Source organism: Impatiens glandulifera, chromosome 7, assembly GCF_907164915.1.
Source record: "Impatiens glandulifera chromosome 7, dImpGla2.1, whole genome shotgun sequence".
NCBI lineage: Eukaryota > Viridiplantae > Streptophyta > Magnoliopsida > Ericales > Balsaminaceae > Impatiens > Impatiens glandulifera.
In genome coordinates this window covers 29,829,366-29,901,454 of record NC_061868.1, presented here as the reverse complement: position 1 = coordinate 29,901,454, position 72,089 = coordinate 29,829,366, and the positions used below count along the sequence as shown (strand labels likewise).

At 33.3% G+C, this 72,089-nt stretch overlaps 2 protein-coding genes across 2 annotated transcripts; both read right to left on the bottom strand.

Annotated features, from left to right (window-relative positions):
* Positions 1–30,212: 30,212 nt before the first annotated feature.
* LOC124945676 (protein BOBBER 1-like) lies at positions 30,213–32,754 on the bottom strand. Its single transcript, XM_047486146.1, has 6 exons — positions 32,299–32,754; positions 31,577–31,749; positions 31,404–31,452; positions 30,746–30,912; positions 30,563–30,646; positions 30,213–30,465 (listed from the first exon to the last, which is right to left on the bottom strand). The coding sequence occupies exons 1-6, from the start codon at positions 32,669–32,671 to the stop codon at positions 30,427–30,429; spliced, it is 885 nt and encodes a 294-aa protein (XP_047342102.1). The 5' UTR covers positions 32,672–32,754; the 3' UTR covers positions 30,213–30,426.
* Positions 32,755–51,195: 18,441 nt separating this feature from the next.
* Positions 51,196–56,088, bottom strand: LOC124944650 (dipeptidyl aminopeptidase 4). Its single transcript, XM_047484959.1, has 6 exons — positions 55,990–56,088; positions 55,327–55,846; positions 55,053–55,244; positions 54,899–54,928; positions 53,218–54,321; positions 51,196–51,940 (listed from the first exon to the last, which is right to left on the bottom strand). The coding sequence occupies exons 2-6, from the start codon at positions 55,768–55,770 to the stop codon at positions 51,380–51,382; spliced, it is 2,331 nt and encodes a 776-aa protein (XP_047340915.1). The 5' UTR covers positions 55,771–55,846; positions 55,990–56,088; the 3' UTR covers positions 51,196–51,379.
* Positions 56,089–72,089: the final 16,001 nt, after the last annotated feature.

Here is a 72,089-nt window from a genome sequence, read left to right as displayed (position 1 = left end):
CCAAACATGACATGACGGAACCAAAGAAAAGGCCATGTCAGGCATTCTCGGTTGCGTACTTGACCATCGTTCGAAAAAGTATCCACTGTTGGATGACTGGAAATCAACGATCAAACTCTTGTCGAAAATCATGTCATGCATGAATTCTCGGTCAGGAAGGAAGCCATAATCAGGTCATTTTCGGTCGCGCACAAGTAAAATCAATTAGAGCTATGGTTGGACCAAGAATGATTCTCGGTCTCTCCCTTAACAATTTTAGAAATAATGTACTCATTTTAAATATTTTGTGTATTTTAAAGATTAAAATCAAAATCAAACGGGTGAAAGAAAAATCAATTTCAAATAAACTTTTAAGGTTTTAAAATAAAAATAAAATCAGTAATCCAGTGCATCCGAAACCCAAAAGATTCGCTGCAACAGGAATTACAACCTTCAGATAGGTGCTGGATTTTCATCCAACGCCTCAACACTTCCTGCGTCACCCGCTGCAAAAAGGAAGCGTGCATCCGCGATGTAGGCGGTCGACAAACGCACATTGTTAGACGAAACACGACAAAACGCATGGATCGTGACAGAGTGCTAACGGAACATGTACGGAACGTTCCGCGTCCGCGTTTACAACCAAAAGACGTCGTTTTACACCTAGGTTGTCTTCTTCCTCGCGATCGTCGGAGGATAAGAACATATCCCATCTTTGATTTCTCAAAGATAGAACTCGGTCGATAGTCAACCATTTTGGCTAATTTAAAAGGTAAAATGATCACCCTACCACAATGATTATTTCCCCTATATTCATATGTATCATCAATGCTTATTCCAACAACTAGGATGAAGAACAGTCAAAATACCATGAATGGTGTTTGACTGATTCAAGCCCACTTACCACCTCAACCGACTTCGGGAGGCTATAAATAGCCCCCCTTAACAATTTCAAAGCCAAGGGATCAACTCTCAAGCTTCCAATTCGAATTTTCATAAAAGCTCAAGATTGCTGGATTTTTGAAATCTCCGTGTAAGGCCTTAAAGCTTGGATCTATGAATCCCCAAAACTTTTTTAAGAGCTAAGGAGTGTTCTCCAATATTTGGTATGCTTCCAATCATCCTTCAATTCACACTTTCAGTTTAAAATTGAAATTTGTATATTTTAGTTTTCATAAACTTGTATGTTGTCTGGTTCTTAAATTTGATGATTGGAAATCAATCGTAGGATCATTTATGAGCTTTCTATGAAAGCCAAAATCGATCAATCGATCTCAAACAAAAAAACCAAATTTAAATTTTTAAAAGTTAAAATATGGGTTTTATGTTCTTGGGCTAACCCTCTAGAACATCAACTTAAAAAGTTTCCTAACATATTTCTAATGATTTTGGGCAATTATTTAGATCATGTTTGAACCATCCCGATCATGTTTAATCTATCCCAATCATGTTTGATCAAAATCAAAAATTTTAAAATAAATGAAATTTTTAAGTTTTTGAAAATGTTTAAACGAACAGCCAGTGTTCATGTTTGGGTATCAATCAAATATATAGAGTATAGGAAAACTATTGACAAATTCCTTACACTTCAAAACAACTTTAAGACCAAAAACCCAATTTTTACCCATAAACTTTTTTGAACAAATTGATCATCACCCACGTCAAATGATACTTTAGGATGATGTTTTTAATGTTCTTGGGATCTTTGTGAAGCTATCCAAACTCTTAGATCAAAGGATCCAGACCTCCATCAAAATCTCAAAACTTACAATTTTGATGTTCTTAAGGACCAAGAGGTCCGACCGATAAATCTTAGCCAGGACCGAGATGTCCGACCGATATTCTTCATCTAGGACTGAGAGGTCCGGTAGATATTATTCATCTAGGACCGAGAGATTCGATCGGATATTTTTACATCCGACCGAGAAGTCAAACATAGGACCGAGGAGTCTCACATACGACCGAGCACTCTTGAACCCAAGACTGATGACTTCCACCTAAGACTGAGGTGTCCGACCAAGAATTCTGGCATCCAAATGAGAATTTCAACCAAGGAACGTGATCCCTAAGCACCCCGATTGAGGGACTCCCGCACCTCGACCGAGGATTCAGAACTTGGACCAATGAGTTCTCGACTAGAACCTAGGGTTTTTCAGCCCTGACTGATAAAAATGAACACAAGACCTAGGACACCGGTCCTAATGCCTGTCTGGTTCCACTTTTCAAATTCCAAAATTATTTTTATAATTTTGCAATCCTAAACTATTTTTTAAAAATCCCAAAAAATTAGAAAATTATTTTAAAATACTTTTGGGATATTTCTACAAAAAAATATTTTGATAAAGGCTTGTTTGAGATTTATGCCTAAACCATTATGTCTTTTAAACTAATGTTCTTCAAGTATTTCATCCCTAGTCATCATCAACAATAGATATCAACATTTAAATAATTGCTGTTACAATTCTTTAAAAACGCAAAAACTTATGCATACCTAGGACCGGAAGAATAATTAATTAAAATAAAACGTTATACAACCATTTTTAAAATCAAAATTTATAAGTAGAGATCGTTTTTTAAATGGGTACGGAGGATAAAACGTAAAAGTTCTTTCCCGAGTATCACCAAACTACGAACATAAAGAAACTCTTGTTAAAATATGTTTGTACACATATGTCAGTTTATTGACTTTCAAAAAATTAATTGGCGACTCTGTTTTCCAATGAATAATCTTATAAATTAATTATTTTAATTAATATAAATAAAAGATTTCTAAAAAATCAAATTATAATTTAATTACTACATTGGAAACTAGAGTGGAATTTCTTAGTGCTGTCAGCGCCAAACTCGAAGAAAGAGTGGATACTATTGGAGCAGATCTCACAAACCCAAAGGTGATTTAAATTTGAACCTAAATTAATTGTTTTCATAATTAATTTTAAAAAGCTATCAAAATTTATTTAATCTTTTAAAATAATGTTTTATTTCAAAAGGATTCCCGACACGCAATCCGATGTTGAAATTCTTGAACCTCGAGCTGCCATAGAACCTAAAGGGTTTCGAGGGTTATAACTTTCATGTGACTCTTTTGGGGATTAAATGTTTAACTCGAAAACATAAACTTGGCTTTTGAAAAACGTGTGTATCATGGCTTCAATTTAATAGGCATATCCCAAAAGGTACAATACCTAAGGGATGCATAGGTTTTATCCTGTTAAATGTCTATTCCTAAAAATGTTACATAACGCTCACATTACTTGCAAAGAAGTACACGATTGGAGTCGGTACTTATACACTTATTTGCAAACATTATCGATGAGGAACGAAAATTTGTTACAAAACGAGTGATGTTGCGAGAGAAAAACTAGAATGCAAGGGATCGATCCTACCATTTGGCGATGAGCCACTCAATAGGATGTTGGCATTATGGAGGTGGGGGAAATTCCCATTTGAGTTGATATTCCCTGATTTATGATGGTGGTTTTACCCCCTCCACTATCGGTGAATGATACTCTCTTATGATTCTCTTTAGCATAAAAATCTAGATACTCCCACTAAGTTGGTTGTTTGTCATGCCCAAACGATCAAACTTCGTTGTAAGCACTACAAATTTACACCCTAATTTATAATATTAAAATAATTATTTTAATTTATTTTTTAATAAATAAATTAAAATAATTAACCACATGGCCAAAAATCCAATTAAAACAATTAATTAAGATTAATTATTATGATAATTAATCTAATTAATTAAGCTTAAAGGCCAAAACCAAAAATAAAATTATCCTAAAATAATTTTAGAAAAATCAAAGGAGCAAAAATAAATAATTTAGAATGAAATGTTGTACTCATTTCATCCCAAAATATTATTTATTTAACCCTAGAATATGAAAAGTAATAAAATAAATTGTCACAATATTTGCCATATTTATTTTAACATTTTGTGTATTTAAAAAATCAAAATTAAAGCCAAAAGAGGGAAAGAAAAATTAATTTCAAACAAATACTTAAAGATTTAATTAAGAAAATAAATTTGTAATCATGTGTAGCCGAAGATATAAAATTCGGATACAGCAAGGACTAGAGCATCGTATGAGCGCTGGATTGTCATCCAACGCTCCCAAGCTGACTGCGTAACCCGCTGTAATAATGGAAACGCGCGCCCGCGCCGCACTTGATTGGATAACTCCCGTTAACTGGAACGCTAACAAAGCACACAAACTGACGGAACACAATAGAACGCCAACAATGCGTTTCACGTTCGCCAAATAGCCTCAAAACAATGTTGTTTTAACCATCGACCGTCTTCTCCAACGCGTCTCCAGAAGGATAAGAACATATCCATCTTTGATTTTTTAAAGATGAAAATTTCTTCATAGTCAACTATTTTAGTTGATTCGAAAGGTAGAATGATCACCCTACCGTGGTGATCATTTCCCCTATAAACGTAGGTACAATCACGGCCAACTCCGGCCAATTTGTTCAAGAATAGACAAAACACCATTAATTATTTTTGGCTGATTCAATCCACTTGAAGCCATCAAATGACTTCGGTAAGCTATAAATAGTCTCCCTGAACAAATTTGAAGCCAAGATCAACTCTTAAGCTTCAAATTGAAAATTACAAAAAAAAACACCATTAAAGCTTCAAGCTTCTGTAATTTTGATTTTCCGTGTAAGGCCTTAATGTTTTGATCTGAGCATCCCAAAAGTTTCCTTAAGGTCCTAGAAGTGTTGTCCAATCCTTGGCAAGATTCTAATCACTCTCTAATTCATATTTCAAATTTGAATTTGATTTTCATATTTCAAATTGCTGAAGCTTGTATGTTTTCTGGTTATGATTATTAGTATATTGTATATATCTTGTTACCTTGTTTAGATTCCTAGATTAGTGGGTTACCTTGTTTAGATTCCTAGATTAGTGGTTTACCTTATTAAGAGTCTTTTGACTAGTATATATTGTAACATTGTTTATCAATAATAACCATGGGATTAATCTCTATCATGGTATCAGAGTAAAGATCCTCTCAATCGAATTTTTTTTTTCTCTTCCTCCCACCTTGCTGCCTCACGCACAAACTTCTAATGTCTGTCCCACCTACTAATTCAGACTCCTCCTCCAATCAAAGTCAGACGCCCACCACCATGTCTGTTTCTCAATACCACTCTGCTTTCTCTGTTAACAATCTCCGCTCCATAATTCCTATCACCCTAGAGATGGGTAGCGAGGAATATCTCTCTTGGGCAGACCTTCTCGAAAACCACTGCTTGATTCACAATGTTTACGAACATCTCAAACCAAAAACTCCCAACGCCTCCGAAACACCTTCAACATCTTCCGAGACCGACTCTCTTCTGTGGAAACGCCTTGACGCCCTTGTCAAGCAATGGATATTTGGAACAATATCCAAGGATCTACTAAACACGATCCAAAAACCTGGTATGACGGCTGCTCAGGCTTGGGAACGTTTAGCGAATATATTTCAAGATAACACAGGTTCTCGCGCTATGTATCTTGAAAATAGGTTTTCTCAAATTCGTCTCAATGATTTCCCAAACATGAGTGCTTATTGCACTGAATTGAAGATGATTGCGGATCAACTTGCTAATGTTGATTGCCCCGTTTCTGAAAATCGACTGGTGTTGCGTCTACTTGGGGGTTTGAATGAAAACTACGAAACAATCGCCACCATAATAGGTCAAAAGAAGCCTCTCCCATCTTTCTACGATGCTAGATCTGATTTGCTCCTTGTTGAAACAAGGAAGGATGAATTCGTCCACACAAACACCTCTTTTATTGCCTCGGACGATCGTAGCCAAGGCCGCGGAAACAACTCTAGCCAATCAGCCCGTGCTACCGGCCAGCAGCAGCAGCAGGGCACCTCTAGCGCGCAGGAACAGGCCGGCCAGGGCCGAGGACGCAGCCAGCGCGGCAGAGGACGCGGTCGCAACACCAGCCGCACATACCACCAGCAGCAGCAATTCTGGGCACCTCCTGGCCAACAGCAATGGGCACAGTGGGCGCCTGCGGGCTGGACAGCACCCCCTTGTCCCTACCCGACACAACAGATCTGGCCGCAGCAGCAAAGCGCCCCCTGGCACGCATCTGGTCAACAGCAACAAGGCGCCTCCTGGCGCGGTTCTGGCTATCAGCAGCAACACACTCGGACAGCAGGAGCAGGCGTACTCGGTTCTCGGCCACAGCAGGCCTACATGGCTGAGACGAGCCAGCAGCAGCCCCAAAGTTACGTTGCAACCGATATCAATCAGGCGATGCACACTTTATCCCTTACTCCGCCTGACGATACTTGGTACATGGATTCGGGAGCAACTTCACACATGACACCCAACTCAGGTAGTCTCTCGCCTTATTCTAATTTAAATTGTGTTAAAAATATCATTGTTGGGAGTGGACAGGAAATCCCGATTCGCGGTATTGGTAAAACTAACTTAAAACCACCCTTACCACCCTTACTTCTGAACAATGTTCTACATGCTCCCAAACTCATTAAAAATCTTATATCTATTCGTCGGTTTACTCGTGATAACAACGTCTCTGTAGAATTTGACTCACTTGGTTTTTCTGTAAAGGATTTCCAGACGGGGAAGGTTATCATGAGGAACAATAGCTCGGGGGATCTCTACCCACTCTCTCTGTCGAGCCAAAGCCAAAAACCCCCAACTAATTCTTCGTTTACTGCAATTTCGTCAAATTTATGGCATAATAGATTAGGACACCCCGGTGTCGATATTTTGCATTCTCTCAATAAATCAAATTCTATTTCTTGTAAGCCCGTTTTAGGGTCTAAACTCTGTGAGTCTTGCATCTTTGGTAAACAAGTTAAGTTACCATTTACCAATTCTGTCTCTTATACTACTTCCCCATTCGATATTATTCATAGTGATTTGTGGACGTCGCCTGTGCTAAGTACAAATGGACATAAATACTATATTCTGTTTCTTGATGATTACACAAATTTCCTTTGGACTTTTCCAATTGGAAACAAATCCCAAGTATTCTCCGTCTTCTCTACACTTCAAAATCAAATTCAAACACAATTTCAAAAGCCCATTAAAACAATCCAATGTGACAACGGAACTGAATATAACAACAGTCAATTTCGTACATTTTGTGACAAAAATGGTCTACAATTTCGCCTCTCTTGCCCCTATACTTCTCCTCAAAATGGTAAAGCAGAAAGAAAAATACGCACCATAAATAACATGATTCGAACATTGCTTACTCATGCTTCTCTCCCGTTAAATTTTTGGCATCACGCCCTCGAAATGACCACTTATCTCCTAAATATTCTTCCAAATAAACAAATTCGAAATTTCTCACCCACTCAACTTCTATATAACCGAACTCCTTCTTACTCTCACCTAAAAATTTTCGGTTGTCTTTGCTATCCTCTTCTTCCTCCAACCACTATTCACAAACTTCATAAACGCTCTACCCCTTGTGTCTTTTTAGGATACCCCTCTAATCATCGCGGCTACAAATGCTACGACCCAGCCTCAAAAAGATTTATCATCTCTCGTCACGTCATTTTTGACGAAACAAAATTTCCCTTTTCTCTTGTCCAAAACCCAAACTCAACTCACCCATCTCAATCCGAACCAATAACCATCCCAATACACATCCAAACCCCGCCCATCACCGAGTCCATTTCCCCACCAAACAACACTCCATTACCGAGCCCATTATCAACTCAACACACTCCACCAAACCCACCATCACCCATCACCACTTCACCAGGCCCAAACCCAAACACGACCAGCCCGTCCACAAGACCAAACCGTCCAAATCATTCACCAACCATCATCAATCCAACACGGACAATACGAACCCGCGCAATGGATGGGATTGTCTGTCCAAAACGCATTTTCAATCTAAACACACTCACATCTCCATCGCCTATTCCCAAAAACCCAAAGTTAGCTTTATCAGACCCGAATTGGAAAGCCGCCATGGACGATGAGTTTAACGCTTTAATTAGTAATAAGACTTGGGACTTGGTTCCGCGTCCTCAGGGTGTTGATATTATACGATGCATGTGGATTTTTAAGCATAAAACTAACTCTGACGGCTCTTTTGAGAGGCATAAAGCCCGTCTTGTTGGTGATGGCAGGTCTCAGCAGATTGGAATCAATTGTGAAGAAACCTTTAGTCCTGTTGTCAAACCAGCCACCATACGAACTGTTCTGAGCATTGCTTTATCGAAGTCTTGGTCCATTCACCAAATGGACGTCAAGAATGCATTTTTACATGGTAATCTCAACGAAACAGTTTACATGCATCAGCCTTTCGGTTTTAGAGACAAAATCTTTCCCGACCATGTTTGTTTATTGCGCAAATCTTTATACGGCTTAAAACAAGCTCCTCGTGCTTGGTATCAAAGGTTTGCAGATTTTGTCTCTACAATCGGTTTTACACACAGCACGACTGATCATTCGCTTTTTATCTATCAACATGGGTCCGAAATTGCCTATCTACTCTTGTATGTTGATGACATTATCATTACGGCTTCGTCTGATCAGTTACGTCAGACTCTCATGAAAAGCTTAGGCGCAGAATTTGCTATGAAGGATTTAGGTAAATTAAGCTATTTCTTGGGAGTTGCTGTATCGTATACTAAGGATGGACTTTGTCTTAGTCAGAAGAAATATGCTGAAGAAATTATTGATCGTGCTGGAATGTCTACTTGCAAATCAACACAAACGCCGGTCGATACAAATGGCAAACTTGGAAAATCAACTAGTCCACCAGTCTCTGACCCCACTCATTACAGAAGTTTAGCCGGAGCACTACAGTATCTTACTTTCACACGTCCTGATATTTCATATGCAGTCCAGCAAATTTGCCTCCACATGCATGATCCGAAAGAGGCTCACTTGGCTGCCTTACACAGAATCATTCGATACTTACAGGGTACAAAGCACTATGGCCTTCATCTTTACAAATCCTCACTGTCTACACTCGTTTCATATACTGATGCAGACTGGGGAGGATGTCCAGATACCCGTCGCTCTACATCTGGCTATTGCGTCTTCCTAGGCGATAATCTTCTGTCTTGGTCGTCAAAACGGCAATCCACACTTTCTCGTTCTAGTGCTGAAGCTGAATATAGAGGAGTTGCCAATGTTGTCTCCGAATCCTGTTGGCTTCGCAATTTATTGTTAGAACTTCGTATCTCATTGGACAAAGCCACACTGGTCTACTGCGACAACATAAGTGCGATTTATCTCTCCCAAAATCCGGTCCAACATCAACGTACCAAACACATCGAAATGGACATACACTTTGTAAGGGAAAAAGTAGATAGAGGTAAAGTTCGCATTCTTCATATGCCTTCTCGTTTTCAAATCGCTGACATATTCACCAAAGGACTTCCGCGCATACTATTTGAAGATTTCAGAGACAGTCTCAGCGTCCGAGAATCTCCCGTTTCGACTGCGGGGGTGTATTAGTATATTGTATATATCTTGTTACCTTGTTTAGATTCCTAGATTAGTGGGTTACCTTGTTTAGATTCCTAGATTAGTGGTTTACCTTATTAAGAGTCTTTTGACTAGTATATATTGTAACATTGTTTATCAATAATAACCATGGGATTAATCTCTATCAATGATGTTTTCTGGTTAAAAATTGATCTTATGATCATTTATAAACTATCTGTATAGTTAAAGACAATCAATCAACCTTAAACAGAAATACCCAAATTTGGATTTTATAATGTTCAAAAATCAAGTTTGATGTTCTTGGGCTAATTCTCTTGGATCACAGTCCAGAAAGCATCCCAACATTATTGTAATGATGTTGGCAACTGTTTAGATCATGTTTGATTCATCCCGATAATGTTTTATCAAAATAAAAAATTTTAAATTAATTGAGAATTTTAAGTTCTTAATTTAATCCAAACAGGCAGTTAGTATTCTTATTTTGGTATCAATTAAGTATATGTAGTATAAGGAAACTATTGGATAGCTCCCTACACTTCAATACAACTTTAAAATTGAAACCTCAATTTTGATCGCAAACTATTTTTAAAAACTTGATCACCGTCTAAGTCGATTGATACATTGAGATGATGATCAACATGTTCTTAGGAGCTTTGTGAAGCTACCCAATCCCTTAGAAAAAAAAATCCAAGCTTAAATCAAAATTGCAAAACCTACAATTTTGGTGTTCTTCAGGATCGAGAGATCCAACACTAAGGATCTTCGGTCTGTACCAATGAGTATGACCAAAAAATCCTGACCTAGGACTAAGAGGTCCGTCTGAGGATTTTTATATCCAGGAACAAGAAGTCTAACCCATGACAGAGGTCTGACCTAGGACCGAGGAATCTCGACTTAGGATCGAGAATTCTCAAACTTGGGACCAATGAGGTTAGCCTAGGGCTAACCCATCACCGGTGGGTTTATAATCCCGACTAATGATTTCAGCCAAAGACCTAGAGTCTTTAACACCTCGATCGAGGGACTTCGGCACCCCAAACGAAGATCCGGAGCCTTGAACCAGACCGAGTGTTTTTAAACCCCGAGCGACAAAAACATACCCAATGCCTAGGACTCTGGTCCTAAAGCCGGTTTGATTCCACTTTTCAAAATTCAAAATTATTTTTATAATTTTAGAACCACAAAGCATTTTAAAAATATCTAAAGGGAATAGAAAATGATTTCAAAATATTTTTGGGATATTTCCACAAAATAAATATTTTGATAAAGGCTTGTTTAGTGTTTATTTCTAAACTCTAACAACACCCTTACAATTACTGATATTCTTCATGTATATTCCTTCTTAGTTATCGTCAACAATTGGTATCAACATTTAAATATTATTATTACAATATTTTAAATATTGCTAAAACTTAGAAGCATGACTAGAACCAGAAGAATAATCGGTTAAAACTCAAATGTTATACAACCGATTATTAAAAAACAAGTTTATAAATAGAGACCATTTTTAAACGGGTACAAATGATGAAGAGAGAAAGTTTTTTCATGAGTATCACCAAACTTCGAATCAAAACGAAACTATGGTAAAAAATATGTTTATACACGTTAACATTTTTATTGATTTTTCGAAAATCAATTAGCGACTATGTCTTCAAATAAATAATTTTTCTTAAATTAATTATGTTTGATTAATTTAAACCGAGATTTTATAAAAATAAATTGTTATTTGATTATCGCAAATCCCTAAATTATTAAAATTTGAATAAAATTAATTATTTTTATAATTAATTTCAAAAGCTGCCAAGTATTATCAAAATATTTTAAAATAATGTTTTATTTTAAAATTATGTCTGGCATGTAAACCAAGACTGAAATCATCAAACCTCTAGCCACTCCAAACCCACACCGACCCACCCCGACGCACACACGTGGTTTTCTTCTTCAAAACAAGTTTCGTCACTACAACTCTTATGTGACTAATATATATGTATTATGTGTATGCATGTATAGTCTAAGTGAACATCTTAAATATGTTCTTTCTTCAAAACAAATGCATTTTTGTTAATGTTTTGATTTCCAAATCACAGACGATTTCCATGCCGAAGGATATCGAGTTGATCTGGTGGATCGATAGTTTCCACAAAAGTGGAACCATGGGATATATGGACTAACCACCATCATAAGGTTCATAAACTTCAAGATAAGCCACACATTTAGGATGCAAATGCAAAGAATGTGGAGCCCCATGATACTGGTATACTTCATGGGAGAAAGGCAAATGTACCCAACCATAGAAGAATTATGAGCTATCCTAATGATGGACAACAAGAATATTCTGCATCTAAAAGTATTTGTAGAATCAATTTCCTTAAGAAAGCTCTTACAAGAGGAGTATGAATATACCAAAACAACATCCAAAACAATCCTCAAGAAAAATGTCATTGACTTCCAAAAATGGACAAAGATGGAAGTCATAAATGGAGAGGTCCCTTTAACTATGGGCTCCTCCTTGATAATGATGATGGTACTGCTGGCCCACTTCTTCATGACTCTAGCGAATGATAAGCCATCCTCCAAAATCCTAGAGGTATCTTACCACATGCATAAGGGAAACAAAGACCCCTCAAGTATCATTCTGGCTGAAACGCTGATAGGTTTGAATGATTCATTCATAACTTTCCCTATGAGTAAAAGAGGCTCACCTCTAATTCTCTATATCTGGCTTCTCGACAAACTTGGATGACTGCCGCGATTATGTCATAGAGACATCATGTTACCTTCTCTTTAATACCGAAGGATGAAGAAAGCTTCTACTAGACCTCTTGTATAGAATAACGACGAAGATAGGGAATTACTCCCATGGTATCCCATCAAAAAGATGGCATACATGATGGATGATGAACCCATGATCATGTTTATGGGCTTGGAATGGGTTACCTACTACTACACTTACGACCTCTTCAAACAGTTGCCCCCTTATGCGGGAAATGTCATTGCCAAAGACAAGTTAATCGACCACAAGGCCTACGTCGGATATCTGGAAAAGTGGCACAACGCCTCCCAGATGGGCATCCCGAATGAACGAAAGAACTACCTGATTAGTGTCATTAGTGTCAAATATGACCAATAAATCTTAGCCATGACTGAGAAGTCAGACCTAGGACCAATGATCTCGCACCCGATCGAGCACTCCCGAACCTAGGACTGATGACTTCCACTTAAGACCAAGTCATCCGATCGAGAATTCTAGCATCCGACCGAGAATTCCAGCTAAGGACCGAGTGCCCTTAGCATCCCGACCGAGGGACTCCCGCACCCCAACCAAGGATTTAGAACCCGGACTATGGGATTCTCCACTAGGACCGAGGGCTTTTTAGCCCCCGACCGATAAAAACGAACCAATAACCTATGACACTAGTCCTAAGGATTGTTTGGTTTCACTTTTCAAATTTCAAAATTATTTTTGTAATTTTAGAACCCTAACCCATTTTCTAAAAATCCCAAAAAATTGGAAAATGATTTTAAAATATTTTTAGGATATTTCCACAAAAATTATTTTGATAAAGGCTTGTTTGAGATTTATATCTAAACTATAATTACTTTTAAATTGATGTTCTTCATGTATTTTTCTACATAACTATCATCAGCAACATATACTAGAATTTAAACAATTGTTGTTACAATTTTATAAATACACAAAAACTTACGCATACCTAGGACCAGAAGAATAATCGGTTAAAATAAAATATTATACAACCGATTTTAAATGTCAAATTTATAAAGTAGAGACCGTTTTTTAAACAAGTAAGAAGGATGAAACACGAAAATCCTTTCTCGAGTATCACCAAACTACGAACTTAAAGAAACTATAGTTAAAATATGTTTGTACACATATGACATTTTATTGATTTTCAAAAAAATTAATTGACGACTCGGTCTTTAAATGAATAATTTTTTAAATTAATTATTTCTAATTAATTTACATAACGGATTTCTAAAAAATCAAATTGTAATTTCGTTACTACAAATCCAAAGGTTATTTAAATTGGTACCTAAATTAATTTCAAAAAGTTATAAGGAATTATTAAATATTTTAAAATAATGTTTTATTTCAAAAAGATTCCCGACACGCAAACCGAGGTTGAAATTCTCGAACCTCGAGTTGCCATGAAACCTAAAAGGTTTTCAGGGGTTACAACGCCATAGAAACTCCTTATTCGAGTACTATTCTTGACAATATTTTTGGGAAAGATAATGTAAATACCCCATAGCAACTTCTTATTTGAGTATTGTTTAGGATGATGCCTCTAGGTTAGTGAAATATGTTCATACACTATAGTAACTTCGTAACCGAGTACTATTCGAGACAATATTTATTGGCGAGATAACGTCAATACGACATAGTAACTCCTTATTTGTTACTAGTTGGGCCAATTCCTCGGAGTTGATGGAATAATATCAATACGCCATAAAACTCCTTATCCAATTACTATTACGGACGACACTTCTGAGTAAGATGAAATATGTCAATACGCCATAGTAACTCCTTATTTGAGTACTATTTGGGAAAATATTTCTAGATGAGATAACGTCAATATGTCATAGTAAATCCTTATCCGAGTATTATTCGGGACTATACCTCTAAGTTTGATCTTAACCTTTAACTATTGTCGGAGTTTGACAGATAATCTAGAAAATGACTCACTCTTTCGTTACTTAGTAATTTTATCCTAAAAAGATTGCTTCTAAGAGTCTTTCAAGTGAGGATTTTTTTAATTATTCTATTTTATTTTAATAAAATGCACATAGTATTGATATAGAGTTTTTCTCATTTTTTTCATTTCATATTTTAGTTTCATTTTATTTTAATATAATTACACTAGTATTGACATATGTTTTTTTTCGTCATTCACATTAAAAAAAGAATTAGACCCTTTTAACCCTCAAGATGTTTAGCGCATTTCTCACTTTTCTTTGACATTTAGTGAAGTTAGGTCAAAACATCTACAGAATTCGGTTTCGTATATCGCATTATGAATGTTTCAAAAGAAAACCAAGTGTAAGTACTATTCTCGAGATAAATGTCGTCAATTATGAATTCGATATCTTGAACAAATGATTTTCCCTAATTTTCTTCAAGGGATTTTGTTTGCTCGAACGTCAATTTTGACGTTCAAATTACACTTAATCTTTCTACCATATGCTATGAGGTTTAGTCTCACTTCTCACATTTAGAGGTTAACGTGATTTGAACTCTAAGGCCTTTGGGCTTTTTTTATATGCTCGGGGTATATATATATATATATATATATATATATATATATATATGATATAATCGATACATTTTATTATTACTTACGCAAACTAGACAAAAATCTAATGATCAATAAATGGTGATTTCAATATCTCAATATCTATAAGTCAATATCTATAAGTGTTATTTTATTTATTCATTTCCTTTTTTCCTTATGACTATGATATATTTGATAGAATGAATGCACTTTGTTCTTGCTTTTAGAAACCGGATGAGAGTCTTGTACGCGATATTATCCTTTCAGTTTTCATTTGGATCTCACATCATTTCAACTACTCTTATTTATTTATTTATTTTATGAGGGGAATCAATCTTTTTTACGTGATAAAATCGAAAAGTAAAACCTTAAAGCTCTAGACTTTATAGGCAACCACATAACTAATCTTCATGTCGCATTTGAGTGAGATAAAGAATTAATAGTAAGTTGTTATAGGTCTTTTTTAAAGTTTTTCAATTTAATACAATATCATGACTAGATAGTCGCCACCTAATTTTTTTAAATTAGGAAAATAATTTAGACGTTTGCACGCCACAATTAGATATTCTTTTATGAGTTCGGTGTTTGGTTACATGTGAAAATGGCTAAAAACGCTATATTCTACAACGCTCCGAAAGTCTCTACTACAAAATTTTGGTCCTTTAAAATAAATCATTACGCTTTAATTTTTAATTTTTCCATTTTCTTAATTAACCTAAAGCAAAGGGCAATTGTCCGCATTTGTGTGGATCTTTTGATTTTTGATTTCAATGTAAAGACAAGCATACAACAATATATATACAAGTATAAAAGATAACCCTACAAAAGAGGGAAAAAAGGTTAGACAAATATAACATAAATGCATAAAATTTCAAAAATAATGTTCATAAAGTCATGGAAAGATGTCGAAAAAATCAAAGTGTCTAAAAAATTATAAAATTCGACTTCAAGGTTGGAAATATTTTGTGATTATTAATATATCAATTTCATACTTTATGGACGCACGGTTTAGGAGTTATGATGACTCTTCAAAGTTGAGAAAAAAAAAGAAGTTTTACTGTCAAACGGGCCCTTATTTGGGAATTTTTTTTATATTTTCATTGAAAATATTGTTTATTTTTGTTCATTTTATATATTTTATTTTTAGCAATGAATTTAAGTATGGAAATAAATAAGAAACAAAAATAAAACAAGCATAAACTTACCCAAAGCAAGCAAGACCTTAAAAGAAAACAGCAAAAATAAGCCAAAAGGATTATCGGTCAGAAACTATGCCCAAGCATTTTTCCTCGTTCGATGTGGTATTTATCAGTCGAATGGCAAGTAAGTGACTTCTTTAGTCAAAAATCATCGCAATGATGGTTTTCTCATTCAAAAACCATGTCGTTGTCAAGATTTTGGGTCGCTAGTTAGTTTTCTAACCATGGATGATTCTCGGTGGTCGCTTCGGTCAGAAACCATGCCAGAGGTTTTAATCACGGATCAGAAAAAAAATACCCAACAAGGATTTCTCGATCAGTCGACCCTAAAATCAAAATAAAATCACAAAGTAACCAAGAACAAAACAAAAGTCAAAATATTTTTGGGCTCAAATATTTATTTTAATTATAAAACAGCATGATAAAAACTTAAATCATAACATCATCAAATCAAAATCATGCAAGAAAGTCATCAAGAGATCTTCAAATTAATCCTTTTTTTTAAATTTTTTTAATCATTTTAAAAATTATTGGTTTAAGATTATTATTACTTTTATTCATACAACATCCAATAATGGGTATCTTTTCAAATCTTTATTTTTAAATGACCAATTCAAGAACACAATCCTTTAAACAATTTAAATCATGCAAATTTAGGGTTCTTGTTTTAGATTGGATTTAATCAAGAAATAAAAAATGAAGATTTTCTAAACCAAATCAATGTCAATAATGTACAACCAAATTAACATTAAAATTAATATCACCTTTCAAGAATTCAAGAGCAAGAATTACATTTTATTAAATTTCAAATAAAAAATTTACAAGTTTAAAGATTCTTACAATGGTTTACAAAATCCTTAAGATACTAGCTACAATACAATTAAAAGAAAATGACCCAATTATGATCCCAAGAACAAAAACTTGGGATTTCGGTTTTGAAAAATAAAAAAAGTAAGATCTAAAGAGTTTTTTTGTTGGCAGCCTTTTTAACAATTGCTAATGTGGGTATAAAACTCCGAGCCCAGGCTCATGACATTTGAGGTAGTTGACCACTTCCATGTGGCTAGCCATTTGAATTCAAATGTTATACTTGTTGGAAATATTGTCTAGAAATAAACAGAAAATATAAACATATAATATTACAAAGAAATTAAATAAGCTACAATATATAAAGAAACAAAATCACCGAAATCAAATGTTGAATCGAGGCATGTGTTTAACACATTTCCCTTAAAACAGTTTTACCGTCTCATTCTTGTGTTGAAGTTTATCAGATGGCTGTCTCCCAGGTACAACGAATCTAATAGTGATTCAGCACCAGAATCATTACACAGCGAACTTGACCAACGTATTTGAACTATCACCAGGATCAAAGCAGAATTGTGTGAAACCACAAATAAAATGATCAATGGAAGGTTTTTTCTGAAAAACTAAGAAGTAGCTAGCTTCTTGTGATGTTGAAAATAAACGCCAATAAAATTCATTTAGGGTGATTGAAGGATATAAACTATGTAATTCTATAATTGTTATTGGGTCTTTTAACAATGTGTGATTAATTGAGATATTATATAAAGATAAATTAGTCAAGAACCAATCAATTGCATTTTCATCAATTGCATTTGAAAGGTTTTAACGTATGCATTTATCATTGCATTTCATTGAAAATTTCTCATTTGCATATTGATATTAATAATCCATTTAACTGGCTCATTCAATTAATATTTAATTCAAATATATTAATTTATTTTTTATGCAATAATATACATTTTGCAAATAAATTAAACCCCACTTAGATTAATAAAAAATGCTACATTTTGCTATTTTTCCAATGTGGACAAATCCACTAACTCGATTTTATTCTTGAGACTCACCCATTCAATTTTATTTTTTGAATTTTCATTTCCATTCATATAATGAAAATTATCTACATAGTCTAAATTCTAACAATCCCCCACATGAATAGAAATTGAAAGATTAACCCGTTGAAAGGTTCAACAGTTGAATCATACATAGGATAGGTAGGGGTAACCCTTTAAACCTTCCCTTATGAAATTATAATTTTACTAGTTGATTAGTAGACTCGATGTCCTTGAACTATTCTTCTATTTTTTGTAAACGATTACACACTTTCACATAGAATTCTTCCTAATACATGTCAAGCTCTCATGTTTGTGTTCGTTTTGGCCATGGAACACGCGCCTAGTTATGTGAGAGGGTCTAGAATTGAGTCGTGCAATTCTTTTGAAGCGGCCCCACTTCTCCCTCACATAGGTGATCTCTTTGCTCACAAAGAATCATTAAAAGCGATATGTTTATCCTCGTCAAAATATATATTGTTTCGTTATAGGATTAATCATCAACAATAACTTTCCAAGTCAGTACAATTAGGTTGTCCCATTGAACCTAGTTCTTGGGATCTCCAGTCTTCTTAGGTTGGATTTTCCTTCATACAAACTTATAGTAGGATAATGTCTTAAAAGGCTTTCAAAATAAATCTCTATTAAATAATTTGGTTAGTAGATCTACAATGTTATCTTTGACTTACATAGTCAAATTTGATAACTCCATTAGAGAGTATAGTCTAATGATATCATGCATAAGACGTGTACGTCTAGACTTGTCATTGACTCTAAGTTTGTCCAATTTAAAATTACTATCACAATAATTAGAAATATTTTTTGGTACATTCTTAGATAACCTTGTAATATCTTCTAATAAGAAGCATAGTCATTCGTAAATGCTACCATTTAAACATTTTTTTATCAAAATATTGTTTACTTGGATAACTAATAAACAAAATGTCTTTGAACTATTCTTTCGTCGTGTAAACGTTTATATATTTTGCATAAAAATATTTTATTTTTCAACATAAGTCAAAATTATAGATTATAACGTTTAATTTATCCATCATAATTTTCTTAGAAGATTTCCATATGTAGATTGCACTTCTAAGTGTAAACATATTCACTTTTAGACGTAAAGTCATTCATTTAATAATATCAATATATCATTTGATAACATGGTATTTCGTGTAGTGCAATTCACATCCTTAATGGATTTAATCATTTTTATTGTAATTTTCAACGATAAAATATCGTATAAAAGACACGTAATGAAACATTTTTCATTGTCTTCGTGATATATATAATTGACATATCCACTTTTTAATAAAAGTATGATCAAATTTTTTATATCATTATTATAAAATTTGTTATGAGTCATATCAAGACTATATAAACTTTCTTTTTCATTTATTTCATAAAATCTTTTTGAAGACATTGGCTCTACAAAGTTTTATGAATATAATATTAAAATATGACATGTTTCTTGATTTCAAAATCCTCAAATTTAAAATATCAATTTGAACACCAACTCAGCAAATATAAACAAGACATTTTCTTGTTATTTTATTTCTTTTTTGTAAAATCGTGCAACTTTATCTTTTATAGAGAACATATTTCTCTAACAACAAATTATTTTTACATAGTATACACAATCATTTTGTGTAATTATCAATAAAAATATTTGCTTCCACATTCGTGTTAGTATCATTTTATTTTATTTTTAAATCACACACATTTATGATTTAAATCAATGATTTTTTAATCAAGAAATTGCCACATAATTTTTTTTACAATTTTCTTTTGTTATACTTATCATATAATATGAATAAGATAACTATATTTTAAATATTTAATTGAATAAAATATAATTTTTATAAAAGAGATTATAATGTTTATTCATATATAAATCATTCTTCACATAATCTCTACATAAGAAATTATAATATTTAATCAATTAAAATATTTATTTCATCACATTATTTCTATAAAAGAAATTAGAATATTTAATCAAATAAATATTCACCATGTCACATTATTTCTACAAAAGAAATCGTAATGTTTCAAGCATCTTTGACCGAAACCGCTTAAACATTTATATTTGTTGCACGTTTGCATCTCATAATATTGGCACGTTTGACACATTATTTCTCAAATCAAACACAAATTTTCTTGTAATTATTAGATTTCAAAAACATCAAATTAAACAAGTCTTTAGGATGAAATTGAACCGTCTATATCCAATATATAACCGAATAACATAATTAAATGATATGTCATATATATTATAATTACTTCATATATCATTAAGGAAATACCTTCTAAAATACATCAATAATAATTGATAATTTATTTTTAATCAAATATAAAATAACTAATTATTATAAATAATTATTAATGTCATCAATTCGTCAATTTCTTAATTAATGGTGACTTTTAACTTTTCACGGGAGTTATTGTATACCAAAAGACACAATAATTTTATGAAAAAATTTAGAATTTTCCATTAAAATAAAATAGATATACAATAATTTTCACTCTCGTATGTATATAAATAACAAGTTAATCATACATATTATGAATTAACACAAATTATCATATTATTAGCTAATATGCAAGTTAATCATACATATTATGAATTAACACAAATTATCATATTATTAACTACAAATGTACCTCATCTCTTAATCGAAGTAATTACATTATCGTGTTTTGACCGATAATCCACGTGAAGCAACAATGCTCAAAACAATTCTAGGTGGATCGTTCTCACCGAGATCATTCTTTGTGAAGATAATTTTAACTCACATAGTAGTCTCTTTAAACGCATTAATATAATGAGTTCTAACACAAATGACATTCATTTTATGTCATCAAATGATTAATCACACAAGTTCTATAAAAGAAATTAAAATTCTTCAAAATATAAATGACAAAGTCATTTTAGCAAATTAAATTTCTACACAAGAAATCGTTAAGTGCCCCAATTCATTTCATAATTTCTACACAAAAATTAGAATGATTCTAACATCCATAATCAAATTTCTAGATAAGACACTATTATGGGCACTCACTCATCTCATAATTTCTACATAAGAAATTAGAATGTTTCAATATCAACGACTATAGTCATTTTAACGAGTCTAATTACTATAAAAAAATCATTGACTATAGTCATTTTAATTATTATTGACTATATCATTCATCTCATATTTTCTACACAAGAAATTAGAATGGTTTCAACATCAATGATTAAGGCCATTTTAACTAGTCAAATTATCTCATTCATCTCATAATTTCTACACAAGAAATTGGAATGGTTTCAACATCATCAGTTGGATTCGAAACTTTGAACCACTGTGGCACTGTGCCATTTCATTATTGTACCGGTTTTATGACATTTTGTCTTCTTTTCGGAAACAACTTATACTTCATATTTGACTGGACTCTGTCAACAAATAAATATATACACATTTAAAACGATAACTTATTACCAGAATAAAATGTAATATATAAAACAATGTATAAATAAATATATCATCTCTTTATTTAGTAAATCGTAGTACCATATTCTTATTAATTATATCGCTTAATTAATTTAAGAAGGTATATATTATAATTAATTATTTTAAAACTGAAATCATATGTTTCAATTATAATTAATTTTAACACCATAAATTTTATGAAAATTGAAAGTTAACATATTAGTTACTTTCTTATTTTCATTCATTATTATTAATAATTTTAATAATCAAACAAATCTTTAAATAAAACTAGAATAAATTAAATGATTATGTTCTAATTTATTTTCTATATAACATTTGTATATACATATTAATGTTTGTTGAGAAAAAATTTAGCTTATAAAATTAAGCTTTAACAGCATAAGAACATGTGTATTAATAATCAAACATATTTATATACAATAAAGACTTATCTTTATTTGTTGATTCCTTAAGATGAATCTTTTTCATTTTTCGAAATGAGCATCATCTCTTTCACAACACCGTGACTCGTATTTCTGAAACATCAAAGACAAAAAAAATATTCAATGGCGCAAGCTCTTAAATAGCTTAGCACAAAGAAACTGTTTTAAGATTGTTAAAAATATTGTCTCGAAATAAACAGAAAATGTAAACATATAATATTACAAAGAAATTAAATAAGCTACAATATATAAAGAAACAAAATCACATGCAGTGTTCAACACATTTCCCTTAAAATAGTTTCATCGTCTCATTTTTGTGCTGAAGTTTATTAGATGGTTGTCTCTCAGAGTACAATGAATCTAATAGTTATTCAGCACCAGAATCACTACACAGCGAACTTGACCAACATACCTGAACTATGTCACGGCCCAATCTTCCTGGCCCAAGAAGAGGAGGAGGCTTAAGCCCTCTTAAGCCCAACCCAAGGAAGATTCTAGACTAGAAGGAAGCTGGAAGGAAGTTCCTTGATTAGTGCTAATTGAGATATAAAAGGAATGGCTTGATTAGGAATGTCCTTGATTGATATTTATAAGGAATCCCTAAATTAGTGCACAATCAATGTAACAGCTAGAATTAGCCCTATAAATACCCTTGATGTATTACATTGTAAATCACGAAGTATTTTTATCAATACATTACTTTCTCTCTCTAAAGTTCTTGTGTTTATTTGAGTGTTACTTTGAGTAAGGCTGACTAGTTATTCAATCTTACGAAGATCATAACTAGTGCCGCACGGATAGTTGGTGAAAAGACCAAGCCCGTGACAATTGGTATCAGAGCTGAAATGACGAGGAGATCGGAAGAAACTTCAAAGGTCGTGGACGAAGTAGAGAATCTTCCCCACGGGACCGGAGAAGAGGGTAGGAACTCTCGCAAAGTTCAGGCAGGAGGAACCAAACCTACCAAGGAAAGAGAAAGATCAAGAGACGCTATCGTTGACATTATCGCCAGGTTGGAGAAGGTAGAACTCACCGTGGCGTACGGACAAGATAATTTCGGGGACCTAGAGGAACGCATTGTCGAGCTTGAGAAGGAGAGAGACGAGCTACGAGGAGGAATGCAAGGTGCCCTAAATGAAGGCTTGTCCAAATGTCAAGAGCAAGCTCAGATCGTGGAGCAGACCCTCCTTGGCGAAATCAGTACCTTGACGGAGAAACTCGAGGTAATGACTTCTAAGTTACAAGCTACTGAACAGGATGTGGCGTTACTCAAGAAGGCGGTGGCGCAAGAGTGCGGGCGCGCGCCTGTAGGAGTCCCCAATCCGATAAGGATAGACGTTCCAAGGCCTAAAGCGTATTTAGGCGAGAGGAATGCGAAAGAGATCGACAACTTCCTATGGAGTCTGGACCAGTATTTCAAAGCACTCGGCCTAGTAGAAGAGGCGAGAAAGATAGATACTGCCACGACGTACCTGGAAGACACCGCGATGCTGTGGTGGAGGCGAAGGAGTAGCGACATTGAAAAAGGTACGTGTTCTATCAATACCTGGGGTGAATTCAAGGAGGAACTCAAGAGACAGTTCTATCCTGAAAACGCTATTCGAGAAGCAAGGGCCAAGTTGCGACGACTCTCACAAAGAGGGGGTATCAAGGAGTATGTCAAGGAGTTCATCGCTACTCTCCTTGAGATCCCTAACTACTCAGACGATGAAGCCCTGTTCGCTTTCACTGATGATCTACAAATGTGGGCGAAGCTGGAGTTAGAACGGCGTGGCGTCCAAGACCTGAGCTCCGCTATTGCAGTGGCCGAATCACTTGTCGAAATGAGAAGGCAAGACAATACAAAGTCGACCCACGACAAGAATGACAAGGGGAAGAACAGTAGAGATCGTTTCTACAACAAGGAAGGCTCGTCGAAGTCCAACAAACCCAGTGGGGGAAGGAATCAGGACGAGAAAAGTGGGGAGAGACCCCGAATAAAATGCTTCTTTTGTGAAGGACCCTATAAGGCAAGGGATTGCCCTACGAAAGACAAATTATCCGCATTACTGGAGGAGCAAGAACGCCGTCAGGAAGACGCACGATTGGGGTCACTACATCTACTCAATTCCATTAAAGCCAAGTTCGAAGAACCAAAGTCCATGAAGAAAGGACGATTGTTCGTAGAAACTAAAGTCAGGAACCACATTGTTAAAGCTTTGCTAGACACGGGAGCAAATAACAACTTCCTAGAGGCAAAAGAGGCGGGAAGGTTGGGAATCGATTACACTAAAGAACAGGGGTGGCTTAAAGCGGTCAACTCAGCACCAAGTGCAACATACGACGTTGCTCGTAACGTAAGGGTCAACTTGGGGGAGTGGACTGGAGTCCTCGATTTTTCAATTGTCGACATGGACGACCACAAAATGTTCATCGGCATAGAGTTTCTAGACAAGGTAAATGCTTTCCCACTCCCTTTTGCAAATACTATGTGTATTCTGGAACCCGGCAATACTTGCATGATACCTTTAACAAGGGAAGGCAAGATAGAAGCAATGCAACTCTCTGCCATGCAACTCTCAAAAGGTATGAAGAAGGCCTGCCCAACATTCCTTGTTAGCTTGAAGGAAGATGGGAAAACCGTGTCCCAAGAGAAGACACCTCTAGAAGTCGCGAATGTTCTAGAGAAATTTCAAGATGTGATGCCCGCTGAGTTGCCGAAGAAACTACCGCCCAAGAGAGAGGTGGACCACAAAATAGAGTTACTCGAAGGTACTAAACCACCAGCGGCAGTCCCCTACCGCATGGCACCTCCCAAATTGGAGGAGCTGAGGAGACAATTGAAAGAGTTGTTAGACGCGGGCTATATCAAGCCGTCTAAAGCAGCTTATGGAGCACCAGTACTTTTTCAAAAGAAGCATGACGGGTCACTACGAATGTGCATCGATTACCGGGCATTCAATAAGTTGACAATAAAGAACAAGTACCCTATCCCACTGATTGCTGACTTGTTCGACCAACTTGGTGATGCGAAATGGTTCACAAAGTTGGATATGCGGTCGGGATACTACCAGGTGAGAATAGTGGAAGGAGACGAGCCCAAAACCGCATGTGTTACGAGGTATGGCTCTTTTGAGTTTCTAGTTATGCCTTTTGGTTTAACAAATGCTCCTGCCACATTCTGTACCTTGATGAATCGAGTATTCCAACCCTTCTTGGACAAGTTCGTTGTCGTGTACCTAGACGATATTGTGATATATAGCAGAACACTAGAGGATCATCTGCAACACCTGCAACAAGTTTTCCAGGTACTAAGGGAAAATGAACTATTTGTCAAGAAAGAGAAGTGTGAATTCGCAAGTCCAGAAGTGATGTTCTTGGGGCACATCGTAGGCAGGGGCCAACTCCGAATGGATAAGGCCAAAGTAAAAGCCATAGAAGATTGGGAGCCACCAAGGAAAGTTACCGAGTTGAGATCTTTCCTTGGCCTTGTCAACTACTATCGGAAGTTCATAAAAGGGTACTCGTCCATCACAGATCCGTTAACGGACCTATTAAAAAAGAATAAGTCGTGGAGCTGGGATACAAGATGCAATGAGGCGTTTGAGAAGTTAAAACTTGCAGTGATGGAAGAACCCGTATTGGTACTACCGAATCACACTAAGGCTTACGAGATTCACACGGATGCCTCAGGTTTTGCCCTTGGTGGAGTGTTGATGCAAGAGGGCCACCCGGTCGCCTATGAGAGTCGCAAGCTCAATGACGCTGAACGTCGGTACACGGTTCAAGAAAAGGAGATGACTGCGGTTGTCCATTGTTTGCGCACATGGAGACACTACTTGCTCGGGTCTAAGTTCGTCGTGAAGACCGACAACGTAGCGACAAGTTACTTACTCACACAGAGGAAGCTGATCCCAAAACAAGCAAGGTGGCAAGCTTTTCTTGCAGAGTTCGACTTCGTTATGGAGTACAAACCAGGGAAAGCAAACTTGGTAGCTGATGCCTTGAATAGAAGAGCAGAGTTAGCTGCCATCACGAGTCCTGACTTTCCTTTGATAGATCAAATCAAAGAAGGAATTGAGCACGATCCGCAAGCCAAGAATATAAAGGAATTAGCGAAGAAAGGGAAGACTCGCCAATTTTGGCTAAGGGATGGAGTGCTCGTCACAAAAGGAGAAAGAGTCTATGTACCAAACAAAATAGGAAGGATTGAGAAGATCCATCCTGAAGGAGTGCCACGACTCAAGATGGGCTGGGCATCCAGGTATTCATCGCACATTGGCGCTTGTGGAACGTGGGTACTATTGGCCCCAAATGAGAGACGACATTGAAGTCTATGTTAAGACATGTCTTGTATGTCAACAAGATAAGGTGGATCAACACAAGACTCCGGGGTTGTTGGAGCCTTCGCCAATCCCAGAGAGACCTTGGGAAAGTATTTCCATGGACTTCATCACATGCCTACCAAAGTCGGATGGATGTAGCAACATCATGGTCGTAGTGGATCGATTTAGCAAATACGGAATATTCATTCCCATGACCACAAAGTTCTCAGCCGAAGATGCTGCCAACTCGTTCTTCAAACATGTGATGAAATATTGGGGCATTCCAAAATCCATTGTGAGCGATCGAGATACTCGCTTCACTGGAAGATTTTGGATGGAGATGTTCAAACATATGGGTTCCGAACTCAACTTCTCAACTAGTTTTCACCCACAAACCGACGGACAAACAGAAAGGGTGAACGCATTGCTTGAGTTGTTCTTAAGGCACTATGTAAGCGCCAATCAGAAAGACTGGACAAAGTTGTTGGACATAGCTCAATTTTCATACAACCTGCAGAAAAGTGAGTCAACAGGCGGGAGTCCCTTTGAGATCGCTACAGGCCAACAACCTTTAACACCACACACTTTGGCGATGGGTTACAAAGGCCCAAGCCCCACGGCCTTTAAATTCGCAAAAGGGTGGCATGAAGAGGCCGACATAGTACGAGTTCACCTTGCCAAAGCCGCCAAACGAATGAAGAAATGGGCAGACACGAAGAGAAGACACTTGGAGTTCGAAGAATGAGACCAAGTGATGGTAAAACTCCTCCTCCATCAAGGGAGACGATTTTCCAAGGTCCGCAAGGGGCTTGTAAGGCGATACGAAGGCCCTTTCCTCGTAGAGAAGCGAGTAGGAAAAGTGGCCTACCGCCTAAAGCTACCCTCACATTTGGAGATGCATCCCGTATTCCACGTAAGTTTACTTAAAACTTATCATGAAGATAAAGAAGATCCTAGTAGACACGATTCAAAGAGAGCTCCCACAGCAATCACAATCGTACCCGAAAGAGAAGCCGAAGAGATACTGGCACATCGGGCGATACCAAGAAGGGGTACCCATCCAAGTTATGTCGAATATTTCGTCAAGTGGAAGGGGTTACCAGAAAGCGAGGCAAGTTGGGAAAATGAATTAGTGTTATGGAACTTCAAAGACATCATCCAGGCCTACAAGAAAGACGCGACGAGGACGTCGCCAGATTGAGTGGGGGAGAATGTCACGGCCAAAGCCCTCTTAAGCCCAACCCAAGGAAGATTCTAGACTAGAAGGAAGCTGGAAGGAAGTTCCTTGATTAGTGCTAATTGAGATATAAAAGGAATGGCTTGATTAGGAATGTCCTTGATTGATATTTATAAGGAATCCCTAAATTAGTGCACAATCAATGTAACAGCTAGAATTAGCCCTATAAATACCCTTGATGTATTACATTGTAAATCACGAAGTATTTTTATCAATACATTACTTTCTCTCTCTAAAGTTCTTGTGTTTATTCGAGTGTTACTTTGAGTAAGGCTGACTAGTTATTCAATCTTACGAAGATCATAACTAGTGCCGCACGGATAGTTGGTGAAAAGACCAAGCCCGTGACAACTATCACGGGATCAAAGCAGAATTGTGTGAAACCACAAATAAAATGATCAATGGAGGGTTTTTTCTGAAAAACTAAGAAGTAGCTAGTTTCTTGTGATGTTGAAAATAAAAACCAATAAAATTCATTTAGAGTGATTGAAGGATATAAACTATGTAATTCTGCAATTGTTATTGTCTCTTTTAATAATGTGTGATCAACTTATGCATTTATCATTGCATTTTATTGAAAATTTCTCATTTGTATATTGATATTAATACCTCATTAAATGACTCATTCAATTAATATTTAATTCAAATATATTAATTTATTTTGTACGCAATAAAATACATTTTGCAAATAAATTAAACCCCACTTTGATTAATGGAAAATGCTAAATTTTGCTATTTTTCTAATGTGGACAAATCCACTAACTCGATTTTATTCTTGGGACTCACCCATTCAATTTTATTTTTTGAATTCTCATTTTCATTCATATAATGAAAATCATCTACATAGTCTAAACTCCAACAATATTTTCATAACTTTCCACCCTATTTGGTCAATTCAAATGTCATCAAAGGAATCAAAGATTTAAAAAAATCTGTTTTTGACCAAGTCTTTAGGAGTTTGTTGAATAACTCTCCAAGAACAGTCCTCTTTTATTGGTTGAACCTTGTTGAAAATTACTGGCACATTTGAATTATACATGTTTCCATGGTCACATAATTTTTTGGGAGGTCAAATTGGAGTTATCATTCAAAAATTATGGCAGTTCGAAGTTCGTTAAAAATATATATTTTGCATGAGTTAAATGACGTTTTCCATTTTCATGGGTGCATTCACATCCTTTCCTCCAATTGATTATTTTTTTAATTCCTTATTGGTTAAGACACCTACAAAAATATATATATATATATATATATATATATATATATATATATATATATATATATATATATATATATATATATATAAAATCAATTTATTTCAAAATAAAGTATAAATTAACACATACATCCATTTATTTAAAAGAAATAAAATACATGGTGTGTTTTTTTTGTTCAAAATGTGTGGAATATGAATGAATATGATTTATAAAAGTTCAAATTAAATTTTGTTAAAAGTATTAATCATTTGAATGTTTGGATTTATTAAAGATAAATTATTTATAATATTTTTATATCATAATGGTTTAAGATATATAAAATATTTAAGTGTATCATCACATCACCTTATTGGTTGAAAAAAAGTATAAGAAGAGATTAGATAAATAAATTTTATTAATTTTGAATCAATCATATTGCACTCATTTCTTTTTCCAAATTCTCTCCCAAATTATAAAGAACTAATATCTTATCATAATAATTATATTTTTTCAAAAAAAAATACTTATAAAAAGATTGAATAATTCAATTTTTTTTACTAATTATAAATAAAAAAATTAATACAAGACAAATTCTTTAAAATATTAGATTAAATATTAGTTTTATTAACAAACGGTATAATTTTTTAATAACAAATTTTATTAAAATATTTTATATTTAACATTTTTAATATTTTTTAAATAGTTTATTTATATAAAATTGTTATTTTATTTTTAAGTTTTTATAATTTATATCTTAATTAATTTATTATAGTTTTATTATTAATATAAAATATTTAAAATTAATTATATAAAAATAATTATATTATTATTAAGAAAAAAAGCTCTCGTATATACTTGTACAACTAGCTCATCACCTAGACATATGTACTAATAAAACATCATTTAAACATAAACATTTAAACATAAACATATGTATTATCAAAAATTGGCTCATTTAGCCTATTTTAGTAAACATGATTAACTTTTATTTTTAAATTTATATATTTATTAATTAAATATTAATATATTTTCTTTCTCCTTTTTTTTCATTAATTAAATCATGTAATTTATTTTATTTTTAATTTTTTTATTTTAATATTAATTTCTCTTTTATATGTTATCTTCTTTTTTTATTAGTTTTTATTTCTCATATTTCTTAAATTCTCATTTTTTAAAAAAAATTAACAACTTATATATTAATTAAAGCAGGTAATTTATTTTATTTTTATTTTTTTATTATTTTAATATTAATTTCTTTTATATGTAATCTTTCTTTTTTATTAGTTTTTATTTTTATATTTCTTAAATTCTCATTTTTTTTTAAAAATTTAATAACTTATTTATTAATTAAAGTAGGTAATTTATTTTCTTAAATGAGAGAGAAAATATATTAATAGAAATGAGAGAGAAAATATATTAATAGATGAACTTTTAGTACACGTATAGTATAAACTAACTTTTTTCCTTATAATATATATATGATTATTATTTTAAAAATAAATATTAATTTAATTTTAATTAATTTCTTGTTTTATATAAATAATTAAAAAAAAATTATATTAATAAATAATTTAAAATTTTTGTTATTATTTTAATTATAAAATAACTAAAAAATAGTGAACTGCCGAGAGAAAAAGTGGATTCACAATATGTTTCCTTCTTTCACAGAGAGAATAGATAAGTCATCAATTAGGTGTTGAATCATATTGACCAACTTTTGATCGAGTGTTGAATACTTAAACTCACTAAATCATGTGTGTAAACAAACAAACAAACAATCAAACCCAAGAAGCAAATAATGAACAAACACAAAGCAAACCCCCATGAGATTAGTTATGTTCTAAGAATTTGCAGAGATACACAATGCATAAATAAATGTGACTAGGAATAAATTAATAAATTACTTGCTAACTTAAGTCCAACACAAACTCAAAAAGCACGACATTTCTTCAACGTAACAGAGATGATGTTCTCCGGAAAAACAAACACCACCTAGTTTATTTTTGCCCTCGAGAAGTCCATTTCAGGATGCTGTATCAATAGACAACAACCAAAAATTATTATGTATTCCTTCAGCAAGTCTCTGCATATAGTAATTACCTAGAGATGATGTAATAAAAATGCTAACCTCTTTCATAAATTTCTTAAGAATATCTTGTTTCTGCATCTCATCACTACTTGGAAGACCCATTGACTTCTGTCTTTGATCAAACTGCCAATTACAACAACAAACATCAGCAGTTACTATCATCTAATTCAAGCAACATCTAAAACATTAAGTCAAGTACAAATTACAAAAGGATATGGTTACCATCATTTTCTCGACTGTTGATCGTGTTTCTGGATCTAGGTCTGAAAGCTTGCTTGATTCAGGTTCTACCTTTTGAGTATCTATTTCAGGCTCGCCTTTCACCAAATATTTCCACCATGACATTTGGTCCTGTTTTGTTAGAAGCACTGATACTGATTTTTGGTCCTCTACAATATAAATAAAAACGCATAATTTGTCAAAACAGAAACATCTTGAAAGTGCAGTATTCATCAATTGACAGTTGAGACAAATAATGTCGGTAGCATATAACTCTCGCAACTATTAACATCACAATAAGCCCATCTTGTTCACTGTTTCACTCAGCCTATTGAGATTTGATGTTTGGAATGCCTTATGGTTGATTTTGAATCAGGATCCATTTCCAGTTACATAAATGTTTGAAAACTAAATTTAGTCAAAGATACATTCCAAAATTTATTTTCAGAAACATATTCATATATAAGTGCACCCAAATGGGGCAATAATGGGCCTAGTTGAAAACACTTTCTATTTCATATAAGAAACCGCAAATAAATTTCTGAATATATATAAATAAGTTCAGTTTCCAAATTATCTCATTAGATTCACATCCATGTGAGATATTTGACCAAAAAAAATGTAATTCCATTTGTTAGGAAACAGAAGGAATGTTCCATACCTAAACTCCAGAAACAATCATCAACTTTCACAGACTGAAACAGCTCACCCTGTTTAGAAGCAAAGACAGAAAAAAAGATTAATTTTATCTGACTAATAGAATAAAGTAATGAACCCAGGAAGTAATAGTTGCTGCAAACAAGTTTACTGAATGTAAAAATATCCACAGCTTACATCAAGAACTGGAGGCTGGCCCTTAAGCCCAACTTTCAGACGGTTCTTCTTTATCTCACAAACAATAAACTTTGATTTGGTTTCCAGAGGCACTGGAATATTAACGGTAACCTCCTGCAAGCTTTGAACCCATGAATAGTTCCCCATATCGAGGCCATTTCCCTTGTTGGGAGCTGGTATTGGAAGAAAAAAAATTAGTCAGGAAAGTCCAGTTTCTTCAATGCAAAACAGTCACAATCTAAAAACACTTGAATCCACACATTTGACAGCTTGAGGATTAAAACAATATCTTTAAAATGTAGTCCAAACCAAAATAAAACAGGGATGGGTATAATCCATAAAAAGTATGACAGAATATAATCTAAATATACATTTAATACTAAATTCACTATCATGTTACCATACTAGAATCTAAAAGTTTGGTCTTTTAGAACTAATCTTGAATAGATATAAATATCAGCTGAGCCATAACGGTGTGTAGTGTATATACTTAATCTTCCAACCTTTCCTCCAACCTTTAATCTACCAATTTGTGAGATCAATGTTCAATTTAACTCTAAGAAACTCTGCTTTATTTATGATTATGCAAAACCACTATACAAGTTCACTAGTTTCTTCAAATAACTACAGATTGCATGGTAAAGACGTTGACTTCAATCCAAGGTCGAAACATTAAGAAAGGTTCACAAGTAAAGAAACTAAACATTATTCAAGATAGTTACCTCGGGGACCCTTTTTCTCGTCCTCCTTGGTATCAGATATCTTTTCATCCTCAGCAGTTGATTTGGTTACGACGCTCGCAGCCGCTGCATCCTCCTTGGCGCGTTTCTCAGCCCTTAACTTTTCCTCAGCCTTCGCCTTTTCTTTCTCTCTCCTCTTCCTCCCCTCGGAGTCTGCCTTCTCCTTCACCATCCGAACCACCGCATTAACGTCATTAACAACGGAATCGCTCTTGAATAGATCAGACTCACGAGAGACGAAATCAAGAGCTTTCTCGAGGAAGTCCAGCGGTCTCGATGGATCGAGGGACGCACTGAAAGGCTTTCCCGGCGACGTCTGCTGTGGTTCCTCTTCCATTTCAGATATGATCGCCATGGATTATTGAACAAACAATGAATCGAATCGATTCGATAATAGGGTTTTTGAGAATTATTCTAAGGGTTTCTCTGATTTGGGTTTCTCGGATTCATCTCTTCTTATAGAGAATTATTCTAAGGGTTTTTTAGAATCTCTTTTGAAAAATAAAAGATAAATTATTATTTTATATTATTATTTATAAATTTAGAACTATCTTTCCTATAATAAAAATAAATTTAATTATTTATATTAATATATATACATATATTTATAAATTTAAATTATTATTTTATATAATATAAATATAAATTTTATTTCCATAATTAATTTTAAAATAAACAATATACATATGTTAATTTTGAAAAGATTTTTTTTAGTATATATATATATATATATATATATATATATATATATATATATATATATATATATATATATATATATATTAATTAGAAAAAAATGATATTTTAAATGATATATAAAATTAATATTTTTAATTAATTTCAAAAATAAAATTAAAATAATGAGATATTCACACAAAATTATTGTAAAAATTAGTAATTCCAAAATATTTAACCATTATCTTTGGAAATCTTTGTAACTGATTAAGTAATATTTATTATATTATATATATAATAATTTAAATGTATAAATATATATTAAAATATAAATAATTAAATTTATAAAATTAATAATTTATCTTTTATTTTTTTATCACTTTATTTTATTTGTTTCCTTCTAATAATCTCTATATTTTTTAGTTTATTTGTTCTTTTATTATCCCTAATATTTATCATCATCTATTATTTATTTATTTATTTATGTCACCATTATTATAATCTTTTATTTTTATTTTTATTTTTATTTTTATTTTGAATAACATTATTATTATTATTATTATTATTATTATTATTATTATTTGAATGTCTAAGACTTTAAAAATTATAAATAAATTATAAATAAAAGGTAAAAAATGAGTATTTACATTATATGTCCATTTTGGACGGATAAAATATTATGTATTGTTTATGTTTAGTAAGACGCATGTACACAAGCTTGATCAATAGGTATTAATTAGTGACTTCAAATTAAAAAAAAAAAAATTGACTTATTTTGATCTTAAAAACATAAATGATATAAAGGTACAATCTGGATATATTTTTTTTCTATATATACAAAGACTCTTCCTTATAATGTTTAGAGTTTAGACACACGCATATTATAGAAGAAGTTAGATCTCGACAACAAGTAACATTTTCATTTCTTCCTTCTTCAATGACTTTGAGATTAAGCATATTTTCAAATATCTAACAATGCATCCCTTCCAAACCTCTGTGATTTATGATAGATAATCGCGTGTAATAAACCATAATGTGAATCCCTCTCGGAAACAAATATTATAGGGGTTCACCCACACAAGGTTCAGCCTTCTTTCGATGACGATTCTTCCTTGTGATACTTACAAAGCATATTATTGAAGAGATAATGAACCCTAACCTGAATTCCTCTTAGGAACATGTATTATGTGGGTTCACCGCCACAAATGGCTCGGTCTATTTTCGATGACGATTCTTTCTTGTGATGCTTACAAAGTATATTATGGAAGAGATGATGAATACTAACTTGAATCTCTCACGGGAACAAGTATTATGTTGGTTCAACGCCACAAATGGCTCGTCCTACTTTCGATGACTATTTATAACACATTGCCACATGATTATCTTTGAAAAGGTTTTATCAAGTCATTATCTACTCCTGCTAGGATTTATTTAGAATGATGCATCTTTAGATGTCTTACAACGTGTTCCTTTTTTTATTTCTCTTAGGGGAACTACATATGGCGATGTATGACACGAACCCTTTGATTTTTTTGGAGAACCACATTTGGCGATGTCTAACACGAATCTTTTTAGGAATTGTGTCGGTAAACGTATTACACAAACCCTTTGATTTTTCTCTCTCTCAAGGAACTACAGTTTGTGATGTTTGACACGAACCCTCTCTAGAAGTGCATATGTAAACGTCTTACATGAACCATATAATTTTTTTTATTATTCTCTTGGGGAACTACATATGTCGATGTCTAACACGAACCCTTTTAGGAACGGTATCGGTAGACGTCATACACAAACCCTTTGATTTTTTTCTCTCATGTAACTACATTTAGTGATGTCTAACACAAACCAACTCGGGGATTTTTTTTCTCTCGAGGAAGTGCATCTAGCGATGTCTAACACCAACCCTTTAGAGATCTGCATCTATAAACGTCTTACACAAACCCTTTGATTTTTTTCGTCTTTGACCCAACAAAGAGGAGTTTTGGTTTTGACGTTAGAAAGTGTGAATCAGTTTAGTCTTTACCCAACTACGGTTTAACTTTGACTCTAAGCTAAAAGGTTCAAGAAAGCTTGGATTTTTACCCAGTTATGAGTTAACTTTGACACTAAGCTAAAAGATTTGTAACGCTTAATGTCACATTGGTTTCGACCTCATGTAGGTTGTCCTCCTTATAACATGTATCAATGTGTCTCAAAAGTCCAATATTTCGTGACAACATGACTTCACAAACTCCAAAACTTATAATCAAAAGAATCATAATCCTAGAGGAGGCTGTCTCAAAAAATCTCATTCATTATTTTAGAGAGGCGTCTAGCTCTTGGCCTAGGACTTTGATGATTTCTTTTTTTTAGAAAATTGCCTAACATTTGTACTAAATTTTCAATGTTCAATCTCGGAGAATGCCCCTAGTGTATGAACTAGGGGTCTTTGACATTTTTTTAGAAGTTGACATAGTCATCGTATTAGGATTTCAACATTCGTTCTAGAAGATCGTCTAACATTAGTATTAGGGTTTTCACATTCATTTCTAAAAATTCCCCTAGTGTATGGATTAAGGGTTTGATTGCATGGCTCCATTTTTTTTGCACATCTAGTCTTGGACTAAAGCTTTATCGTGTTTTTTAGAATTCGAAAGGATGTTGAATCCTCATTCCATCTTAAGATATTTGGGATTGAAACATCTTCGACGTTTTTAGGTTTTTAGACCTTCACTCTTTGGACCATTTCAAAAAGAGACTAATCTTCCATTTTATTTTTTCCGAATGAAAGGTAATCAATAATGGATAACAAATCGTATACAAATAATTGTTTCAAGCATTTTTTCAAAGGAATTTTGCCTAATATTGAAAGTCGATATTTTAAATCAATTATTTTCCCATCAGAAGTTTGTAGAAGTTCGTTTAGCTTTATTTTCTTTTTGAGAGACATGTTTCGAAACTAAGTTTTAAGATTTATTTACTTATTATATCTAATAGAATCTGTACACTCGAGTTCAAAACAACATCTTTTGTGAGCATTAATTGGTTATTTCAATATCTCAACCATTAGGAGTATTTTAGAAATTGAAGTGTATATGGTAGAATCAATAAGCTCGAGTTTTTTCCTTTGACAATCAAGATTAAAGTTTGAGTGAATCACTGAGCGATAATTTTAATGCCTCAACAAACATAGAAGCGTTTGTTTTTCTCCTTTTTTGTATCATTGGTGTATCTAACATAATCGATACAAAAATATTATTGCCTAGATGATAATCTTGACGAACAATAAGATGTGGTTTCAATGTCTCAGCTTTGTATACTTTGCTCATTTCTTTTAGCCCCATGTCTTTTGATCTTGGGAAGCTAAACAGTTTTCCTAATCCTCACAATTTGAGATAAGTTCGGATTTTTTCTAGAGACTTTTTTTTCTATTTTTTCAAGACTTTGGACAATCATAAAATACAACAAGGAACACAATTGGATAACTCTTTTTCATCTTCTCTTCGTGAAGTTATCGAGCTTCTTTTGACACAATCATTAGTTAGAACAAGCATAACATAATGCCTACTCGTTTTTTGTATCCTTATTCGTTTCTGCTATTAGAACGAGGAATTCATGATAATTTTTTCATTCTTTTAATACAAATATTGATAGGTTTGATCATACCTAAGAAGTATGGTGCCAACATATCCCCTCTAGTAGGAATTAGGTCATGATGTTGTTTGATGCATTTGAAAACTCGGTTTGAAAATGACCATAGTATCAACATATGGGGTCTTTTTCATTTTGGTAAAACTATTTTTGCTGCTTTTTATATTCTATTTTTATGTTAATAAAAATACCCCTAATATTGATTCGAGGTTTTTTTTCATATTTTTTTATTTTTTACCTCTTTCGTTGTTTTTTATTAACACTTAAAACAATCCTTAAATTTCAGAAAAAATCTTTCCTAACATATCATTCATCAACCTTGAGATCTGTCCATATCACATATATCATTTTCATAATAGCTCAAACGAAGTACTTCTTGAGTGCATCCAAGTTGAAAGGAGAAGTTAATATAAAGTCCTTCCACAATCCTTCCCATTGTGGATGAAACTTATATATTGGGTCCAATAACTCTTTGGTCTTCTTGAGTATTAGATCACCCTCTTGTAGATTCCTTGGCTTGACCTTTTTGTTGAACTGTTTATATTCTAACATGATAAGCTAGGGTTTTGTAAAGTGCGTTTAAGAATTTATTCTCCATTAATGTTAGTTAAGCATACCGGGATTTTATCCAATCCACTCGTATGACTTGACTTTCTAGGAGTATTCTCAAAGTAGACAATTCACCTCGATCGGTTGGACAATTTCATATCATATATCAATGAATAGGGAGTCTTGCACGTAGACGTGTGGGTAGACGTTCGATACCCCCATAATGCATGAGACAATTTTTCATGCTAATCCTTGTAGATTTGGGTTGTCTTTTTCAAAACTGTGATTACATTCGTGTTCGCAGCTTCGACTGCCCTATTGGTCTACGGTCGATAAGGCGAAAACTTATAATATTCAATCTTAAATTATGTCAATACCTTAAAAACTTCTCCTTGAAGTGTCGGTTATTATCAAATATCATCGAGTGTGGCCCTTCGTACCGGCCGATTAAGTTTCTCCAAATTAATCCGGCTACATGGGAAGACTTGATCACTTTGTAAGATGTAGCCTCGACCCATTTTATAAAATAATCAATAGTCGTTGGACACATGTGAGTGTATTTTTCTTATAATATCAATCCCCCAGGTAGAGAATGACCATGGTGACATCATGATGTACAACTAGGGGTGGAAAAAATATCAATATTAAAGGTATATCGAAAATATTGTATCGCAATATATCGAAAATATCGATTTTTAAGGTATACCGAAAAAAGGTAAGGTATGATACTAATACCAAAATTATTGATACAGTAAAAGTATGAGATTTTTAAAATTTTGGTATATCGAGATATACCGAAATAGTATTTATAAGTTAAAATATATATAAATATATATATAATACTTATAAAGAAATAATTAAATAAATTTGATATTAATTTAATTATAAAAATAAAGTTTATGAATAATATCAAAATATAATTATACTGAAATATTATTCAGTATATGCAATCTCTACCTTACCGATGAGATTGTTTTTTTTAAGTTAATATGTTTTTTATGTATCAAATTTATAATACCGATACCGTACCGAAATTAAGTTATACCGAAATCAAGGTAAGGTAAAGGTATTGATTTTTTGTATACCAAAATTAAGGTATATCGAAATCAAGGTATACCGAAATCAAAGTAAGGTAAAGGTATGCAGTTTTTGCATACCGAAATTTTAGGTAAGGTATAAGGTATGGATAAAACATTAAGGTATACCGTACCGACTCACCCCTATGTACAACAACGAGGCTGATGTATGGTTTAAATTTGCATAAATTTGGTATTGATGGAAACTTTTCACGTATGCTACACATTCCTACTCCAAGGTTTGTCAATTGTACCCGAGTCTGAGAATTTTCTTAGCAAGAGTCATTCCATTCATGTGAGGTTTATAATATCTTGAATGAACTTCTTTCATGATCCTTGAGAACTCAGTTTGATCCACATAGAGCATGTTTTGTCCATCAAAGGATCGTCGATAAAGTTTACCCGCCATCATCACATAGTTTGTGGCATATTCGCATATTTCCCTTCTTTCTTTCTTTTTGAAATGTGATGGGTATTCCCCATCCTCAATGTATCCCAATAGTGGCTTGTACCATATTAGGCTTGATACCACGTTATTGGTAACCAACCATTTTTCATAAGCTTTATTTCTTCTTTGTTGAATCATGTGGAATTTAATCTTTATACCTCAGGAGTTTAAGTCATAACAATAAGGATAATTAGAGCATCATCAAATCAGTTTTGGCTTTGTAGAGTGTGGACAAATGTCACCTCTTTGAATTTTTCGATGAGCTTCGTCAAATAGTTGTGGTATGGCTTAAAGTTTTCACCTTTTACTTGTCATTCTTCATTGGATTGGGAGATCACTATATTAGAGTCTCCTACTACTTCCAGTTTTCGGACTCCCTTTTCATGTGATAATTTCATTCTTGAAAATCATGTTTCATATTCTTCATCATTGTTCGTGATCGAGCAATTGAGTTTCACCAAAGTAGAGTTGTACGTCCTAGAAGGATCAATCAAAAGGATGCATATTTTGTAACTTTGTCTTTTGGAGGCGCCGTCAAACATCAGACTCAATGAGTTTGTTTTGACAAACATAATCTCATCATCTAAAAAGTTCATTCGTCCTCACCTTCGACATTTATGGGTGTGTTATCTAAGAAGTTCGCCACCACACTACCTTTGATGGATTTTTGGATCGTGTACATAATATCATATTAAAATATCAACATCATCCATTTGGCTAGTCATGGTGACTTAGGGACTTTTGGAACAAAAATTTGATAGGATCGAGTCAAAATACTAGCTTAATGGGATGACTTGCATTAAATGTCTTAGCCTCTTAGTTTCACATGTTAGGGCCCAACACACCTTCTCTATTGAAGAATAATTCAGTTCATAGAATGTCATCATTTTTCTTATGTATTAGATGGATACTTCAACCTTCTCCTCATTCTTTTGGGCTAGCATGTTTCCCATCGTGCTATTAGTCATTATGAGGTATAAAATCAATGACACTCCATGTTTTGAAGGCATTAAAATAGGAGGTGATTGTAAGTAGCTCTTCACTTTTTTAAATGTGTATTGTAAAACATTGTCCCAAATGAACTCCTCTTCTTTAGTAGTTTGAATAATAGGTCACATGTGGTCGTTAGTTTGCTGATGAATCAACTTATGTATCGAATCTTCCTCTGAAACACTCTAAGTTCCCTCTCATTGTGAGGCACTAGCATGCTAGTAATCGCCACCACCTTGTTAGGTAGGGTCTACTTCAATACATCTTTGAGTAATGAGGAATCCCAACATCTTTTCGACTTTTATCCTAAATGTGCACTTTTTGGATTTATCTTTAATTGGAACTTTCTGATTCTTTGGAAGAATTTTTTGAGGTTTTAAAGATGTTCTTATCAGTATCTCAACTTGATGATCACGTCATCTACATACACTTCGACCTCCTTATGGATCATATCGTGTAAAATCATAGCTGCGACCTTTTGGTATATGGCTCTAGCATTCTTGAGATTGAAAGACATCACCCGGTAGCAATATATTCTCACTTCAGTAATGAACGTTGTCTTTTCTTTATCTTCGGGAGGCATGAGGACTTAATTATACCTAGAGAATCAATCCATGAATGAGAGTATATTATGCCCTGCTGCATGATCAACTAGAATATCGATGTGAGGAAACAAAAAGTTATGATTGGGACTCACTTTATTGAGATCTCTATAGTCGACACATACACATATTTTTCCATCATTTTTTTTCATGGGTAACACATTGGTGTTACCCATTCTAGATATTCTACAACTTTGAGGAATCATACCTTAAATTATTTTTGTACTTCATCCTTGACTTTTTGGACATTGTCATTCTACATCCATCTACACTTTTGTTTCACATATTTTTCATTGGGATAGAGAAGAATGTGATGCTGAATAATCTCGGAGTCCATGCCTAGCATGTCTCTATAGGACAGGAAAATACGTCTTTGTTTAGTTTTAAAATTTCAATTAACGCTTGACGTTCATTTTTATTTAAACTTTATCATACCAAAATGATTTTAGGATCGTCTTCGGTGTTTAAATTTATTTTGATTTTTTTTTCTACGGGGATATTTTGTTTACGTTATCAAGATAACATTTCATTTCAAAAGTCATTTCTGAATCGTATGATGATTCATTTGAAAACATTTGAAGTATTTACATCAGCTTCAAAATCCTGGAGTGAGGAAGAAAGAGTAGTGTTAGTTTTATAGAAGTGGGAGGGTTGTACAAATTTTTAATTAATTATTTTGAGACAGACTCCTCTATTTCTAAGTTTCCACGATCGTAAGTTCATGCATTCGTGACACGAGTAGTCCTCTTAGCTGGGAAGGATCATCGTCGTCTTCACTCGTGCCATCGAATCAAAGTGGATCAAGTCTTGCATTGTAGCTCCTTCTTGAGGTTTCCCTTGGCGTTCATTGGGCTCGTTTTCTCTTAGCTCGAACATCTGTGAAACACTTTCTAGTTCTCTCTCGACTTGCAGCTTTCCGCATGTTCATGTAAATTAAGGTATTAGGCTTATGAGTGTAATCATTAAAAAAATTAAATTCGGGTAGGAGTTTCAGGTTATACGGTTAAGGAATAAACTTTTAGGAATTTAAAGCACAACACACCCTCGCCCTTCTTCACGAATTGGCACAATTAGGACATAAACCTATCCCCAAAAAATACCTCATCATGTGCATTATTTTCTAGACTTGAAAACCAAGCATTCAAAACTCAGGTTATTTTGAGTTTGACTTCTTGGGAGATGAACGAGTTGCTTTCCCCAACCGTTGTATATACCTCACCTTCATATTTGATGGTTTTCTCTTCATACATGAATTTCAATTTATGGTGAAGTGTGGACGTTGTTTCTTTAACTAAGTGCAACCATGATCTCCCAAGAATCATATTTTATGATGGTTGTAAATCGATCACATAGAAGTCTAGCTTAAAAGACACACTAACTACTTTAATTATTATCTTTAGATTCCCCATTATTTCTAGTGTAAAGCTATCAAAACCCTTCACGCATAAGTCGGACGAGAGAATTATGTCTTTAATGACGCCAACCTTCTCGAGCGTCCTCCATGGGAGAATGTTCAATGTTGTGCCTGTGTCCACTAAGTTCATGGGGATAGTCTTCTCCTCCATATGAATGGATATATACAAGGCCTTAGAGTGACTTGACCCACATGTTGGCAAGTCGGAGTCGTCAAAGTAAATCATGTGACAAGTCGGGCTCATAGATATCATGTTAACGAGTGCCTTCGGGGTTGAATTCACTAAATGTTAGATTTGTTGAACTCAGTCATAAATGTTTGTCTATGTTGTTTGGAGTACATGAATAACTCCAAAAATAATACATTTGTGTTAGTATTTTTGAGTTGGTTTATTAGGATATCCTCTAGATTTAGTGGTCTCGATTCATTTTCTTTCTTTTTTTCAGTTATTCTTTCGACTTCTATTAGTTTTTCAATTATAGTTATTTCATAAAAGTTGTCTTAAACTCAGTCCTGTCATGGTGGTTCTCACATTAGATCCCGTCCTAGATGGGAATGTCTAGATCTCTTCCTCAATTCACCATTCACCATTATGAATCATCTTTTCTCTATCATCTAGTTATGTCATTGATCACACGGTTAGTTACTAGCCTAGACCAACCATTTTTCTTTCATTTCCCCTTCAGTCAAGTTAATAATCTTGTTGGATTGAGCATGAATAGATTTTGTCATTTCATCCTCCCAGCAGTAGTCGTTAAGAATGGCTTCAAAATTTGGTTTAGGGATGTCTACATGACCGAAGAAAAACTCTACAGTCACGATTTCTATCTAGGCAACAATCTTTATGAATGTAGCATTCATGTCTTGAACATCAACCCTCAGTGCGTCATTACTTGAACTACCTTCTTCAACCATGTTATCCTTTTGGAATCTTCCGGTTTTCGGTCTCTTATCCGAGGTGTTGTGACTTTCTTTAGTTCTCTTCAACCTTCTACGGAGAGAAATGAGTTTAGGAAGGAGAGTTATGATATTTAGAACAACTCGAGTTGTTTTTATGTACTTACCTGTCTTTTAAAAGAGAATAAACACCCATGTTTTCAATTCTAATTTTACTGATTTTAGAAATTGAATTTACTTATGAGAAATGTTAGGTAAGTAAAGGTAGGAGTTCTCCTTTTTGGGTTGTTGCTTCATTCATTGTCAATCGCATGTATTTGCTCCACAAGGAGTTCCACTTTTGTTGCAATGTGCAAATCTTCAACCTCCCTTAGTATTGTCAAATTGGATCTTTGTTTTAAATTTAGAAAAGTTTAGACTTACTCGTAGGCATCTATTTTAGCTATAAGTGTATGCACTATTTACATATAGTAAACACATAACTTGGCTTGTAAGGGGTTTCGTTATAATAAAAATAAGGGGTGAGATTTCATCGCTCTCTAACAGATCACTAAGTCTTGTCGGTACATCTTGATTACGTAAAATATAGATGTGTGGGTGGCATCGCACAATCAAAATTCCACACTATCTTGGAAGACAAAAGGCGGTGTGCTTTATAGGGTAGAATCACAATCCAAGCAAGTAGAATGTGACATTGATGTTCACATTGTATGTTTGGGGTTCTGCACCCTTCGATATGTTAGATTTTTTATGTGTAAATATTGTGTTTTAAAATTGGCCAAATTGTTTATTTCAAGCTAGGCATCACAAATCCCCAGTAGAGTCATCAATTTTTGTACGCCTATTTTTTCGCTCCATTTAATATTTAAAAATGTTGACCTCGTCTTTAAGGGAGGTTCATACCACGTTTTTGTTTTGAGCCCCAAACCTTACATTCCTCTTGAATGCTCTTATGGTAAGAGACAATAGATTTTAATGGTAAGTTCAACCTGATTATTTTTAAATAAATATTTTGTCGATTAGTTAGGCTTTGTTAAGTCACTTGACTTACCATCCTCTCGAATCTTGTAAAATAAGGTGAGAAAAAACTCACTCGGGAGTTGCCTCACCAAAATTGAGATGAGGAACTGAAATATAACTTGACAAAGTTTATGTACGTTTGGCATTGTTTTAAGAGTCGTCACTTAGTTACTTCTCGAGAATCAAAGAAATTATTTGAGTTCGGTGCTTGATAACATGTGGGAAAGGGACTCGACGTTATGGCCCACACGTCCGTCAAAAAGATGGTCTCTATTTCAAAATAAATTTAGCCTTTCAAGATTTACCATGACATATTATACAATTTGTTTTATAAATTTAAAGCCCAAACCTACATTCCTCTTCTAAAGTATTTTAAATATACCTTAATCAAGAATCTAAAGGGAACAAGATATTTTCGTTCCTAAAATATATCTAGACTGTGACATTCAATAAATAAAAATTTCTATTAAGTCTAGCCGAATTACCAATAGTGTAATTGGCAGATAGGGACCAAATACCAATAAATGATTCAAGTCAGAAATGACTTAAACCTTTTATGTGTCCAAAAATTAAAGTTGGAACATAAAAAAATAATAAATAATTTGAGAATCATCATGAAATTTTCCTCATATTTTTGGACACCTATAGCACAAGTTATAGACACTACAAGTTAAGTAAAATGAGGTAAAATAACCAAACTACCACTAAACATAATTTTCAAGTTCCATAAAATGTAGAAAATAATTTTGAGTTGTTTTCTATTTTTTTTTCAGATTTTAAAAAAATATTTAGAGCTTCCTTAGATTAAAAAAATGGCTTAAAATTAGGGATGTAAATGAGCCGAGCTGCTCGCGAGCTATTCGAATCTCGGCTCGACAAAAAGCTCATTCGAGCTCGTTTCTTAGTCTTAATGAGCCGAGCTCAAGCTCGTTTAAAAACTCGAAAATTTAAACGAGCCAAGCTTGAACTTCTCGATATTCGGCTCGTAAGCTCACGAACATGTTCCGTTTATAGGCTCGCTTATAAGCTCGCGAACAAGTTCGTTTATAGGCTCACGAACACGTTCGATTATAATATTGTTTAAATATAATTTGTAAATTATTAAAAAGAATAGTAATATATAAATATATATTATAATAATTAATATTATTACATGATTATATTTATAATTATAATTTTAATGTTGCATTCATTTCATTGTTCAATTTATAAACGAGAATTAAACGAGCTCTTAACGAGCTTTCTAAACGAGCTTTAAACGAGCTTTCTAAACGAGCTTTAAACGAGCCGAGCACGAGCGGCTCGTGAGCTCAAATAAATCCATATGAGCCGAGCTCGAGCCCGAATATATACTAAACGAGCCGAGCTCGAGCATGATACTGTTCGGCTCGGCTCGGCTCGGCTCATTTACATCCCTACCTAAAATATCCAGATTGTCAAACAAACGGGCCTTAGGAGGTTGAACCGGATCGGCCGGTTGAAAACTAAACAACGCTTCATGTGAAACTTGATTGGTCAACTCCAAGAAGTCAACTAAATCAAATTCTAAAACATGTCTTCGTCATCTTTAACCAATTTACACATTTCATCAAAAAAAAATAGGCCTAAAACTAATCAATCCTACTCAAGTACGTTCTGGCCTTACCAAATCTATAAACCTGACCAAATCAAGAACACATAATCGCAATATCAAAGACTGGCCAAAAATTAAATTGAAATTTCAAAATTTAATTCAAAAGTTTCTACCTCAACTTGAAATCTATTATACTAGATCAATCCGACTTTTTAAACTATATACACATTTCTTAGGTAGATTAGAACCTGACTGAACAAGCTAGAAATCATAACTCATCTTATATTCTAGACTAGAGTTTCATAAAAACTATGAAGATGATGATATAAAATCATTATCTTCTTCATATGCGATTAGAGTAGGCAAAAACTTATTGCATTCAACTTAAAATCACACTAGAAACTTAACTATAGCCTAAGATTGAAACAAGAGTCTTGATTAACTCTAGCTAACAAATAAGAAAAATTTCACAAAATCTGTCCGATTTTTATGAAATCGTGATATTTTGAACAAAATCACGATTTTCCTTCATGAATCATTTGCAAATCAATCCTAAACTAGTTTAGATCATCTCCTCCAAGCTTACACTTGTATCAATTAATAAGAAATAAAAGATACGTGGATGCAATAAACCAAAGGGAATGACGTTTCTTTTATAGACTAAGAAACTTCTCTCACTCTCATCATTTTCCAATGTGGGATTCTATTCTAATTGTAATGAGAGTTTCATTTCTATAATAATAAAAAATTTCACTCTCATCATCTTTAAATATGGAATTCTAATTTTGGCAAAACAACAAATTTCCATACTGGCATAATATCCAATACAAATCTTCATTATTAAAAAATTCATTATTAAAAAATAGTTCTTAAGTGCCAACTATTTTTTAATAATGAAAATTTATATTGAATATTGTGCCAATGTGGAAATTTGTTGTTTTGGGCACAATTAAAATCTCATATAAAAAGATGATGGAAGTGAGAGATGTTTCTTAGTATATAAAAAAAAACTTTCCTCACAATTAGAATAGAAATTTTTATTGCACTCAATATTTTAATCTATTTTTCTATATTAATTTGATAGTCTTAGTGCTCAAACCGAACTCTGTTATCAAATTGATAAGGAAGAAGAGATACAAATATTGGTGCAATAAACTAAAGGAGGGAGAGTTTCTTTTATAGACTAAGAAACTTCTCTCACTCCCATCATCTTCCGATGTGGGATTTTATTATAATTGTGAATAGAGTTTTTTTATATAGTAAAAAACTTCTCTCAACCTCCTATAATCTTCCGATGTGGGATTCTAACTAAGTCAAAATAATATAGATACCTTGAAATTTTTGCTAGAGTTCAAATTTAGGTCAACTTGTGTTAGATTGATTTATTTATTTTTAATCCACTAGATTGTTCATAGATCATCCTGGGATCATGCTAAAATAAACATAACAAGAATTGATAAAGAAATGAGGTAGTTACAAACTCAAATGCATAAAATTATAATTCAATTGGTAACTTGGATTACATGTAGATTTGTAGCTTACAGAACATTGGAAAAGCTTCTGAGAGTCTTTAGACAACTTTTAATCAGTTAGAAGTCAAGTTTTGAGAGCTTCCAAGATTTTTTCGGCGACCTGCAAGTTTCTTCAACTCCCTCTTTAGATATTCTCTCATTAAATGTCATCCCGAACTTGATCTTGCGAGACTTGGTGCTCTATGGACGAAGTTGCGATTTTGAGCAGCATCATCTCCGACCGTGTTCTTGAAGGACTACCTGAAGAAGATTAAGATTCATCTTCTTTAATGGGCTAACGGTGTGGTCGTTTTGTCTATCTATCATTGGTGTTTCACATCGAGGTTCACATTGTATGTTTTGGGTTCTACACCCTCCGATATGTTAGATTTTTTATGTGTAAATATCGTATTTTAAAATTGGCCAAATTGTTTATTTCAATTTAGGCATCACAAATCCCCAGTAGAGTCATCAATTTTTGTACGCCTATTTTTTTACTCCATTTAATATTTAAAAATGTTGACCTTATCTTTAAGGGAGGTTCGTACCACGTTATTGTTTTGAGCCCCAAATCTTACATTCCTCTTGAATGCTCTCATGGTAAGAGACAAGAGATTTTAATGGTAAGTTCAACCCGATTATTTTAAAAAAAATGTTTTTTTGATTAGTTAGGCTTTGTTAAGTCACTTGGCTTATCATCCTCTCGAATCTTGTAAAATTAGGTGAGAAAAAAACTCACTCTGGAGTTGCCTCACCAAATTGAGATGAGGAACTGAAATATAACTTGACAAAGTTTATGTACGTTTGGCATTGTTTTAAGAGTCGCCACTTAGTTACTTCTCGAGAATCTAAGAAATAAAAATTTAAAGAAATTATTTTGAGTTCGGTGCTTGATAACGTGTGGGAAAGGGACTCGGCGTTATGGCCCACACGTCCGTCAAAAAGATGGTCTCTATTTCAAAATAAATTTAGCCTTTCAAGATTTATCATGACATATTATAAAATTTGTTTTATAAATTTAAAGTCTAAACCTAACTTCATTCCTCTTCTAAAGTATTTTTCATATACCTTAATCAAGAATCTAAAGGGAACAAGCTATTTCCGTTCCTAAAATACATCTAGACTTTTACATTCAGTAAATACAAATTTCTATTAAGTCTAGCTGAATTACCTGCAGTGTAGTTGGCAGATAGGAACCAAATACCAATAAATGATTCAAGTCAGAAATGACTTAAACCTTTTATGTGTCCAGAAATTAAAGTTAGAACATAAAAAATAATAAATAATTTGAGAATCATCATGGAATTTTCCTCATATTTTTGGACACCTATAGCACAAGTTATAGACACTACAAGTTAAGTAAAATGAGGTAAAATAACCAAACTACCCCTAAACATAATTTTCAAGTTCCATAAAATGTAGAAAATAATTTTGAGTTGTTTTCTATTTTTTTTTCAGATTTTATAAAAATATTTAGAGCTTCTTTAGATAAAAAAAAAGTGGCCTAAAATATCCAAATTGTCAAACAAACGGGCCTTAGGAGGTTGAACCGGATCGGCCGGTTGAAATGTAAACAACGCTTCATGTGAAACTTGATCGGTCAACTCCAAGAAGTCAACTAAATCAAATTCTAAAACATGTCTTCGTATTCTTCAACCAATTTAAACATTTCCCCCCAAAAAAGGCCTAAAACTAATCAATCCTACTCAAGTTCTTGCCTTACCAAATCTATAAACCTGACCAAATCAAGAACACATAATCGCAACATCAAAGACCGGCCAGAAATCAAATTGAAATTTCAAAATTTAATTCAAAAGTTTCTACCTCAACTTGAAATCTATTATACTAGATCAATCCGACTTTTTAAACTATATACACATTCCTTAGGTAGATTAGAACCTGACTGAACAAGCTAGAATCTTAACTCATCTTATATTCTAGACCAGAGTTTCACAAAAATTATGAAGATGATGACATAAAATCATTATCTTCTCATATGCGATCAGAGTAGGAAAAAACTTATTGCATTCAACTTAAATCACTCTAGAAACTTAACTATAGCCTAAGATTGAAACAAGAGTCTTGATTAATTCTAGCTAACAAATAAGAAAAGTTTCACAAAATCTGTCTGATTTTTATGAAATCGTGATATTTTGAACAAAGTCACGATTTTCCTTCATGAATCATTTGTAAATCAATCTTAAACTAGTTTGGATCATCTCCTCCAAACTTACTCTTGAAGAAGATTAAGAAACTTCCCTCACGCTCATCAACTTCCCGATGTGGAATTCTATTCTAATTGTAATGAGAGTTTCTTTTATATACTAAATTTTTTTTCGCTCATCATTTTTCAACGTGAGATTCTAATTGTTTCAAAAACAACAAATTTTCATACTGGTATAATATCCAATACAAATCCTCAATATTAAAAAATAGTTCTTAAGTGTTTCTAACTATTTTTTAATAATGAAGATATGCATTGGATATTGTGTCAATATGAAGATTTGTTGTTTTTTGTACAATTAATATCTCATATCGAAAGATGATGGGAGTGAGAGAAGTTTCTTACTATATAAAAGAAACTTTCCTCACAATTAAAATAGAATCTCACATCAGAAGATGATGGAAGTGTTGATAATAAAGTTTGGTCCAAGCAATAAACAAAAGGGGGAGAGTTTCTTTTATAGACTAAGACACTTCACTGACTCACATCATTTTCCAATGTGAGATTTTATTCTAATTATGAAGAGAGTTTTTTTATATAGTAAAAAATTTCTCTCAACTTTTATAATCTTCCGATGTGGGATTCTAATTATGTCAAAATAACATAGATGAAATTTAGGTCAACTTGTGTTAGGTTGATTTATTTATTTTTAATCCACTCTATTGTTCATAGATCATCCTAGGATTATGTTAGAGTAAACATATCGAGAATTGATGAAGAAATGAGGTAGTTACAAACTCAAATGCATAAAATCATAATTCTATTGGTAACTTGGATTACACGTAAATTTGTAGCTTACAGAATATTGGAAAAGCTTATGAGAGTCTTCAGACAACTTTCAATCAGTTGGAAGTCAAGTTTTGAGAGTTTCCAAGATTTTTCCGACGACCTGCAACTCGGGTTTTTTCAACTCCCTCTTTAGATATTCTCTCATTAATGGTCAGCCCGGACTTCATCTTGCGAGACTTGGTGCTCTGTGGACGAAGTTGCGATTTTGGGCAACATCGTCTTCGACCGTGTTCTTGAAGGACTACCTGAAGAAGATTAAGATTCATATTCTTTAATGGGCTAACGGTTTGGGCGTTTTGTCTATCTATTGTTGGCGTTTCGTTAGCGTCTAGCTAGCCTCGTTAGTATCGTTAGTGCTAGCATGAGACGCTCCTAGCCCTTGGATCATTTCTGAAGGCTTGGAGACCTTTGGATAACCCTGATGTGTTAGAAAATTTAACATTTTGTTTGCTCTATGTTTTTTTTTTCTACCAGAAAGTAAACCCACATTAAAACTCAAACTAATATAATTTTTTTATTTATCATTTTATTTTATTTATTTATTACTATTATTTTTATATTTTTTTTAATTATTATTCAAAATCTCTATCATTATCAATTATTTATTTATTTATTTATGTACCATTATTATCATCTTTTATTTTTATTTTGAGGCAACATTATTAATATTATTATTTTATTATCTATTTTTTTAGAAGGTTTGGAAAGGCTTTTAAAAATTATAAATTCGGCTGTTTACAGTACTATAATATTAAGGTTTATATAATATATTATTTTGATAAATATATATTTTATTTTAATAAGTTTGACAACTTTTTATAATTTATCTTATTTTATTTTTTATTTAATATATTTTATTTTAATATTTATGTAATATATTTTATTATTTTTTATAACATTTGTCTTTTATTTAATAAGTTTTACAATACTTTTCATTGTTGTGAAAATGCATAATATTTAAGTTAGTTTTATTTTAATTATTTAATTTTATATACTAAATTATATAAATATTAAAATAAAATGCATTAATATATAAATCAAACAGTTATTATAATATTTATTATAATAAAATGTATATTTTACCAAAATAATACATAAAATATATTATATAAATATTAAAATAAATTTAATTTAAAAAATTAAAAGAAAATACATTACAAAATCAAAGTTTGTCAAACTTAATAAAATAAAATAAAGAATTAATGTTTGTCGTGTAAGTCCAGATGCCTAGTTCTAGTTATCAATATAGTTACTCATAAATTATCCATAGGACTTGAATTCAAACCATAATGAGCATTTTCAAATAAATACAACAAAGAAGACCTTAAAAGAGCTCAATTTGACATTTTATTAAGCTTAAACTGTCACGACAAACAATGAAATAAACCGATAGAGAACACTGTGTCTGTGAGTGACTCATTTAGATTAGTGGATTCAAATCATTATGCCCATTTTCATAAATAAAAGAAAGAAAGAAAGAAAAGGAAACCAATCAAATAGTAAAGAAAAGTAGATTTTGTTATGGTACAAAATACAATAGGGAGAATATATTGCACCTCAAATGCAGAACACAAGTTGGAAGACATGTATTTGAGTTTTCAAAATTATTCAGAAATAGAGATTTTGAAAAAAAAAGAAGCAACAAAATGGAGGAACAATTAACACTCACTTCATGAAAAGGCTTCTCTGTAAGAAATCCCAAATTCTCTCCTCCATATAAACTCTGTCCTTCATCCGACGAGGCATGTGTCTCTCATCAGGAAAAACAAGCAGCTCATAAGGTTTCCTAGCAGCCACAAGTGCATTTATGAGTCTAGCAGTATGCCTAAAATGGACATTTTCATCAATCATCCCATGAACCAGTAACAAATCCCCTTTGATCTCATCTACGTGGCTCATGACAGAGCTGAGCTCGTACTCTTCTTGATTCTGGAGAGGCAAGCCCATGTATTTCTCTGTATAGAATGTGTCGTACCCATCCCATGATGTTACTGGTGCCCCTGCAACCGCGCATTTGAAAACATTAGGGTACCTTGAAAGTGTCATAGCTGACAGGTATCCACCATAACTCCATCCGTATATGCCAATTTGGCCGGTTTCGGCTAGGCCTTGTTTGATTAGCCATTCTGCTCCAGCTAATTGATCCTCTGAATCAACTGAACCTGCTTTATGCTTTATTTTGCCTTCAAAATTCAGCCCTCTTCGAGCACTTCCTCTGTTATCCAACTGTACAGCTTAAAGAAAGTTTAAGGTCAATTTTGTTTGAATAAAGAAAGCTCTAAATGCATAATAGCTTCATTTGAAAACATTTACTTGATAAAATAGTATTTCCATTCGAAGGCTGGTAAAATTGCAATTGAGCATTGATGAATATATAAACTTCATGTCAAAACACAGAATCGAATGTATAGATAGAAGAAGGATAGAAACTAAATATTTTATTTTTCCAATAGTGAAATATGTATGCCTTATATTGGCTTCGGGTCTCTTCTACCTTAAGTGTGAGTTTAAATATGTTTATGCAAGAATGGATCAGTTTCTTTGGGAGCTGCAAGCCTGCAACTGCTACTGAACCTAGTTCAACATCCAAGGCCTTGTTTGATGAGTTATTTGAACTAAATCCAAAAAAACACATCACATCATTAACCACTTCTATCAATCATTTAAATCATAGCTAAAATAACAAAATACACTTTATTTTTTATAAGATTATAAAATATAAATACTAAGATATTTAGTAGTTTGACTAAAATAAACCATTGGTTCAACAAACAATATTTTTTCCAAAAGAAAAGGACCTTGTTTGATGTGGGTTATTTGATATTATATCCAAATAACTCACTATCAAAATCTACCATTACATATTTTTAATCAACAAAAATACGAAATTACTCTTAATTTTTTTATAACATTTTAAAATATTCAAAAATAATGACATTTTGGTCATTTTACCCAACTAACTCTCTTCTGACACCAAACAAGGTTATTTAGAAACAAAGAGTTAGTTATTCAAATAACTCGGGATCAAACAAGGCCCAAATTATTTTGAAATAACCAAAATCAAACAAGCCCCAAGTTTAGTCATTTGTAATAGCTATAGCACATAGGTCAAATATTCTTAGGTGGCTTCTTCATTGCAAACTAGTAATGGCTATGACCCATATATTTGATTTTGAGCCTGTTTGATCATTGGGTTTTTTTATAAATAACTTTATCCCATCATCAATCAAATCTTCAATAAAAATACCTAATATCCCAACTTTATTTTTGTAAAATACTAAATCATAAATATTAAATACAAAAAAAAGGATATTTGAGAAATTTAACCCAAACAATCCCAAATAACTCAGTTTTTCATGAAACAAGATTTAATTTCATAACCTAGATATTTTGATATGACCCTACATCATGTAAATCACTCACCCACATTAATTTCAATTTAGAAAATGGACAAAATATAATTGTATTACCCTGAAAAATGAAAAGCAAGTCCAAAAACTAACCTTCCAAACTAGGAGACCTTTGCTCCGGAGATACTGAGCTCTCATGTCCACTGTGTTTACCCAAGAATCGAAAACCACTTGAACACACGGGCCTCCATAAACACTAACAACAGACTTATACGGAGGAGGTCCAAATTTCGCTTCATCGGGTTTGTATAATGCCCCATACAATGTAGTGCCATCAGCTGACTTTATTGAAACTATTTCTGGAGGGTAAAGTGGGAGCTTTTTGAACCTTGGAACACTCAATGGCTGCTCATAGAGAGACGCGATTAGATTTCCATCTTTCAACGAGCAGAGCGTGACTCTAGGTGGAGAATCAAGAGAATCGTAAACGTCGACGAATCTACTCATTTGATGATCGAGAACAACCATGTGCCTCCCTTTTCCTTGTGTTAACTTTATTGGAGTCAACAATGGTTGTTGGTTCGAATCAGGAAAAAGCTTAGCACAATAAAGATGAGATTCAAGAGGACTTTCTCGAGTTCCTGTGAAATAAACCAGTCCTAAGGGCTCATTTATGCCGGTTATTTGCTCAACCAACCACTCCCCTTCAGTTATAGGTCCCAAACATGAACCGTTCAAATCATGCAAATAAAGATGTCTAAAACCGGTTTTTTCACTTGCCCAAATGAATCCACCTTGAAAGTTTTTTCCTAATTCCTTGTCTAAAGGAGTGAAGCAATCGGTTAAATTGATCCAAATCTCATTTTCTTCTACCAATATGAGTTGGCTTTCGCCGGTTTTAATATCGAACTTGAGAATCTTAAGCTTGGTATGAGACCTATTTAAAACTTGAGCTGTAAGAACATTTCCATGCATCCAATTGACTCTTCCTAAATATTCATCCTCCCCATTATCACCACATTGAAGATCCATCCAAGTGATGGGTCCACCCGAAGAAGAGACCACTCCAAGCCTAACTTTAACGTTGGAAGCCCCGGCAAAGGGATAAGCATGGTCTTCTTGTGCCTCTTGACCAACGGTATTTCTTCCCTGGTGCATGATTCTGAAAAGTGGTATTTCAGACGAATCGACCTGTGTGAATGCGATAAATTTGCTGTCGAGTGACCACCAGTACCCATTCTTCCTATCCATCTCCTCCTACAGCCAGAACACAATGAATGATTATCCACTTGTTTGAGAAAGGGTTTTCAAAAAATAAAAAACAGTTTTTTTTTTAAATCCAGTTTGATAAGGGGATATCAGATAATCTGGTCTTTCGTTTTTATCTCAATATGCTCTTTGAAATGTAGGATAATAAAACAAGATGTCCCTCTGAATGCATTTAAAAGAAAAAAGGTTAAGAAGAAGGGTATTTTAGTATTTTAGTTGATGATTTGAATGATAAATGATAGATATTGGATTAAATCCACCCTTCATCAAACAATGACATAGAACAATGTAAACATGAATGTGTTTGTGGAGTTTCCTTCCTTTTGATGTTTGTGTTGAGTTCCATTTGCTTTGTTTGGCGGCTGATAGTTGTGGCTGTTTTGGAGTGTAATTTATTACTACTCAGGTTATAAACTTGGTCTGTAAAATTTTTTATGGGTTTTCACCATGTTTTTGTGCACTCCACAAAAATCTAGATTAATGAAATGAAGTTTCATCCTTTAAAAAAAACAAAGTAAAATGGCACTATGTAGAAAAAATGAGAAAGAAAAGGATGGTATATCACCTGTGCTATATATTCCGCAAGACCAAGAGTCTGCAAAACACCAAAAAATAAAAGAAATATCTTCGAATAAGATCGCAATCTCCAATACTACTAAATTCAACGAGCATTTGAGAATCTGTAAGCAAAATGGAAAAAAATGGAAGATTAATCTTACTATGGCATCTCCCATGTCACAACTAGTCAACTGATTCACTTTATTGTTCAAGAGGTTTAGAACATTCAGATTATTGTCCTTCACATATGCGAGCATATTCCCATCTGGCGAGAGATGTGGATCAATAATCGGAGAGCTCGGAAAACTTTGAAGTTTAAGTTCAGGTTTTGAGAAAGCTTCCTGGAAATAGATCTGTTCATAACACCACATACATCCACATAAAACACTAAAAAAAGGAGAAAGAAAAGTAAGGCTACAGAATGAAAGAACAAACCCCAGCAGGCAAAGGCACAATTATCATCTCCTTTCTCGAACCTGTCTTGACCCATTCATAACGTGTAACGCCCAGCCCACGTTCCCTAAACCTCTCTCTCCTCAACTTCTCTTCAGACGATATGTTACTTTCATCTAGCCCACCATGTGGTGGGCTAAAAAGAAGTTCATGGTTATGTGTATTAAGATCAAATACGAATAACTTATTGTTTAGACTTTCATCAGGACTGAACAAATAGGTTACTAAACTATCGTCAGGGCTGAAACTGATGGAAGTAGGGAATCCATAGCCGGGTAATGGATACTGCACTATCTCTTCAACAGGAAAGATGATGCTCTCATCGAGATTCTTGTTTGAAACTGTTGAAAAGGTTGTTGGCATCTCGTATGGAATTGATCTTTGACGTTTTGAATTCTTTCTTCCCTCGGGATCAGTGGATTGCATTACAATGAAAGGCAGATTTTTCGATTATTTGTGCATGAACGTTTGTGCAGAAATGACCTCCAATTTCATGAAACTGCCAAAGTGGGGATAAAACCATCAGATGCATACAAACCAAAATTCTGCAAACAATCCCAATCGCAGAAAACAGACGAAGGGGGTTGGCTCTCAGTAAAGGAAATTAAGATCAAGATTAAAGAGATGGGTTAAGTGAATGCACCTTACGCTTTCCTGTAACGGACAAATTGGAGTTTGGGACCTGCAGGAGAAGATTCTGATTGGATCAAACAAGAAAATAAGACAGAGATTCGCATGAATATTTGAATCTGCAGCTGCTAATCGAGAACAGATTGCATGTGATTTAAATAATAGTACAGATTGCATGAATCAAATTCATCGGACTTCTAAGGGTGTTTCTGGTTGAAAATCTAAAGACGCGTTTCATAAAATTCAAAAAAAAAAATAAAAAAAAGTCACCTTTTTCTTCTGCTCGGCACTGATCTTCCCGTCGGCTAAATCAGGAATGGCAGCAACGTCTTCCGGTCGACTCGTGATAACTTGAGCTAAGCACCGAATGGGTCAACCTGAATATGATTTGAAGAAGAAAGAAACGAAAATGAATCTGATATTGAAGATGACTTTCTATTGGGATTGGGAATATTTTATTATTGCCTCTCTAAGTCTCTCATCTTCTTCTCCGTAAGGAAAAAAGAGCAAGAGCTAGCAATAAGCGGCAGTCTAACTCTTAGCTGGAGGTTTTAAGTTGGTCCATTGAGGGAAATTTGACCAAATGACCCTTATAAAAAATACCCAAAAGTTGATAATGAATGTAAAATAACAATTTGGATATTTGAAAGGTCTATATTGTCCCTTACCCTAAAAACCCTAAATTTTATTCGGTTCGCTGTCCCAAGACTCTTCAACTTTCCAAGCGGCGGCGGTTTCTCCCTAAACCCTAATTTCTCTTCCCCATTCCCACGACTTTCTAACTTCCCATTCAACATCAGCCGCCAGTAGCAAGAAAAAGATAGAATTCACGTGACTCCGAAAAACATCACGCACTATACATTTTTTGTGTCACACAAAATATGTATGAATTTGACGCAGGTAAGGTTGATTGATCGGTCTGTCACATTTTTGTTTGCTTCTTCGTTCACTGCTATTGTATTATATTACAACAATAATAGCGACACATTACTTGCACACCTTAATTTTTCTTTCAGTCAAATAAAATCACATATTAGTGTCCGGTACTAAGACTATAGTGTGACAAAGAAGAGATTTGCTACTTGGAGATGCATTTTTTTAGTTAGGTTTGTTGTAGTGTGACAAAGAAGAGATTTGCTACTTGGAGATGCAATTTTTTAGTTAAGTTTGAGTTGTTGCAGCCATTAGCCTTTTATGTATGCTCAAACTAATCAAAATAAGAATTTTATGAAAGATTTTGTTCGGTCAAAGAACTTTTATCGTTAGAACATTCAATGATGATTTATATTGTCATGTCTAGGATGGAACAGTTATGCTCTTATCTGAATAATGGGATGATTACAGAAGCTTTGTTGTTAGGTGAAAGAAATTCTATCGTTAGAACATTCAATGATGATTTATATTGTGATGTCTAGGATGGAACAGTTATGCTCTTATCTGAGTAATGGGATGATTACAGAAGCTTTGTTGTTGTACGCTTGACATCAGTTTCCTTTTTATTGCATGTAAACATGTTCCTTAGCTAGAAGACCATTATGGTCAACCAGAAAATATATATATCTTCATAAACAAGCTTCAAATTTGGAGATAATTGTATATCATGATCTGTAGTTGAGAACTAGGAAACACATCAAACAGTCTATATAATGTGTCTAATAGTTGTGGTTGTTCATAGATATGGACAATAACAATTTTTAGATTAATCTTAGATGTCTATACATGTTTGTTCATTCATTTAGATAAGCGAATTTGAAGATTATTCTTTCGCATACTATAGATATGCATAATACTAGGGGCATGTTGCATATTTTTCTCTCTTTATTCACAATTTTTTTACAAACAACAATTTAATTGATTGTCTCTTATGTTAACATTCTCTTCATGGACACTTACCCTCTTTATCTCTTTTTAAACTTTGTTTTTTTTTAACCCTCATTTGTATAATTGTGGTGGGGCTATGTTGGACAAGACAATCAGCGCAATGGGAAATTTAACCAAATGACCCTTATACAAAATACCCAAAAGTTGATAATGTATGTAAAATAACATTTTGGGTATTTGAAATATCTATATTGTCTCTCTCCCTAAAAACCGTAAATTTATTCGGTTCGCTATCCCAGGACTCTTCAACTTTCCAAGCGGCGGTTTCAACCTAAATCCTAATTTCTCTTCCCCATTCCCACGACTTTCTAACTTCCCATTCAACATCAGCCGCCAGAAACAAGAAAAAGATAGAATTCACGTGACTCCGAAAAACATCACGCACTATACATTTTTCGTGTCACACAAAATATGTATAAATTTTACGCAGGTAGGGTTGATTGATCGGTCTGTCACATTTTTGTTTGCTTCTTCGTTCACTGCTATTGTATTACATTACAACAATAGTAGTGACACATTACTTGCACACCTTAATTTTTCTTTCAGTCAAATAAAATCACATATTAGTGTCCGGTACTAAGATTATAGTGTGACAAAGAAGAGATTTGCTATTTGGAGATGCAATTTTTTAGTTAAGTTTGAGTTGTTGCGGCCATTAGCCTTTTATATATGCTCAAACTAATCCAAATAAGAATTTTATGAAAGATTTTTTTAGGTGAAAGAACTTCTATCGGTAGAACATTCAATGATGATTTATATTGTCATGTCTAGGATGGAACAGTTATGCACTTATCTGAGTAATGGGATGATTACAGAAGCTTTGTTGTTAGGTGAAAGAACTTCTATCGTTAGAACATTCAATGATGATTTATATTGTGATGTCTAGGATGGAATAGTTATGCTCTTATCTGAGTAATGGGATAATTATAGAAGCTTTGTTGTTGTACGCTTGACATCAGTTTCCTTTCTTATTGCATGTAAACATGATCCTTAGCTAGAAGACGATTATGATCAACCAGAAAATATATATATCTTCATAAACAAGCTTCAAATTTGGAGATAGTTGTATATCATGATCTGTAGTTGAGAACTAGGAAACACATCAAACAGTCTATATAATGTGTCTGATAGTTGTGGTTGTTCATAGATATGGACAATAACAATTTTTAGATTAATCTTAGATGTTGACATCTATACATGTTTGTTCATTCATTGAGATAAGCGAATTTGAAGATTATTCTTTCGCATACTATAGATATGCCATAATACTAGGGGCATGTTGCATATTTTTCTCTCTTTATTCACAATTTTTTTACAAACAACAATTTAATTGATAGTCTCTTATGTTAACATTCTATTCATGGACACCTACCCCCTTTATCTCTTTTTAAACTTTGTTTTTTTTTCACCCTCATTTGTATAATTGTGGTGGGGCTATGTTGGACAAGACAATCAGCGCAATGGGAAATTTAACTAAATGACCCTATTACAAAATACCCAAAAGTTGATAATGTATGTAAAATAACATTTTGGGTATTTGAAATGTCTATATTGTCCCTCTCCCTAAAAACCCTAAATTTATTCGGTTCGCTATCCCAAGACTCTTCAACTTTCTAAGCGGCGGTTTCTCCCTAAACCCTAATTTCTCTTCCCCATTCCCACGACTTTCTAACTTCCTATTCAACATCAGCCGCCAGTAACAAGAAAAATATAGAATTCACGTGACTCCGAAAAACATCACGCACTATACATTTTTCGTGTCACACAAAATATGTATAAATTTTACGCAGGTAGGGTTGATTGATCGGTCTGTCACATTTTTGTTTGATTCTTCGTTCACTGCTATTGTATTATATTACAACAATAGTAGTGACACATTACTTGCACACCTTAAATTTTATTTCAGTCAAATAAAATCACATATTAGTGTCAGGTACTAAGACTATAGTGTGACAAAGAAGAGATTTGCTACTTCGAGATGCATTTTTTTAGTTAGGTTTGAGTTGTTGCAGCCATTAGCCTTTTATGTATGCTCTAACTAATCAAAATGAGAATTTTATGAAAGATTTTGTTAGGTGAAAGAACTTCTATCGTTAGAACTTCTATCGTTAGAATATTCAATGATGATTTATATTGTGATGTCTAGGATGGAACAGTTAATGCTCTTATCTGAGTAATGGGATGATTGCATAAGCTTTGTTGTTAGGTGAAAGAACTTCTATCGTTAGAACATTCAATTATAATTTATATTGTGATGTCTAGGATGGAACAATTATGCTTTTATCTGAGTAATGGGATGATTATAGAAGCTTTGTTGTTGTACGCTTGACATCAGTTTCCTTTCTTATTGCATGTAAACATGATCCTTAGCTAGAAAATCATTATGGTCAACTAGAAAATATATATCTTCATAAACAAGCTTCAAATTTAAAGATAGTTGTATATCATGATCTGTAGTTGAGAACTAGGAAACACATCAAACAGTCTATATAATGTCTCTGATAGTTGTGGTTGTTCATAGATATGGACAATAACAATTTTTAAATTATTCTTAGATGTTGACATCTATACATGTTTGTTCATTCATTTAGATAAGCGAATTTGAAGATTATTCTTTCGCATATTATAGATATGCCATAATACTAGGGGCATGTTGCATATTTTTCATTCTTTATTCACAATTTGTTTACAAACAACAATTTAATTGATAGTCTCTTATGTTGACATTCTCTTCATGGACACCTACCCTCTTTATCTCTTTTTAAACTTTGTTTTTATTTCATCCTCATTTGTATAATTGTGGTGGGGCTATGTTGGACAAAACAATCAGCGCAATGAGAAATTTGACCAAATGACCCTTATAAAAAATACCCAAAAGTTGATAATGTATGTAAAATAACATTTTGGGTATTTGAATTGTCTATATTGTCCCTCTCCCTAAAAACCCTAAATTTATTCGGTTCGCTATCCCAAGACTCTTCAACTTTCCAAGCGACGATTTCTCCCTATACCCTAATTTCTCTTCCCCATTCCCACGACTTTCTAACTTCCCGTTCAACATCAGCCGTCAGTAACAAGAAAAAGATAGAATTCACGTGACTCCGAAAAACGTCACGCACTATACATTTTTCGTGTCACACATAATATGTATAAATTTGACGCAGGTAGGGTTGATTGATCGGTCGTTCACTTTTTTGTTTGCTTCTTCGTTCACTGCTATTGTATTATATTACAACAATAGAAGTGACATATTACTTGCACACCTTAATTTTTATTTCAGTCAAATAAAATCACATACTAGTGTCCGGTACTAAGACTATAGTGTGACAAAGAAGAGATTTTCTATTTGGAGATGTAATTTTTTATTTAGGATTGAGTTGTTGCAGCCATTAGCCTTTTATGTATGCTCAAACTAATCAAAATAGAATTTTATGAAAGATTTTGTTAGGTGAAAGAACTTCTATCATTAGAACATTCAATGATGATTTATATTGTCATGTCTATGATGGAACAATTATGCTCTTATCTAAGTAATGGGATGATTACAGAAGCTTTGTTGTTAGGTGAAAGAACTTCTATCGTTAAAACATTCAATGATGATTTATATTGTGATGTTTAGGATGGAACAGTTATGTTCTTATCTAAGTAATGGATTGATTACAGAAGCTTTGTTGTTGTACGCTTGACATCAGTTTCCTTTCTTATTGTATGTAAACATGTTCCTTAGCTAGAAGACCATTATGGTCAACCAGAAAATATATATATCTTCATAAACAACTTCAAATTTGGAGATAGTTGTATATCATGATCTGTAGTTGAGAACTAAGAAATACATCAAACAGTCTATATAATGTGTCTGATAGTTGTGGTTGTTCATAGATATGGACAATAACAATTTTTAGATTATTCTTAGATGTTGACATCTATACATGTTTGTTCATTCATTTAGATAATCGAATTTGAAGATTATTCTTTCGCATATTATAGATATGCCATAATACTAGGGACATGTTGCATATTTTTCTCTCTTTATTCACATTTTGTTTACAAACAACAATTTAATTGATAGTCTCTTATGTTGACATTCTCTTCATGGACACCTACCCTCTTTATCTCTTTTTAAACTTTGTTTTTTTTACCCGACAATCAGCGCAATGGGAAATTTGACCAAATGACCCTTATAAAAAATACCCAAAAGTTGATAATGTATGTCAAATAACATTTTGGGTATTTGAAATGTCTATATTGTCCCTCTCCCTAAAAACACTAAATTTTAATCGGTTCGCTATCCCAAGACTCTTCAACTTTCCAAGCGACGGTTTCTCCCTATACCCTAATTTCTCTTCCCCATTCCCACGACTTTCTAACTTCCCGTTCAACATCAGCCGCCAGTAGCAAGAAAAAGATAGAATTCACGTGACTCGAAAAAAGTCACGCACTATACGTATTTTGCGTCACGCGAAATATGTATAAATTTGAAGCAGGTAGGGTTGATTGATCGGTTTGTCACATTTTTGTTTGCTTCTTCGTTCATTGCTAATGTATTATATTACAACAATTGTAGTGACACATTACTTGCACACCTTAATTTTTATTTCAGTCAAATAAAATCACATATTAGTTTCCGGTACTAAGACTATAGTGTGACAAAGAAGAGATTTGTTACTTGGAGATGCATTTTTTTAGTTAGGTTTGTGGTAGTGTGACAAAGAAGAGATTTGCTACATGGAGATGTAATTTTTTAGTTAGGTTTGAGTTGTTGCAGCCATTAGCCTTTTTATGTATGCTCTAACTAATCAAAATGAGAATTTTATGAAAGATTTTGTTAGGTGAAAAAACTTCTATCGTTAGAACATTCTATGATGATTTATATTGTCATATCTAGGATGGAACAGTTATGCTCTTATCTGAGTAATGGGATGATTACAGAAGCTTTGTTGTTAGGTGAAAGAACTTCTATCGTTAGAACATTCAATGATGATTTATATTGTGATGTCTAGGATGGAACATTTATGCTCTTATTTGAGTAATGAGATGCTTACAGAAGCTTTGTTGTTGTACGCTTGACATCAATTTCCTTTCTTATTGCATGTAAACATGTTCCTTAGCTAGAAGACCATTATAATTAACCAGAAAATATATATATCTTCATAAACAAGCTTAAAATTTGGAGATAGTTGTATATCATAATCTGTAGTTGAGAACTAGGAAACACATCAAACAGTCTATATAATGTGTCTGATAGTTGTGGTTGTTCATAGATATGGACAATAACAATTTTTAGATTATTCTTAGATGCTGACATCTATACATGTTTGTTCATTCATTTAGATAAGCGAATTTGAAGATGAATCTTTCGAATATTATAGATATGCCATAATACTAGGGGCATGTTGCATATTTTTCTTTCTTTATTCAAAATTTGTTTGCAAACAACTATTTAATTGATAGTCTCTTATGTTGACATTCTCTTCATGGACACCTACCCTCTTTATCTCTTTTTAAACTTGTTTTTTTTTTCACCCTCATATGTATTATTGTGGTGGTGCTATGTTGGACATGACAATCAGCGCAATGAGAAATTTGACCAAATGACCCTTATAAAAAATACCCAAAAGTTGATAATGTATGTAAAATAACATTTTGGGTATTTGAAATGTCTATATTGTCCCTCTCCCTAAAAACCCTAAATTTTATTCGGTTCGCTATCCCAAGACTCTTCAACTTTCTAAGCGGCGGTTTCTCCCTAAACCCTAATTTCTCTTCCTCATTCCCACGACTTTCTAACTTCTTGTTCAACATCAGCCGCCAGTAGCAAGAAAAAGATAGAATTCACGTGACTCGAAAAACGTCACGCAATATACGTATTTCGCGTCACACGAAATATGTATAAATTTGATGCAGGTAGGGTTGATTGATCAGTCAGTCACATTTTTTTTTACTTCTTCATTTACTGCTATTGTATTATATTACAACAATGGTAGTGACACATTACTTGGACACCTTAATTTTTATTTCAGTCAAATAAAATCACATATTAGTGTTCGGTACTCAGACTATAGTGTGACAAAGAAGAGATTTGTTACATGTAGATACTTTTTTTTAGTTAGGTTTGTGGTAGTGTGACAAAGAAGAGATTTGCTACATGGAGATGAAATTTTTTTTGTTAGGTTTGAGTTGTTGCAGCCATTAGCCTTTTATGTATGCTCTAACTAGTCAAAATGAGAATTTTATGAAAGATTTTGTTAGGTGAAAGAACTTATATTGTTAGAACATTCAATAATGATTTATATTGTGATGTCTAGAATGGAACGGTTATTCTCTTATCTAAGTAATGGGATGATTACAGAAGCTTTGTTGTTAGGTGAAAGAACTTCTATTGTTAGAACATTCAATGATGATTTATATTGTGATGTCTAGGATGGAACAATTATGCTCTTATCTGAGTAATGGGAAAATTACAAAATCTTTGTTGTTGTACGCTTGACATCAATTTCCTTTCTTATTGCATGTAAACATGTTCCTTAGCTAGAAGACCATTATGGTCAACCAGAAAATATATATATCTTCATAAACAAGCTTCAAATTTGGAGATAGTTGTATATCATAATCTGTAGTCGAGAACTAGGAAACACATAAAACAGTATATAATGTGTCTAATAGTTGTGGTTGTTCATAGATATGGACAATAACAATTTTTAGATTATTCTTAGATGATGACATCTATACATGTTTGTTCATTCATTTAGATAAGAGAATTTGAAGATGATTCTTTCGCATATTATAGATATACCATAATACGAGGGGCATGTTGCATATTTTTCTTTCTTTATTCAAAATTTGTTTGCAAACAACAATTTAATTTATAGTCTCTTATGTTGACATTCTTTTCATGGACACCTACCCTCTATATCTCTTTTTAAACTTTGTTTTTTTCCACCCTCATTTGTATAATTGTGGTGGGGCTATCTTGGACAAGACAATCAGCGCAATGGGAAATTTGACCAAATGACCCATATAAAAAATACCCAAAAGTTATTAATGTATGTAAAATAACATTTTGGGTATTTGAAATGTCTATATTGTCCCTCTCCCTAAAAACCCTAAATTTTATTCGGTTCGTTATCCCAAGACTCTTCAACTTTCCAAGCGGCGGTTTCTCCCTAAACCCTAATTTCTCTTCCCCATTCCCACGACTTTCTAACTTCCCGTTCAACATCAGCCTCCTGTAATAAGAAAAAGATAGAATTCACGTGACTCGAAAAACGTCACGCACTATACGTATTTCGCGTCACGCGAAATATGTATGAATTTGACGCAGGTAGGGTTGATTGATCGGTCGGTCATATTTTTGTTTACTTCTACGTTCACTGCTATTGTATTATATTACAATAATGGTAGTGACACATTATTTGTACACCTTAATTTTTATTTCAGTCAAATAAAATCACATTTTAGTGTCCGGTACTAAGACTATAGTGTGACAAAGAAGAGATTTGCTACTTGGAGATGCATTTTTTTAGTTAGGTTTGTGGTAGTGTGACAAAGAAGAGATTTGCTATATGGAGATGCAATTTTTTAGTTAGGTTTGAGTTGTTGCATCCATTAGCCTTTTATGTATGCTCTAACTAATCAAAATGAGAATTTTATGAAAGATTTTGTTAGGTGAAAGAACTTCTATCATTAGAACATTCAATGATGATTTATATTGTGATGTCTAGGATGGAACAGTTATGCTCTTATCTGAGTAATGGGATGATTACAAAAGCTTTGTTGTTAGGTGAAAGAAATTCTATCGTTAGAACATTCAATGATGATTTCTATTGTGATGTCTAGGATGGAACAATTATGCTCTTATCTGAGTAATGGGATGATTACATAAGCTTTGTTGTTGTACGCTTGACATCAGTTTCCTTTCTTATTGCATGTAAACATGTTCCTTAGCTAGAAGAACATTATGGTCAACTAGAAAATATATATATCTTCATAAACAAGCTTCAAATTTGGAGATAGTTGTATATCATGATCTGTAGTTGAGAACTAGGAAACACATCAAACAGTCTATATAATGTGTCTGATTGTTGTGGTGACAATAACAATTTTTAGATTATTCTTAGATGCTGACATCTTTACATGTTTGTTCATTCATTTAGATAAGCGAATTTGAAGATGATTCTTTCGCATATTATAGATATGCCATAATACTAGGGGTATGTTGCATATTTTTTTCTCTTTATTTACAGTTTGTTTGCAAACAACAATTTAATTGATAGTCTCTTATGTTGACATTCTCTTCATGGACACCTACCCTTTTTATCTCTTTTTAAACTTCATTTTTTTTCCACCCTCATTTGTATAATTGTTGTGGGGCTATGTTGGACAAACAATCAGCGCAATGGCTACTGTTTTCATTGGATTGGTGGGATCAAGCTTCACTGATGATATTATGCGACTCAGAAAGGACTGGGGTTTAACATCATTTTGCAACCAGTATCTCAACCAAGGTGAATCGTCTAACTTCATCGCATACAATGAATGAAATTCAATTAGTTTTTCTCACTAATTCAAGGTTTAGGTTCATCTACCTATCAACTAGGGTTGCAAATGAGCCGAGCCTAGCTCAAACCAGCTTTAGCTCGAGCTCGACTCGATTTAGTATTTATTGGCTTGACTCGAACTCGAACGAGTATATAAATTTGAGCTCAAACTCGACTCGACTATTTACCTACAAGCTCGAATCGAAACTCGAACACAAATCAAATTTATTTTCAAAATTTATAGAAATTGGGAAAAACATATTTATCCACTCATTTCATCTATATTTTTCGGTTATTTTTAAAATCCACTAAAAAAAATTCAAGTCCACAAAACATTAAATTCCTGAATCAAACCCGGTTTATATCTCTAATATTCTTTTTACTTAAATTCACTACTTTACAATAATATATGTGAAACAAGATTATAAAAATAAAATAATCAAAGATCAAACAAACACTATATTTTTATCTCTATCCTGTTAAAGACTAAACTCTCTCTTCTCCTTGTTAAAAAAATTTGCAAGCTGCAAATCTTCACATGTTCTCTCTCACACATAGTCACACACACACAAAATAGAGTGTGTGAACAGATAATAGACACAAAAACTGCACGTTGTAAATTCATCCACCAGACCCAAATCGAACAATCGAACGACATTGATGCATACTCATTAAAATAAATATCTTGAGCCTTTAGCATAACACCACCTAAGAGATAAATATTATATTTCATATACTCCAATAATTGTAATTCTAAAAATTTGACACTTGCACTTCATCATGGGCGATGGTCATCTGTTCTGCATTGTCAATCAATAACGTTCATCTCTCAGATTCCAAATGGCAGTAGCAACGACAATCAACCGTAGTCGTCGACTCTTCTTCCCCTGCAACCAAAATCGGTTGTATGAGTTAAACCAACCAAACCGTTAATAAAATCCATGGATTCCCCACTCCTCATCGCCGATTAATCTCTTCCGCCATCGCCACCATCGCCGTCACCACCTCCAATGGCGCCACTAACATCAAGTACCAGAAGCTGAAACGGATTTTTACAGACCATAGAGAGTCATGTAAAAATGTGGAAATTAATGGAGATAGAATCTTTCAAAGTTGTATAGGCCATAGAAATGATGAAGAATGAAGAACGAAAGAAACGGTGAAGAATAAGCGAAAGAAATGGGAGAAAATGAAGAGATAGAGAGCAATTTAGATTAGATGAAGAGGCACATAGATACATTAAGAATTAGGGTTTTACTTTAGGAATTAAGGTTTCACTTTAGGGATTATGGGTCTTCATATGAGCTTTGAAGAAAAAGAGAGGGAAGATAAAAATATTATTTAAATTTTGAGTTTCAATATCAAATAAATTATTATATATTATGAGGCTCGAAAAAGCTTGACAAGCCATCGAGCAAATATTATATGAGCTCGAGCTCGACTCGAATATTAAATGAGTCAGCTCGAGCTCGGCTCGAACTCGGTCAAAGTCAAGCTCAAGTCGATCTTTGACCGAGCGACTCGTGAGCGACTTGACTCATTTGCAGCTCTACTATCAACCATTTCTCCCCCTTGTCAATGAGAGGTTGTTGGTTCTAACAACATTTTGTATTGTATTATACTACATCAATGGAAGTGACACATTACTTGCACACTTTTATTTTTAATTTAGTTAAATAAAATCACATATTAGTGTCTAGTACTCAGACTGTGAACATATTTTTAGTGTGAAAAGGATTTTATAATCAAGACCTGATTGATTAATTTACAAATTTAATTTTAATATATTGTGTAATTATGCTATTAATGCTTGTTTCTATTAACTGAAATATATTAAACATTAAGCAACCCACCTTCTCCAACGAATCCACAATTTCTCCTACCACCTCATCAACATGGGCCGAAAACACGTGTAGAATTTCCTCCATGAACTGATCGTGATTCAGCGATCTGTCAAATCCCACAAAAATCGTCGCTAATAGTCCTGTAACAATATCAAGGCATGAACCCATAGCTCCGACAAAGATGTCAGAATTGGAGCAAAAGCGGTTGGAATTTTGACGGTGGACGGATTGGGTGTTTACGAAAGGATATGGGATCATTATGGCATGGATCTTCTTCTCCAATTTTTTGGAAACAAAAATCAGATCTTTTAGGTTGGTTTATGTTACTGATTGAACGATTCTCAGCCATCTGCTAATAAATAATCATTTTAAAAATAGGAATACAAATCTCCTTTTGGATCTATTTTGGTATTGTCTTATTTAATGTTCTAGATTAGTGGAAACAACGGATGAATATGAATGAGTGAGTGGTCGTGGGCTGAGTGCAATCAAGAAACTTTTTTAACTTGTGCATCAAATTCTACAAATAAGACAAGATCTGTTAAGGATCAACAGGGTAACACCCTACTAACTGGAAGTAGAGTAAGTAATTCTTACAAAATGAATTGGAAAAACAAGACGACTGATCCTTTATGCATGGTAGCCAAAAATAATCAAAATTGTCTATGACATAAAAGATTAAAAATCTTAATTTTAAAACTATTAACAACATTTGTTCAAATGATCTAGTTTCTGATATGCCAAAACTAAAATTTTCAAAAGATAAGGTCTGTCCTGCTTGCCAGATGGGCAAACAGGTCAGATCAATTTTTAAAAGTAAAGGGAATTCTTAATCCAACCAATGTCTAGAGTTATTGTACATGGACCTTTTCGGTCCAATCCAAGTCACCAGTTTAGGGGAAACTATATATTCCCTTGTCATTATTGATAATTATTCCAGATTTACTTGAGTTGTATTTTTAGTTTTTAAGGATCAAACTGTTGAGAATTTGATAAAAATCATTCGAAGACTTTAAAATGAAAAATCCTTAAGTATTATAAGAATTAGAAGTAATCGGGAACCGAGTTCACCAACAGACGACTGTCTTTCTACCTTAAGGAGTCTGGTATTAGACACGAGTTGTCTAGTGCTAGAACTCCACAGCAAAACGGTGTTGCTGAAAGGAGGAACATGACACTAAAGGAAGCAGCAAGATCTATGCTAGCTGAATCATGTGTCTCTCAAAGACTTCAATTGGGATTTGAAAAAGTTTGGCACATGGCAGTCTTCTAAAGGTTTAGCTCAGCTGTTGTGTTAGATTGCCAATAACAGATGCTTGATCAAATACAAAATTTGATCAAGTACCGGAAATGCTTATATAAAACCGAACTTGGTTCAATACCAGAAGTCTTGTATAAAATCAAACTAGTTAAATACCGGAAGACTTGATATAAAACCTAAGTTAACATAAACCCGGGAACGTTTCTCCAAAATACCAAATTCAGATAAATTCGGAAGCGCCTTGTCCAAAATACTGATCTGGACAAAATACCAGACACGCTTAGGAGAAGCCGAGTCGATCAAAATATCAGACGCGCTCCTAAAATACCAAACTTGATATAAAACCGAATTTCACATAATACCAGACGCGCCTCTAAAATACCGAATTTGATATAAAACCGAAGTTCACATAATACCGGATGCGCTCCTAAAATACCGAACTTGATATAAAACCGAAGTTCACATAATACTGGACGCGCTCCTAAAATACCGAATTCGGATAAAACTGGAAACGCCCTTCCTTCAGAATACTAAAGTTGATCAAATACTACCAGACAGAAAACCGAGCGCTCTTTGGAGAAGCCGAGCCGATCAAAATACCGGACTCGCATCTACACAACTGAAGTTGAACATAAAACCGAACGCGCGTTTTCAGGATACTGAAGCTGATCAAATATCGAATTTTTCAACTACCGGACTACTTCCCGATTTCGGTTTTCCTCACTTTGATCCTACATATAATCAATAACACGACTCAGTCTTATTGATACACTTATAATCTAATCAAAGACTTTAATTTACCAAATAATATGAAATTTCAACAGTAATGTTGAAATTTCATTTTCTACCTTAGATTGTAAAATTGTGAATTATAGATGTGGACACTCTTCTAATGAAGTTATTAGAGTATTATTTCCTATTATTGTCAATAATATGGATCATTATGAAACTTGTCAAATTACATCATTTACCTTTTCAAAATAGCACTTCATCTTCTAAAGATAAATTTGATCTTGTTCATTTTGATATTTGGGGACCTTGTGAAGAAGAATCATACACTAAAACACTATTTTAGCTTATAATTGTAGATGACTACTCTAGATGCAATTTGACTCTTCTAATTTATGATAAAACTATTGTTTTTGACAAAATTTGAAGTTTTTTTTATCTAATAGTCAAAACTCAATATGAGAAGAACATTAAATCTTTAGAACTGGTGATGGAATTGAATTTGAGAATTTGAAATGCAATATGTTTTTTTAATAAATGAGAATAATACATCAAAAGACTTGTGTATATTTTCCACAACAAAATGAAGTTGTAAGAATAAAGTATTAACATCTAATTAAAGTAGTAGGCTCTCTTTTAAAACATTTCAATCTACCGATTAAATTTTGGTATTTTTCCATACTTACTACTACATATTTAATAAATTGAATGCCAACAAAAGTTTTTAATTGGAATTCACCATTTTTCATGCTTAATTAATAACATGAAGCTAAATATGATTAGTTGAAAGTTTTTAGTTTCTTATGTTACATGATAAATAATTTTCCACAAAAATCAAAATTTAAAAATAGAGGCATAAAATATGTCTTTATTGGATATCCTTCAAATCAAAAAGAATATACTCTTTATCATATTGAATCAAATGAAATTGTAATTTCAAGAGATATTGTTTTCTTTGATAATATTCTACCTTTCAAAGAAGACACCAATGATCAACCAAAACTCAATGATATTATAGATACTATTGAAATTTCAAAAACATATAATAATCTTGACACAAATGATCAAAATAATAATTCATCTAAAACAATTCAAAGGAAAAGTAAATGAACTAGGTATGTTCCAAACTGGATGCAAGACTTCATTGCAAGTCATGTTACATCAAAAGAAAATTTCGATCTAGATCACACTCCACAAATTTATATTTTTTATTCTTTGTACCAAGATCAAGAGTATATTAACTTTTTTTTATCAAACATTGATCTAACCACAACTCCACTCATTGGAGGATCCAAGGGGGTGCAAGAAGGGGCTTACGCACCCCCTGATTTTTGTGAAAATTTTGGGTATAATTATACAAATTAATTATGAATTATATATTTTTCTCTCTATATATAATTAGAAATGGAAAGTGGTACAAAGGGGTGGTGGTGCAGTTTTCTAGCGCGTAGGTCTCATAGCTTCTACGAATAATCCTGAGGTTAAGAGTTTGAGCCTTTCTCACCCCATTTTTATTGAATAATATGTTTTGTCTAGTTTATTTTGATAGTGGTGGAGCACTTCTCTATGTATGACTTTTTGGGGCTATTTCTCTAAAAGTATAGACTGATTTTGAATATACCCTTATTAAAATATGTTTTTGTTGATAAATACCCTTAATATGTTACATTTTGATATTCAACTTACCATTAAAACTGTTGTATTCATTTATAATTGCATGTTGCTGCAAAAATTTGTACTATACTGTATAGTGTATAGGCAAAACCATCTCTTATTGTTTTATAATAGCATTTTTTATTCGCTTTTTTTAATCATAATAGGTCTTTGATACGATGATTCAAGAGATGAACAATCGTTTTTCGG

Excerpts from the sequence above, each read along its gene's own strand:
- LOC124945676 (XM_047486146.1), bottom strand. The coding sequence starts at position 32,671 with ATGGCGATCATATCTGAAATGGAAGAGGAACCACAGCAGACGTCGCCG. Across the intron at positions 30,913-31,403 it reads TGATTGTTTCTGGAGTTTAG|AGGACCAAAAATCAGTATCA; the intron begins GTATGGAACATT and ends TTTATATTGTAG. Across the intron at positions 30,647-30,745 it reads CAACAGTCGAGAAAATGATG|TTTGATCAAAGACAGAAGTC; the intron begins GTAACCATATCC and ends TGTAATTGGCAG.
- LOC124944650 (XM_047484959.1), bottom strand. The coding sequence starts at position 55,770 with ATGCAATCCACTGATCCCGAGGGAAGAAAGAATTCAAAACGTCAAAGA. Across the intron at positions 54,929-55,052 it reads GTGACATGGGAGATGCCATA|ACTCTTGGTCTTGCGGAATA; the intron begins GTAAGATTAATC and ends GGTGTTTTGCAG. Across the intron at positions 54,322-54,898 it reads TTGCGGAATATATAGCACAG|GAGGAGATGGATAGGAAGAA; the intron begins GTGATATACCAT and ends TTCTGGCTGTAG.